Source organism: Marmota marmota, unplaced genomic scaffold (assembly GCF_001458135.2).
Source record: "Marmota marmota marmota unplaced genomic scaffold, marMar, whole genome shotgun sequence".
Lineage (NCBI taxonomy): Eukaryota > Metazoa > Chordata > Mammalia > Rodentia > Sciuridae > Marmota > Marmota marmota.
Window position 1 is genome coordinate 16,490,955 of NW_025999869.1, and position 72,089 is coordinate 16,563,043.

General features: G+C 38.9%; 2 pseudogenes; both read left to right on the top strand.

Annotated features, from left to right (window-relative positions):
* Positions 1-29,807: 29,807 nt before the first annotated feature.
* On the top strand, positions 29,808-30,566 carry LOC107148167 (annotated as a pseudogene).
* A 22,782-nt stretch (positions 30,567-53,348) lies between these two features.
* On the top strand, positions 53,349-54,112 carry LOC107148168 (annotated as a pseudogene).
* Positions 54,113-72,089: the final 17,977 nt, after the last annotated feature.

Sequence of the window (72,089 nt, forward strand, 5' to 3'; positions counted from 1 at the left end):
AAATTGCTCATAAAAGTTAATAAGTATTTTTTCATCTGTTTCATTGTCCAGAACCCGGTCACACACACAGCCTTGGGCAAAGGGATTGAGATTGCCAGGGCTAAGGAACATGATAAAGAGGCAACTGACAGTCCTCTTGTACCTGAATACAGTGGGAGACCCCTGCCAGAAATCAGATAGGCATTCATTGCCTCATTAAAATTGTATTCAGCTGTAAGTAAGAGAAACTAAAAATAATGACTTAATCACTAAAGACTCTATTTCATATTATTGGAAGTCTGACTTGGAGCTGTTTCGGGGCTGGTTCGGCAGCTTCCAGAATGAATTATTAGTAAGGTTTTTGCCACTTTCTTGGTTCTTCCCTCAGGATTCCAAGATGGGCTGCTACAGTCTGATATGCTTCCACACTAAAACATTTCTTGCAGAAGAAAAGGAAGTGATAAGTGGGACTTTTCCTCTAATATGACTTTTTACCAAAAAGAGAAATTGCTCATAAAAGTTATTAAGTATTTTTTCATCTGTTTCATTGTCCAGAACCCAGTCACACACCCAGCCTCGGGCAAAGGGATTGAGATTGCCAGGGCTAATTTACACCAATCACAGTTCATCCGCCAGGCCGGACACATCATCACTCAAACAAATATTAGGATCAGTTAGCTTGGGGAAATGGGAGGCTGTTGGGCACACAACCTCAATTTCTGCCATATTCACTCATCCAACAAAGGCTTGCTAGTTTCTCCTAGATGCCAAAGGGTCTTGCAGGGTGCTGGAGGCTAGTAATGGATATGACAACCCACACCCTGTTCCCAGGCAGTTTACAAAGCCATTTTTATCTTTATTGTGCATTTTATGATTCCAAATGGTCGGAGCATTTCTGATGTACCTGAAACCAAAAGAGGAACAGGAAAAAATGTCTCGTTGTTCTGTGTACACACCTTGAAACTCCGGAACTGTACCTTTGATGAAAGTATCACAATTCAACAGAGGAATAGAGCTGATATTTCCAGACCTAGGAGGGAAGGCAAATTATGGTAAGAATTTGTAGCTACAGTGAAATGTTACAAGCTTGACAGAGAGTAGTTGGCTTTAGCAAGGTGCAATACTGCAGAATTGAAAATAATCCTACCTTTTATTTCTACACCCCTTCATATTTTCTAAACATTTCAAATGCAGAGTGCTCTGTGTTTGAGGAAGGGCAAATTTTTATTTTATAGGGGGGAATAAATGGAAGCACAGAAAAGCAAAGCCATGTTCAGGTTCCCACCATTATTAATGAGAACCAAGTGTCCTGAGTCCTCCTTAATCCAATAGATCAATATCATCATTATAGGATGCTCAGGTACCTAGCTTTTTGCTCAGATCTCATAACAGGACTAATGAGCATCACTAATATTATGTGCGTACTTGGAGTAGGCCAGATATTTCCCTTAGCATTTTCAATGCATTATTCTATTTAATGGTAACAGCATCCCCCTGAAGTGGTTGCTAGTTTTATTCCTGTTTGACTGATGAGGAAATGGAAGCTGAGAGAGAGAAATTGGCTGGTCCAAAGTTGAGATTTGTTAATCAGCTTTCGTTAATTAGTTGAGCGTGTTAATCAGCTTTCCATCACTATGACCAAAATGCCCCACCCAGAGAACAGCTAAGATGAGGAAAAACTTATTTGGGCTCATGATTCCAGAGGATTCAATTCAAGGTCTGCTTACTCCATTGCTCTGGGTGAGGCAGAACATCATGGCAGAAGGGCCTGACCAAGAAGATCTGCTCAGGTCATAGCAACTGGAAGTGGGTGTGGAGAGAGAGACAGACCATGGACAGATATAGACCCACCTGTGCCCCTAGTAACCTACTTCCTCCAGCCACACCCATCTTAGTGACCACCTAGTAGTCCCTTCAAATTATTAATCCATCAAGTGGATCAATCTAACAATGAGGTTTTCTTTCATAATCTAATCATTTCACTTCTGAACAATTCTGCATTGCCTAATACAAAAAATTTGGTGTGTCAGGGGGACCCTCACATCCAAGCCACATGGATATGCAATTTCAAAGCATGGAAATTTACCTGGTGCTCTGACCTCTCCAGGTGTATAACACCACCCCAGTGATCTCTAAATGGGGCAGGTAGAAAGGACTACTCACCTGTGAGGTTTAGGTTTCCTCCGTCTGCTGTAAAAAGATGATTTGCTCTTCTTCATCCTTAGACTGCAGGAATATGACCAGTCTGGAGATGGGCCAGCAGCAGCAAAGGGTATAAATGTAGACGGGGGCCATTTAGACTTATCTCCAAATTAATTTATATATTCAGGTAAAGCATTTGAATGATCAGGATTGAATATTTAAGCTGTACTACAGATTTGCCCTTCTCCATCTTTTTAAAGTGTACCATGAGAACCTTAAAAAGAAGAATGAAGCAGAGGGGAGAGCAGGAGGAGGGGAGGAGGAGGAGGAGGAGGAAGGAAAAGAAGGAAAGAAAAAGGAAACGGCTTGGGCCCCAGGCTCCTTCAGTCAGCCCTGGGCTCGCTGCCCTCCTCTCTGGCCTTGTCCTCATCCTGCCCTTATCTCTCTGCCACCCTGTTTATCACGGCTCCTCTGTTCCATTTCTCCCTTGCTCCTCTCCTCCCCCTGGAGATGGAGCTGGTGTCTTATCTCCCTTCAGCAGCTCCATCATCAAAATCCTATCATTTTTTTTCCCTCCTGACTCAGGATGCCTCTGCATCATTATAATCGGTTCCTCTGAGCTTTGGTTTTTAATCTCTTCCCAGACTCGATCTCAGACCCTTCTTCACTGAGATGAAAAAGGCCCGGAGGAGATTACAGGAGCCCACAGCACCTTCTGGGCCAGGGATAAGACGATCAGGAAAGACAGCAAGATTGTTCTTGACCCTAATGCCCTGGGTTTGCCCTGGTGAATCAAGTTTCTTCATTAACCCAAGACTGTCCATCAACTAATGCGGCAAACTCCACCATCCTCTCTACAATTATTGTTGAAAAATTTTGTTACATGTCAGCTGATGGACAGAGCACAGGTCTTGGAGATGAACCAGCCTAAACATTGTCCAGCTGGGTGGACTGGGAAAAGTTGCTTGTGTTAGCTTAGTCTCAGTTTTATGATCTGTATACTGGAAGTAAGGATGGCATCCTCCTCATCAGTGAACATGAAATGGACTAATGTGGGTAAAGCAGTTAGCCAGGTGGTACAGAGTAGGTGCTCTGTGATGAGCAGGGACTGCTGCTGGCCACTCTCCAGGCCCAACAGGTTTGGAGACATACATGCATGTTTATTGATTTTGCATGATTTCCTAGTGAGGAGGCACCCAATGCCCTTGGAGAACTGGAAAGTCCAAACGGGGAGGCGGGGGTGGGGTGGGGAGGTGGTTCTGATTCATCTTAGGAGCTGAGCGTTTATGTCCTTCTCTGTGGTTCTCATACTTTAGGGAGCCTAAGAATCATCTGGGAACATGTTAAAATGCATACTGAGCCTGAACCCACAAGATGCTGATTCGGTGAAACAGGAAGGTCTCCTGCAGCCCATATATTTATACTTTGCTCAGGGGAAGAGTGCTGAAACAGAGATCAGAAGATCAGAGTCTGAAAACACAGAGCACTCATATTAACCATTCGGATTCCTAACCATTTCCGTCTTGCCACTGTTTCCTGAATTCTCAGCAGGCTTTACCTTCCCAGGACACTGCCCCCTCCATCCCTGGCCTCTTACTCTTGGATTCTGCTCCTGGTTCAGAGTTAAACATCTTTTTTTTTTTTTTTTTTGGATACCAGAGATTGAACTCAGGGGCACTCGACCACTGAGTCACATCCCCAGCCCTATTTTGTATTTTATTTAGAGACAGGGTCTCACTGAGTTGCTTAGAGCCTCGCTTTTGCTGAGGCTGCCTTTGAACTTGTGATCCTCCTGCCTCAGCCTCTCAAGCCATTCAGAATACAGGCATGCATCACTGCGCCCAGCCGCAGCTAAACTTTTTGAATGTTCCTAAGTGACTGCAGTTGAATCTGGCTATCTTCTGCAATACGTCCTAAATTCTCTCAAAGTGACACTGAAGCTCTCATGACCTCTGTACACCTAGCATAGGAGAAGTGGGTCTTCTTTTTATGGGGTTGTTACTTTGCTGTCTTCATCAGTCAGCTGTTACTGTAACCAACGATTGAGATAATCAGCTTGTAAAGAGGAAAGTTTTTTTTTGTTTTGTTTTTTTGGTGCGCGGTTTTGGAGGTTTTGGTCCATGACCCATTGGTAACGTAGCTTTGGACTTGTGATGGCACAGGGCATCATGGTGGAAGTGTGTGGTAGAGAAGGCCTGTTCACCTCATGGTCAGATGCAAAAGAGGAAGAGATCAGGGCTTCACGCTCTCTTGAAGAGTATTCCTCAGGGACTTAGGACCTCCCACTAGGCCTACCTCTTAAAGCTGCTACCAACTCCCAACGGAGCCAAGCTGGGGAAATAGCTTTTGACACATGGGCCTTGGGTGACTTTCCACATCCAAACTATAGGATCATTCTCTCTTGTCTTTCCTTTATCCTGCTGGAACCAGACATCCCACTGGGCTTCCGATGTCATGAAGGATCTTGGAAGACAGTAAATGCATCATTTTGAACTTGAGTCTTGATTGAAAACACCGGATGTATGGGATGTAGACCATGTGCAGAATGCTCATTGCTCTTAAGGTATATGCTGGAACTTACTTTTTATTTTTATTTTAAAGTCATCTCCTATATCTCGGCTCACTTTGGAATTTTCTACCTCAACTAAATGATGAGGAAAGGAATAGAAAAAAAAATATTCCAGTTTCCATCTGGATTTTGGTTATTTGAGGATTTGTGGCATGTTGAATTAGATATCATGCAATTATTTAAGCTTACACTTTCATGGAGACCTAAACAGCAGAAAATGGCATGTAGAATAAAGGAAATGACAAGGGTATAACCACTTCACACCCACTAGGTGGCTGCTATCAAAAAGGAAAAAGGATGTGGAGCAATTGGAACACTCATACCTTGTTGGTGAGAATGTAAAATGACACAGCTGCTTTGGGTAATAGTTTGGTGGTTTATAAAATGTTAGACATAGTTACTATTTGACTCAGGAGTCCAACTCCTGGGTATATATTTAAGAAAATTGAAGACATATGATCACATAAAGGCTTGTGCTTGAATGCTCCTAGTAGCATTATTTACAATAGCCCCAAAGCAGAAATGACCCAAACGTCCATTAACCTATAAACAAATGTGGTATATCCGTACAAGAGAATTCTATTCAGCAATAAAAAAAGACATGAGGCTCTTATTCATAATATGATATGAATGGACCTCAAAACATTATGCTAAGTGAAGAAACCAGAAACAAAAGACCACAGTGTATGATTTCATTTATATGAAAGGTCTAGCATAGGCAGATCTAGGGGGACACAAAGATTAGTGGTTATGTAGGGTTGGGAGTTCAGGAAGTGAGGAGTATACTAATAGGTTTCTTTGGGGGGTCTTGAAAATGTTCTAAAATTACATTGTAGTGATGGTTGCATAACTTTATAAATATACTGAAAACCATTAAACTCTACACTTTAAACAGGTAAATTAACAGTATACAACTTATAACGCAATGAAGCTCTTAAAAATGGTATTACTTGAAAAGAAGGTGGGGGTCTGACCCTCTTGGGGAAAAAAAAAAACAGGCATCACAATTTTCTAAGACCAGAGTAATTTTTAAATTGCAAAATTTCATGCAGTTGTGGTTGATTAAAGTTTCCCTGACTTACATTTTTGACATACTGTGTGAATGTGAATGCTGTCCAAGAGGCTTCTGTCATTGCCTGGAGGAAGAGAACTTTTGTGAATGAGAAGGTGAATCTGTGTGTGTGTGTGTGTGTGTGTGTGTGTGTGTGTGTGTGTGTGTGATGGGCAAAAAGGGAAAGTGGGTAGGCCAAGGGAATGCTTCAGCCATACAGGAGGTAGTTTTCAATTGCAAAACTTGTTTAGATGAGGTAGCCTGCTCCTCTGCTGCCACCGCTGCCATTGTGCCAGCCCCTCAGGTCTCAGTGACGGTTGGGTGACGCTCCAGAATGGGAAACAGGCCAGTTTGGGAACAAATTGGATCCAGCTTCATTCAACATTACTACCAGTTATTAGATAATGGCAGAATCAAACTAGGTGCAATTTATATTGACACATCACACCTAACGTGGGAAGGACAGCAGTTCCAGGGGACAGCTGCCATTGTGGAGAAGTTGTCTAGCCTTCTGTTCCAGAAACTCCAGCACAGAATCACTGCACGGGACCATCAGCCCACACCAGATAGCTGCATCATCAGCTACTTAAATCAGTTTTGTTAGTTGTTTTTATTATACAAAAGGTGCACACAGTTTCAATATTTAAGGTCTTTCCCTTCCTCCAGACATCTGCAATTCTCTTTCCCAAGGAAAGCTACCTTTGACTGTTTGGATTATGTATCTATTTATTCTTTTGTAAATGTTTAATTCATAAACAAGCAAAATGCATGTATTAATTTTTCTATTATTCAAAAAGGATTACACTGTACAAATTGCTTGGCACCTTATTTTTTTCCTACTTTATTGTTTATTTTGAAGATCTTTCACGGCCAACACATCCAAATCTACTTAATTCATTTTTTATTGTTGAATAACCTATCATTATATAGATTATTAAGACTGAGCCTATTGTCAGTTAGGCTGAGACCATTCCTTTGCTATTACCAACAACACTGCAATGGAAATTCTTATATGTATATCTTTATACATTAAAAGAAGCACAACTGGGTGATATATTCCTCTAATGAAGGCTGACTCGAAGCATATATTTGGGTAAATCATGGTAGATTGGTTGGTACAATATTCTGATCCAAAGTATTTTCCCAGTGTGTACTTCAATTAATTATACTCCAAAATTCTGAAATGCCTGTTTTTGTTATTGTTGTTTGTTTGTTTCTTTCTTTTTTTAAAGCACCAGTAGCTATTTTATTTCAACTATAATAACCGAAAAGTAACCGAAACAGTAAAATTATGATTAAAAATGATTAGCTTCACTAGAATTTTACAACATACAATTTTTTTTACAAAAATGTTTGTCATATTTATTTATTTGTTAGTTTAAATTTATTTTAATCACAAAACTGAATCTATCAAGAGTTCTATTATTGTTTTTTTATTTCTTACATACATGACAATAGTGAAGTGCATTACATTCATAAATGTCCATTCACAGCATAATTTTTCGTAACTCTTTATATAAAGTATGTTCATGCCAAATTATACCATTATACATGAGCTCTCTTATTTTTTTTTGCATACAATTCTTAATACACCTTTATACCACAATTTGTCATATCTCTGTTTGTATATAAGGTATGTTGACACCACATTCACATCTTCATACATGTATTTTGTATAATGATGACCATCTCCTTCCACCATCCTTGCTATTCCCCTTCTCCCTCCCCTTCCCTCCCCCCATTACCTGTTGTTGTTTCTTTCGTGTGTGTGAACAATAATTCGTTTTCTTCTCCAGACTGATGATCTTTGCCTTTTAATTGGAACAATTTATTTATACTTAAGTGAATTACTGACGTAATTTAGGTTGAACTCTATGATCTTATTTTGTGACATTTTGTGCTGCCTATTTTTGTTCTGTTCTTTTTGACTTCCTTTTAGACTTTTAAAAATTCTGTTTCTAAGTTTTTCTCTATTCAGTTGAAAATGGTATAACATCTTTCTGCTCTTTGAGAGTTTCCCATACAAGGCATAACTATCTTTACCACATCATAGTCTAATGTTGATCAATACTATTATTCTTCTCTTAGACTATCCAAGACCTTAAACACTCTAGCCAGGCATGGTGGTGCCTGCCTGTAATCCCAGCATCTCAGGAGGCTGAGGCAGGAGGACTGCAAGTTCAAAGTCAGCCTCAGCAATTTAGTAAGGCCCTAAGCAACTTAGGGAGACCCTGTCTCAAAAAAAAAGATTTAAAGAGAAAGGGCTGGGAATGTGGCTCAGTGGTAGAAGAGCCCTTGGGTTCAGTCCCTGGTATAAATAAAAAAACAAGAAACGTTATAATTCCATTTTATCTTCCCTTGATATATTGCTATGCATTCTAACTATATGCAAATTAATTAATCTAACATAATATTATTGTTATTTTAGACAATCACTGTTTACTTAGTTTTGCCACTTTTTGTGCTCTTTATTTCTTTCTGAATATCTGACTTTCCATCTGGTATTATTCTTCTTTTGCCTAAAATACAGTTTTTAGCATTTCCTTAGTGCAGGTCTATTTTCAGTCAGCTCTAGAGATTTTTTTTTTTTTTTTACATCTTTTGGAGACTTTATTTGGCTTTCCTTCTAGAGAGGATATTTTCCCTGGGTTTAGCATCCTTGGTTGGCAGTTACTTTCTTTCAGCATATTGAAGACAATTTAGCACCCTCTTCTGGCTTCCATTATCTCTGGAGAGAAATCAACCATCAGTGTAACAATTGTTCTTTTGAAGTTAATCTGTCTTTTTATCTCAGGCTGTTTGAAGAGTTTTTTTCGCCCTGGGTTTGGTTTTCTGCAGTTTCACTAGGAATGTGTTCAGGCCTGGATTTCATTTTATTTATCCTATTCAGGTTTGCGTTTGACTTCTTTCATCTATAGATGTATGCCTTTCATCCGTTGTGGAAAATTATCAGCTATTAGCTCTTCAGAATGTTCCCTAGGCTCATTCTCTCTCTCCTTTCTATTCTCTAATTTTAAAGCAACCAGTTTCTCATGATCTCCTGTTTTTTAGCCTCTCTTCTGCATTGTCTGCCTTGTCTCTCTCTCTCAGCAGCATTATGGATAGTGTCTTCTGATGTATCTTTAGGTTCAAAATTCAGTTTTAAGCCAGATCAAATATTTTTTATAATTTGTTAGAGTATTAATTTCTAATTTTCTAATCAGCTCTTGAATTTGTATTTTTTTCCAAATCTGCTAGTCAGTGTATAGTTACCAGTTCCCTGCCAAAATATTTAAGCCTCACTTTTAAAAACCTTTTTTTTCTCATAACATTTGCCATTTTAATGTACAATTCAGTGACATGAATCACACTCACGATGTTGTACACTCATCATTATTTCCAAAACCTTTTTACCTCATCAAGCAGAAACTCGGTATCCATTAAGGAATATTTCCCTAGTCCCCGCCTATCTTCCTTCACAGCTCCTGACAAACACCAACTCTGCTTTCTGTCCTTACAAATTGTCCTATTCTAGATATTTCACATAAGCAGAATCATACAACAGTTGTCTTTTTGTTCAGGATTTATTTCAGATAGCATGTATTCAAGGTTCATCAGTGTATAGATTTCATTTCTTTTTAATAATATTTCTAAATAGGGCTGGTGTTGTGGCTCAGTGGCAGAGTGTTTGCCAAGCATGTATGAGGCACTGGGTTTGATTCTCTGCACCATATATAAATAAATAAGATAAATATCCAGCAACAACTAATAAAAATATTAAAAAATAATAATGTTTCTAAATATTATTCCATTGTGTGTATGTACAGCACTTTGTCCATTCATCTGTTAGTAGATACTTTGATTGTCTCCACCTTTTGGCTATTGTGAGTAATGCTGCAATGATCATTGACATATACATATCCGTTCAAGTCCCTGCTTTCAATTTTGTGGGGAGGGGCTACATACTTAAGAGCAGAGCTGCTAAGTCCAATGGGAAGTTTATGTTTGGCTTTCTGAGGAATCAACATGCTGTTTTCCATAGTGGCTGAACCACTTTACAATCCCACCATCAAGGTGTGAGTATTCTGATTTGTTCACATACCAACACTTATTTTCCTTTTAAAATAATTACAGCCATTCTAGTAAGTGTGAAGTGGTATATCATGGTTTTGTTTTTCATAATGTTGTGGAGCATCTTGCTGGCTTATTGGCCACTTATGTATATCCTCTGGAGCAATATATATTCAATTCCCTGGCCCAATTTTTTTTTGCATTTTAAAAAATTGGTGCATTATAGCTGTACATAATGATGGGATTTGTTATTTGTAATGTTATTACATATTCATACATGCATATAATATAACAATATAATTAATATAACAATATAATTCGGCCAATATCAGTGCAATTTCTCCCTTTGATTTTCATGAGATCTGCCCCCCACCCTTCTTTTCCTGTTCCTTCTTTGACTTCTGCATATGAAAGAAAAAATACAACCCTTGACCTTCTAAGTTTGACTTATTTTGCTTAACATAATGGTCTCAAGTTCCATCCATTTTCCTGCAAATTACATAATTTCATTTTTCTTTATAGCTGAATAAAATTTCACTGTGTATAGTTTTGTGGTATAAAATGTATACCACATTTTCTTTATCCATTCAACCATTGGTGGGCACCTAGGCTGGTTCCACAGTTTGCCATTGTGAATTGTGTTGCTATAAACATGGGTATACATGTATCACTGTAGTATGATGCTTTTAGTTCTTCAGAATCAATACTGAAGAGTGTTATATGACTGAGTCATACAGTGGTTTCATGCCTAGTCTTTTGAAAAACCTCCATGTTGATTTCCATAGTGGTTGTACTAATTTACAATCCCACCCACGGTGTAAAAGTGTACCTTTTTTCTCCACATTTTCCCTAGCACTTATTATTTGTATTCTTGACGACTTTCATTCTAACTGGTATGAGGTGAAATCTCAGTGCAGTTTTGATTTGCATTTCCCTAATTGCTAATGACATTGAACATATTTTTCATATTTTTTTAGCTATTTGTATTTTTTTGAGAAGTTTCTGTTTAATTTCTTTGACTGAAACGTTTTTAAATTGGGTTGTTTATCTTCTTGTTATTGAATTATAGGAGCTCTTTGTATATTCTAGATATTAATGCCTTGTCAGATAGGTGATTTGCAAACATTTTTTCCCTCTCTAAGTTGTGTTTTCATGTTTTTGATAATATGCTTGGATGCACAGAAGTCTTTAATTTAAGTTGTTTTCATATTGATTGTGTTCTTATTGTCACATCAAAAAATCTATCACTAAATCCAAGATTATGAAGATTTACCCCTATGTTTTCTTCTAAAAGTGTTTTGGCTTAATTCTACGTTTAAGTTACTGGTTCCTTTTTAGCTTATTTTTCTGTAAAGTATGAGGTATGGATATAGCTTCATTATTTTTCACGTGGAAATCTAATTGTCCTAGAACCATCTGTCAAAGAAACTATTTATTCTTTCTTCCATCAAATGAACTTTTAACTCAAGCTTAGATTTACTTCTTTGAAAATACTTTAAAAATAACAATAACAAAAAAGTAAGTGCTTATCTGATAATTCCAGTATTTGAGGGCTGTTTGGATCTATTTAGTCCTTAGTCTAGTTGGTTCTTACCCATGTGTCTTAAAATATATATATATTAAAAAATATATAAAGATATTTTGTCCATCTACAACTTATATATATATAATATATATTACATATTATATATATATAAGTTGTAGATGGACAAAATACCTTTATTTTATTTATTTATACGTGGTGCTGAGAATCGAACCCAGTGCCTCAAATATGCTAGGCAAGCACTGTACCACTGAGCCATAACCTCAACCCACCCAAATGTCTTAATATCTCATGTACCTGGTTTTATCTTCTTGTATGGAGCCTACTTAACTTGAAAAATTATTTTTATTAATAGTTGGAGGCCAAGCATTATGTGATCTTTTTCCAGCTTGGGGGTGGGGTACACCTAAGAGTGGAAATGCATTTATTTTTGCTAAGAAACTTTTTTGTGCCACACCTTAATTTAAGTTCAAGACTTGCAGTTCCATGAATCACTTAGATGTCTTGCAGCCAGATTATAAACCAATGTGAGAAGAGTGTTACCATGGGTTCACCCTTACCCTGAAGGCATAGCCCTTTTTGTTCTCACACTGGATAGTAGTTTATCAAAGCCTCTAACTTTAATGAGTCCTTGGCTTTATCTCCTTTCCTCTAACTCCATGAGGCAACGCAAACCACAGCTCAATTTCGCAGATATTCTTTCCAGGTCGGAAAGTACTTTCAAGATAAAAAGTAACTTTGAGTTTAAGACTTACCTCTCTGGCCTATAGCATATTCTTTAGTTTTAGAATTGGTACTTTTAAATTAGTTATATGGTTCTTTGATATTTTAAAAAATGTATTGTTCAGTTTTTTTGTGTGTCTAATGTTAGGATGGATGGCCCAAATTTCCTAAGCAGCATTGCCAGAACTGATTAAAAATGTCTATTTCCTAAATAGCTTTGCCAATGCTAATTCTTATCAAATGTATTAATAAAACAATTTTTTTTGAAACAAAAGTAAGCGGAACAAAATGTAAAGTTATATATTCATCTTACATTATCAGTGGGGAATTTATTCCAGGAACACTTGAGGATGCTCCAGTCCTTTGTATAAGATGGTGTAGTTTATATACATAACCTATGTACATCCTCCCAGCCACTTTAAATCATCTTTACATTATTTAAAATACTGAATACAATGTAAATGCTGTGAAATACTGTTTTGTCTAGAGAATAATAGCAAGGGTTGGGGAAGTCTGTGCATGTTTAGTACAGACACATTTTTTTTTGAGGGGGATACTAGGAATTGAACTCAGGAGTGTTTACCCCTGACCCCTATCCCCAGCCCTTTTTTGTATTTTATTTAGGGTCTCACTGAGTTGTTTAGCAACTTGCTAAGTTGCTTTGAACTCTCGATCCTCCTGCCTCAGCCTCCCAAGCCTCTGGGATCACAAGCATGCACCACCATGCCCAGCCAAACACAATAGTTTGTTTTTAAGATTTTTGACCTGCTGTTGTTTGACTCTGCTGATGCAGAACCCACATATATGGAGAGCTGACAGCATTTAGTTTTCTCAATAAGAATCTGGTGTCTACCTAGTAGTGTGTGGTGATGTATTTCTAATTCATAAGACCTACTGCCTGGGGTGTGATCCATTTATCCTGTTGGGAAGTAGAAAAGGGGAGAATTGATATCTATATACAAAGAGTGGAAGGACTGTCATTGGGAAGAGGTAGTAGTTGCTTTCAATGTGACTCTAGAAGGCACATCAAGGTCTGGGAATGGAATTTTCCAGAAATGAATTTCCATCTAACTAAAGAAATGCAAATTACTAGAATAACTTAGAGTGGAAAATATTGTAGTGGAATTAGGTGTTTGCTCGCCTAGCATTCATTTATTCTCCTTTCCATGCATACTGATTTCCTTGATACCTCCCTTCTGCCCTTTCATTCTTCATAGTTCCCTTGGAGCTGACTTTCATTCCTATCCAACTAGGGTATCAGAGCTGAGCCTGGTTTATCAGAGCACTGAATAATCCCACTTCACCCCTGCAATGGTCATCAGGGCTCCAGGTGGGCAAATCAGAACCACGAAGACAATCCTGGGACTTTTGTTTGAATTATCTAGTATGCTGATCTTCTCCTGTCAGTCTCAAAGGAGAGAACCGGAGGTTGCAGTTGCTTTGTGCCACCACAAGGGGAGCCCATGTGACAGGAAATGGAGCTCAGACCTGGGAACAAAAGTCAGACCCTGGTGACACTGGATGAGTCATGCTCATGGCAAGACTAAAATTAAGATCTTACTTGGTTCATGCTCCATGGATATGAGGAAATCAATTCCCATTTTCCTTAAACCACTTTGGATTGGATGGTTTGCTGTTTGAAATGGAAAATAGTGTAACCAAAATAAATGAATTCACTTTGGGAAATGAATTCCCCATTCCCAGTAGTATTCACCTAGAAGAAATTGACCAGGCTTCAGAATAGGTGGGGAGGGGATAGCCAGATTTTCTGAAAGGCTGGCTTTGAGGACAGCCAGCTCTACATACTTGACTCCCCCAAAAGCTCTTCTTTGCCGTGTTTCTCTTTGGAGCCATCTGGACTCAGTAGCTTCAGAGATTCCAAGAACATAGGACTGGCCATCCCTCCTGGACAGGAGATGTAGAAGGTAATACAAGTCCAGGCCTAGGATGGAGAAATCCATAATGTTTAGTCACATGTACACAAAGCTCTGCTATACACTTTGTACTAAATTAAGTTGTCTTATTTGCCTAAATAAGGCTTCCGGACAGGATTTGTGTCATATCCTTGAGTGATTAATGAGTTTCTTTGCCAGAATGAATTATTGATTAGACCTTTGTATCATCTGCCTGGAAAATGATGGAAAACTAACTTTAAAGAAATTCACATCCACACATATATGCATAAAAGAAATTGTGAGTACTGTACTTTAACTCTCCATCAGCTAATCATTCCATGAATATTTATAGAAACACCATCTGAGTTATATCACAGCATTGGGTTATTTTTAGGCTAAAATAAGTAATATTCCCCATCTGTGGATTTAAATGTCTCCTCTCCTTTTGTTGTATAATTACATATGTTTTAGGTCCAGATGTTTAATTTATTCTTAAAAATAGGAAAATTTCTTTTCAAATCAACTGAAATACCAAGTACTTAATAATGATGATGCCTTACATTTCTGTGATGTGTTTAATTTTGCAAAATGTTTTCCCTCAATTTCCTCAGTGTATAATATTAATTATCACTTAGCATATACCAAGTGCTTTGCTAAGAAGGTCTTATCAATTATATTAACCAATTCTCACAAAAACCTAAAAAGCTAGCTACTCTTATTCTCCCCTTTTGTGAATGAAGATCCTGAAATTTTGGAATGGTAACTAGGTTTCCGAAAGCCAGAGTTTAAAAATGTGCTTTCACCTGGAGCCCTAACTTTTAACCCATATTTGAAACCAACTCTGTAAACCCTATGGTTATTAAAACTTTAATATGGTCATCTGCATGAAAATCTGGAATTCTACTCATAATTTTATGAAATCATGGCATTATTATCTCCACTTATCAGAGGAGAGAAGTAAGACAGAAAGATAAAATGGCATGACCGGGGTCCCATTGCTTTATATGGGGCTACAATTCCTTTCATTACATCAAAGTATTGGCTCCAGATTAGACAGCACTTTCATTGATGTAAGAAATATTTCTTTTGAGTCCTTTCACAATGTTTCACACAGTTATAATGGAAGTAAATTTTATATAATAAATGCAAGTGTAAAAAATGGAAGTATTTCTTTTTCTTTTTTTTCTAAATCAGGCTCTAAAGCTACGAACCAGGAGGCTGTAAGAAAATAATTTTTAATCAGTTTTAGAGGTCCTCTCCCACCTCCTCAGGGGGCATATCCAAGTTTTGGAGACATATCTGATGGCCAGATAATGGGGGAAAGACTCCTCCATTACCAATCCACCAGTGAAGCTTCTACTCTTGGGCCTGAGGTGGGGAGCATTTCATTGAAGACAAATGTCTCAGTTGTATTTATCCAGGTACGATACCCAGTACCTGGAATCCACCTCTCTGGTGTTCCAGTAAGCTGTTCTTTGCTCCAAGAACTGGTCACATCTCTTAAGTGTCATATTGGCCAAGTTCTCCGGTAGCTTGTGAATCAGCTCCATCTCCTTCCCATTTTGGGGCATATCCTCTTTTTACTCTTGCTTCAGAGGCACTCCCTTCTCTCTGCTCTTTCTATCACCCCAACCCCACCCTACATTTTCTAGGAAGTAGAAGATTCTAGAAAACAAAAGCTAAGACACCGCTGATCTGAGAATAACTTGTGCCTTTGACTTTGCAGCACAGATCTCCAAAGGAATGGGACCATAAAGATTCCACTCCCTGGCTTTGGGGGCATAGTGAGACAAACAGGAAGAACAAAACACGAGTTAATATCTCAATAAACCATCCTGCCATGTGGTTCTATCTATCTATCTATCTATCTATCTATCTATCTATGGTTCCTTTTTGAAGAAGACAACCAGCAAAATATCTAGGATTGAGTCCTGTTCTCCTTCTGGCGTGGAATACTTATTTCAAGTCAAGATGCTGCTGTTAAAAAGGGAACCCACTAAAGAGATCCTTTTTAGCAATATCGGAGAGAATAATGATACCTAATTAAGAAATAATAACCTGGATACTACTCTGAAGAAGAGGGGTGCTCTGGGATTTTGTGAAAAAGAACCAATTCCCAATGGGGGGAAGTATCCAGAAGGCACATCTGTGATCCTAAAAACTGAGGGAACTTTCCAGAGATCAGGTGGAATGGGATGGAGTGCTATGGAGGTCTTAGTTTTCCTGATAAAGGGGCTATTTAAACAGAGACTGAAAGACAATATGTCAAGTATTATAATTTATATTTAAATATTAAATATGGGTGAGATGGTTGTTTTGTTTTCATTTTGCATTGCTGAGGATTAAAACCAGGGTTTTGGTACATGGTAGGGAAACACTCGACCACTGAGTTACATCCCCAGCCAGGATATTTGCTGTTTAAGGAGACTTTTCCCCCTGGGAGTCTGTTAAGCACTGTCAGCTGGACTTACAGCCGATATGGATTGTGGACAACTTAGCTGGCTGACAGATTCCAAAGAAGATGAGGTATTCTTCTTCAAAGACTGTGCTTATGGGGATCTTAGCTTTCTTTCAGAGAGGGAGCCTGATACGCTGATAAAATCTTAGACTGTCCCTGCCTTTAGAATTACTAAGTAGATTGCCTGAAGACAGTCCAGGAGAGACAGACCTGCTGGCCTCAAGGTAGGCGGAAGGTTTTCCAGCAGAGGGAAAGGTTGCCACATTTGAACAAGAAAGCAAAACCGAACAAAGTGGGCTTCGCAAGAGACGACTTGTCACATCCAAAAGCCCAAGGAAGGGATAAACTGCAGGGCGTTTTTATCTGTGACCTGGAGACCTCAGTAGGTCCTGTTCTTCCCATTTTTAGAACTGGGGACTGTCACCACCAGGATGGTGCTTGGAAGACAGTGTTCATGGTACAAGTGGAGAAACTGAGGCCTGAGAGGGCAGGGAACTTGCCTGCCATCAGAAGTAGCCAGTGACTCAGCCAGAACCTGAGGCTTCATTGAGTCCAGGGGAAGTGGGTGCCTGGCCTTTCTATAGGAGTATCTTGCCAAAGTATCCGGGTCACCTCCTGATTTGAGAACATGATCAGTTGTGAACACTGTGTAATGCTAGGCTGAAAAGGGAGCATTACACTTTCCTGCTCATTTATTTGTCTCATTTCTCACTCCTGCTATGCAACCATAATTCTCCTCCAATTGTACGTGCCCACAAAGCACCTGCGGATTTTCTTAAAATGCAGATTTTGGTTTTGCAGATCTGGATAGGGGTCCATGGTTCTGTATCTCTAATAAACTCCTCGATGCTGCTAGAAATTTGTTCTGAGAATGCTTACTAGTGCCAGGTCCAGTGGGGGTGTGGACAGTGCATTCAGAGGCCCCACACTGCTATCGTGCTAGTCGATCCCTCCCAGCATTTGCAGTGCCGCCTCTCAATGACCTGCACCTGCTGAACTCACCTGAGGCAGGGCCTCGCAGATTCCTCGTAACCTCATTAGAGGAGATAAATGTTGGAGCAGCCATTGCTAGTCCTCTCTCTCTCTCTCTCTCTCTCTCTCTCTAGAGAGCGAGCTAGAGAGAGAGTGAGCACAGAGTGAGCACAGCCCCAGTTGGAGTTTGGGGAGAAGTTTTCAAGAGGTTCTAGGTAAGTTTATTTGGAGGCGTGCACCATTGCAAATGATTCCTACCGTACTTCCTTCCAAAATCTCTCCGACCCAGATTTGACAGTGTTGTTAAATGGAATTAGGGTTAATTCTGAGATGGGGGCTTCGGGGGCTTGCTCATTACTTTGTAAAATCAGATTGAGCCCATTAGACGGTCACACTATGATCACTTGCCTTCTTTTTACGCAGCTCCCTGCACTCTACCAAGAAAACCGATTTGGAGCTTATAGAACTTCATTCTGAGAATTCCATTATCATCTGCCATTCATAATTCATTATTTAACCTCTGTGGAGGGTAGGGAGTGTGATTTTGAACAGTCTCACTGGAATAAAATCACAGGGTTAATAATCTCTGCTCTTTGTGTGTAATTGGAAAAAATGGTATCCTGGTAACAAGACATTAGCAGAAAATAAGATTTTGTCCATTTCCATAGGATAGAAAAAGCAAAGTGGCAACTGGAATAGTTTTATTGCGAGTTTCCTCCTTTTCCTTTACTCTTTCAGGATTGGGGTAAACCTGTGGGCCCTGCAATTGAGGTTAACTTCTTATAATTTAAAAATTTAACTTCTTATAATTCCTCCAGAGCTGGTTGATTAAAAATACCTGGTTTAGATGATAGAATGCCACGGAGGTTATTTTGCATCTGGTTGTTTCCTCTAACAATGAGTGTAGAGATTGTTCCCCCATCAACATAGAGATACCTGACCTCATTAGAGGAGCTAAAGGCTGGATCAGCCATTGCTAGTCCTCTCTCTGTAGAGAGAGCGGCCCCGATTGGAGTTTGCTAACAAATCTCCTTTGGGGAGAAGTTTCCAAGAGGGTCCAGGTAACTTTATTTGGCGGCGTGCACTTCCTTCCAAAATCTCTCTGACACAAGACTTGACAATGCTGTTGAATGCAATTAGGGTTAAATCTGAGATGGGGGCTTTGGGGGCTTGCTCATTACTTTGTTGGTTTTAAATTTTAAATGAGGCTCAGCTGCCTGGGGAATCCACACTTTATTAACTGATTCCGTGTTGATGGGCGTCCAGGATGTTTCCCAGTGTCTATGGTAGGAGGTTTTAAGAAGCTCAGGTGGGAAAAGAAAGGAAGCCCTTGTTTCCCAACACCAGATGCAGGGCAGATTGAGTGAAAGTGAGCCCAGTCTGAGCACTGGTCCCTTCTTGAGTTTTCTAGAAATCCCAACGGAGTGAAAGACATTTATCCAAAATTGGGGGTAGTGAAGAGAAGCAAAAACCAGAAGAGCTCCTCTGGAAGTGTGGGAGACTGGCTACGAGGGACGGTGCAGAGCAGCTTCTGCTGGAGCCAGGGACGGGCCCCTCCCCTCTTTAGCCCTAGCATTCCTGAGCTCAAGATGCCCTCACCTAGTGAGAGCCACCCACAGCATAGCTGGTCCACTCAGCAACTGGCCAGCCACTGTTGCCGAGGAACCTAAGCTTACGGAGAAGATTCTGCTTACAGAACAAGGCTCAGCCTCACGTGAAGCCATTGCTAGGGCAGGACCGTCCTGAGGGGGCTGGGTTGTCCTTCCTTGGTTTTGTTTTTATAGCAGGTTGCATAGCTTTGGTTGTTTGGATGAATTTGGTATTTCAGTGCCTCACATATGGTTAGAGGGGCCCGAGCCAGGCAGGAACTTCGTGAACTTTACCTGGTTCTCTGAATATCTGCAACTGCCCCGTAGCCATTTCTACCCTCGTATCCCAGAGGCACCTGGAAGCTGGCTAGTTTTAAGCGGAGACTGTATCATCTTGTCTGTCCTTCCAGGGCTTCCTGGTGTCCGTTTTCTCATATCCCTGCTGACTGGTCTGTTTAGGTCCTCGTTATCTCCTGCACATAATGTGGCAGTAGCTGGTCCTCCTGCCTACAGTGTTTCCCCTGTGGATTTAGCGAGGACCAATGCTTCCCGGGCACCTACTTTTTTTTTTTTATTTTTTCTTTTTACCCCAGAATTATTTTTATATTCATGGCAGTAGAGTGTATTTTGTCATGTTATACATACGTGGAGTATAACTTATTAGGATCCCATTCTTGTGGTTGTACAAGAGGTGGAGTTGCACTGGCTGTGTATTCATATGTGAACACTGGAAAGTTGTCTATGTCAACTACTGTCATTCAAATGTCATTCTACTGTCTTTCCTATTCCCCTCCCCATCCCATCCCTTCCTTCTCTGTCTAATCCAATGAGCTTCTTCCCTCCCACCCCCTGATGTGCTAGCCTCCCACAGATCAGAATATCTGGCCTTTGGTCCCTGGAACCTTCTTCGTCACAACTTCATTCAAGGAGTTGGCATTCTCCAAAACCTTAGATGGCTGTTTTAGTCATCTGTTTTGCTGCTGTGACTTACAGACCCAACCAACACAATTGTAGAGGAGGAAAACTTATTTGAGGGCTCACAGGTTCAGAGGTCTTAATCACCATCTCCATTCCTAGGGGGCTGGAGGTGAGGCTGAAAATCATGGGGAGACAGAGTGTGGCAGAGGGAAGCAGCTTACACCAGGGAGCAGAGAGAGAGATTCCACTGTCCAGATACAAATATATACACCAAAGCCACGCCCAAATTCCCGCCTCCTCCAGCCATACCCTGCCACTTTGATTGATCCCATCTGGGATTAACTCACTGATTAGGTTAAGGCTATAACCCAATCATTTTTCCTCCAAACCTTTTTATATTGTCTCACATGTGAGCTTTCAGGGGACACCACATCTAAACGATAACAATGGCTTTCCTTGCCCAGAGGCTATGGTCATAGCCACCTTTCCTTAGCTGGGCTCTGTGAGCCTCCCACTGCTGCCCTATGCCTTCCCAGGCTCCAATTCAGATCCTCTCGACTGCCCTTCCAGTTTCTTTCACTGCTCTTCATCCTTAATACAAAACCGTTTCAAAAAACATGCCGTATCCTTCTTAAACCAGTTGACATCACGTTCATGCAAACTGTATATACGGACCAGCAGAATATTCACAAGTTCCTGGGTGAGGAACTGCTCAACCTGAGGGGAAATGCTTGAGTTGAAGATCGGTCTTATTGATTTTCTTCTGATGCAGTTACTGGATTTGCTGCCGAGTTTTGTTTTTGTTTTTTATTTTTCTCGATTTATTTTATTTTATTTTTTTTACCACCACAAGGTTTTACTTTGCCAGTGTGCTTCACAGGAAAGAATTGGAAGTAAATTGGGAATGTGGGGAAGGAAGTTGTTGGTTCTCTATTGCAGAACTCTACCAAAGATAATGCCAGATTTATAACTCAATCATGGCTAGGCATTTCTCTTTGGGTTTTACATTTTCCCATAGGGATAACTGATATTTATATGCAAAGTAATTTAAAATAGTTATGACTAGCTTTAAGTCATGCTAGATAATTGCATTTTTTAGGGCTTTTTTTTTCCCCTCTTACAAATAATTTCTATTTTCACTTTTCTTGTTAACAATAAATTTCTGTTTGCTATTTCCTTGTTTGCAACAAATATTTGTTGCAGAATGGATTTGTATCAGCATTTTGGGTGGTCCCCAGCTTTTCAGAAGGAGGGGGATGAGGAAGACAGCCCTGTGCTTAGCTGGCAACATTTTTTACAGGGCTCAGGCAAGTTTCTCTGGTTTCCCTGGAAGAGTTTCAAAAATAGAAAAGGAGGTTTTGGAACTGGAAGTCCACACTTGACCCCCTTTTGGTAGGGTGAAGAAGGCAGACTTTTATATTTTTTGGTGGTGGGCGGATTACCAGGGATTGAATTCAGAGGCCCTCGACAACTGAGCCACATTCCCAGCCCTATTTTGTATTTTATTTAGAGAGAGGGTCTCAATGAGTTGCTTAGTGCCTCATGGTTGCTGAGGCTGGCTTTGAATTTGTGATCCTCCTGCCTCAATCTCCTGATCCACTGGGATTACAGGCATGAGCCACCATGCCCAGCAAGTTTTATTCACAGAAGTCCATATGATATGAAGGAACATTTAAAAAAAAATTGATGTCCCTGGACAACAAAACCATAATTGGATATTTTGGAGAAATTAAATGACAATAGATTCCTAACGAGTCCCTATAACATGGCTGAAACTATGAAAAAGAAAATACTCTGACATTAGCATATTTTCTCTTTGGGGTATTCATATGTTTTTACTTTTTCAGTTTCCCCTGATTATTAGCTATAAATTGGTATCTCCATAAAATTGTGTGTATTGCTTTAAATACTTTTGGCTAAGTCATACCCAAATTCAGCATCTTAGTTTTGTTCTTTTCACATTATATTAAACTTCTGACTCAATCCATTTATCCTGTCTTTGATATTCTTACGCAGAAAAAAGGACTCTTGGATCACTACGGAGTCTTGCTATTAAAATGCAGCTCCAGACCTGTTGTTCTATCAGAACTCTGAAAAAGTGACTGAGCATCACTTGATCATTGATCATGGGGCCTGTCTGAAGCATCTCTTAGAGGAGGCAAATGCATTAAAAGAGGTTCATGAATTGCTCTGAAGGCACCACAAGAACGCAGAGTCCTGAAGGCTCTGTCCTTTTCCACCTTCATACAATATTGATGGATCAGGTGTGTGTGTGAGAAAGAGATGGAGTCAGAGCCAGGTGATGTGCAGGCAGAGTTTTTTTTCCTGTCCTTTCTGCCAGTGACGTTGCTGTAGCAGGACAGTGTGATCCAAATACTAACTTGAATCTAGTGTCCTTCTTTCATATCTGTTTATCACCTCCTCTGAATTTAGGAATAGGGTAAGATTTGGGGAGTTGTAACAGGCAAAGGATGAGCAGATGTATCCATAGTACTTCATTGCCGCTAAAAACTTAGACCAACCCCACTCTAAGGAGTAGGGTCACCCAATGGGAGCAGCTCATGAGAAGACATCAACATGGACTAAAGGGGGCTCCGGATGTCAGAAATGCTAGGATTTCATGGGCAAAGTTGCTTCCTGGGTTGCTGAATATTTTTGACCTCTGCTTTCTGGGTGTATTCCCACTGTCTCATCTCTCCTTTCCTTGAGAATCAATGTTTGAGAATGCTGCTTTTGGATTCTGTAAGGCTTTTCTTTGTCCACTAACAAACCTGGGTATGATGAGCTGCTTATGATAATGCAGACCCCAATGGATATGGAAAAAATCTTGCTAACTACTGTATAAGAATGTATTAAGTGCAATTGAATTACCACTGGGAAGTAATGGTGGTTATTAATATTAATAACTTGGCTCTAGTTTTATAACAGCACCAAGCTGTAGAATTGAAACCCTTAGATAGCAGAGATGAAATAAAGCAGGGTAAAGTTCACAAGGCCTAAATGTCAGAACTTGTGGGTTTTTTTTTATTATTTTGGTACCAGGGATTTAGCCCAGGGGCACGCAACCACTGAAGTCACATCTCCAACCTTTTTATTTTTATATTTTATTTAAAGTCAGGGTCTCACTAAGTCCTTAGAGCCTTGCTAAGTTGCTGAGGCTGGCTTTGAACTTGGGATCTTCCTGCCTCAGCCTCCTGAGCGGCTGGGATTATAGGCATGTGCCACCAGGCCTGGCTAGAACATGTGGTTTTCAATCTGACGTTTAGCCCTGTTCTATTTGTGTGACCCTGGGAAAATCATGTCACACCTCTGTACCTCATTAGCCTACTTGTAGACAGGAGTTTGATTAGGAGGTAGTAGTGGACTGTTTATGGTTAATTGGAAAAAATATGGGGGTATTTTTCACCGATGGTCACAGAAATGGTAGACTATGGTGCAGGCAATTAGTGGGGGCAGTGAATGTCTTACAATACAGTGGACACTGAAGCCCAAAGAAGAATTATCTAAAATGCTAAATTAGTGCCCCAGCTAAGAAACATTGTGATTTTTTTTTTTTTTGGCCCCATATTGTGTCTGTGAAAGACTACAAATCACAGGGGTCATGAGAAGTAGGAAACAAACTATTGCTAGAGAAATTTCTTGCTGTTTTTTTTTTCTCTCTTTTTTTTAAAACTTGCTTTTATAGGAGAGTAGAAAATAACACTCTCAGCCAGCTTTGGCTTTCCTTATAGGTCATGCTGGCCTCTAAGACATTTGTAAATCTTCTTTTCATATTTTCTTGTTACATCTTTCAAGAAGCACCTGAGGTCTTTCATGGGGCACCCATTACACGGTCAAAAACAAAATGTTCTCATTCCCTTAGCCCGTCGTCCCTGCCTGGTGTGCAGAGGGTGCCCAAGTGCTGGGTGGAACAAGAAGTACAAGGTAAATAGCAGACTCCTGCTTCTGCCTGTGGCTGAAGGATTAAATTTTCCAGAACAAAATCAAATAATGCTCTGTGCAAACAGTCACCCTGACCTCAAAGTGATGAGTCCCCAAATGTTCATTTTTGTGGATGAATTGGACAGTGACCTAAACACAGGAATTGGGGAAGGGGGAGGTTTGCTCAGAAAGGCCAATTTCCTTGTTTTACAGATAGGGAAGTTGAGGGGACTCCTCTGAGATTGCACAGGAAGTGAGCAGCCAAGTCACACCACCGCCCTTGGAGGGTAAAGTGTCTTACTTTGTATCAGACCCTTCCCTGGTTTCTTCCACTGAACCACGACAAGCCCACCAGCCACGAAGCTGTAGCTGTGCCAATGATTTGAATTTCCCTGGTACAGGTGAAAGATCAACCCTACGCGTTCTTAGTGGGAATGGATCCCTGAAATAAAAGACAGGTTTTCAAGAGGAAAACAAACAGAAGCACGTAACATGCAGATTTTGCCTTTGCCTGGGCTACACCCAGAGGATGAGTAGTTCTCAAAAAGGAGGCTTTCAATTTGAGTTCATATAGCATCTTTCACAGAGAACAATACATTTTTGGAAGACTGACAGAGGAAAAGAACTCTAGAAGCTGCCGTTGGGGGCAAGCAAATGACATTGGGAGGCTAGTCAGTAAAGTCTGTTAGTGTAGCTTCCTCTGGTGACCTTTCCAGGTAGAGAAAGGTCCAGGATTGTCTCCAGGGGTCAGCTTTTGGTTTCGCAGGTAGCAGGGAGAGGGGATGTGTCACTCGTTTAGGCAAACAGAGGGAGGGTAGAGCACTCTCCTGCATCTGCACTACTGCTTGTCTTTGGCTGATTGATCCTTCATACTCTGGGGTGGGCTGATGTGGTCTCCCACAAGGATGCCAGGCTAAGGGGGTGGAGTTATCAGAAGTTCTCAACGTGGTCTCCTTTGGGTGGGGATGGTGGCCCAGCTGATGAAGGCTCTTAGGTTAGTTAGGACTCTTTTTTTTATTGTAAATGGCAGAAACTCAATTACCAGAAACAGTAAGGCTGAGAGATACTGTGGCCTGCAGGGCTCAGGGGACGCCCTTGAGATTCCTTACTGAAGGTAGTGGCATGTGATCCTGCGTAAGAGCATCAGGCAGGGGTTTGACCATCTAGATGGCTGGCCTCTTGCACTGTCCCAGTGAGACAAAGAGTCTTTCTGAGTGGTTTCAGAAGAGCCCCTCTCCTCTTTCCCTCTGGAAATATTCTCCTAAGGACCTGTCCCATTTCTGAATACTCTTCCTTACAGAGTTCTTTCACTGGGAAGGCATGAGTGGCATCCCAGAGGTTGGGGAAAGCCCATCTTCATAATATGGAGGAAAAGGTTTTGTTCATCCAAAACCAGCAATATGCACGGTATGATCGAGGGCATAGTATGAGTCATAGGAAATACATCTGGATATTGAAGCAAGTTAGAAGTCAGGGAAAGACTTTGCAAAGGGGGTAAGGCTCAAACCAAGCTTGAAGTTTTAGGAGGGAATTATTGAGGCATCGGGAAACGGGATTTTGTAAGTACATGAGAGGGAATGGATCTTTCTGGATTTAGAGTCATGGAGGATAGAGTCTAGTCTTATATGGAATTTACAATTATAGGGACCTGGCTTTCTCCTAAGAACAGTACGGGCTCAATAGTTCTTGTGGGATAGATGCTGATTGGCCTCCATTGTCTGGTACCTCGGCCACTGCTAGCTACAGCTATTAACTTGGGAGTTGACACAGTGATTTGAAAAGGGCCAGGTAGTAAATATTTTTTTTGATTTTTCAAACTAGACAGTCCCTGATGCAACTGAAAATATTCTTAATTTACTATGGGGTTACATACTGACGGACCCATCATGAGTTGAAAAATGCATCTTAGATTTATGATATTAAAACACCTACCCTACTGAACACTGCAGCTTAGTAAGCCAGTATACTGCAGTGTTGGTTGTCTACCCTTCTGATCATGTGGCTGCTTGGGAGTTGTCACTGCTCAGTGTCATGAGAGGGGATATCAGACTGCCTGTCACTAGCCTTGAGGGAAAGATAAAAAAAAAACTCGAGGTTTGGTTCCCACTGAATGTGCATTGCTTTCCCACCACTGTGGAGTTGAAACACCATGAGTTGATGGGTGTAAGTTGGGGACCTTCTGTGTGGAGCTCTGCTGCTGGAGTGTGAGGGTAGCCACAGCATGGAAACAGAAGATGTGTCCTGTTGCAATAAAACTTCACAATAGGCAGGGTTCCAGGCTCCGCTCACAGGCTGGGCCTGTTCTCCCTCATTTCCTTGCTTCTGCTCTGACCAATTTCCAAGCCAATTCTATACGGAGGAGCCAGGGTGATCTTCCAGATTTGTTCAGAACATGTCGCCCCTTGCACTAGAGTGTTTACTGGATGCCATATTGATTTTTGAATAGAACACCAACACATTGTGTGTGCAAAGCCCTTCCTGGTCTGGCCCCTGTCTGCCTCTTGGCTCTCATTCAGAATTCTTGGCTCTCCTCAATGATGTGCGTCAGCCACTCTGGCTGTCTTCTGCCCTCAGGACCTAGACAGCTTTGTCCTGTGCGAGGATACCTCCTGTCACCTCAGCCTGGAGTGTTCATCCTTCCTTTCTTTATCCTAGACAATCAGACCTTCCTATCTGCAATCCCCTGTCTAAACTGGACCATGCCCCTTGTTACAGTTTTCTATCTGTACCATTTTTTTTTTCCCCTCTCCAGAGCATTTACCACAATGTGTAACTGTTCACTCATTTGTTTATTTAGATTTTTGTCTTTTCATTAGACTAAAAACTCAAAGAAGGCAGGGATCATGTTGCTTGACTCGACCTTCTGTCCTGAAGGCCTGCGAAAATACCAGGTATACAGTGGTGCTCTATAAATGTCTGAATGAACAAAATGAAGACTTGAAATTAAGAGTTTTATTCCTTAGTCTTGCTTAACTTCAGATTCAAAACATGGGCTGTTTACATGACGGCAATCAGGGGCCACTCCGGCCCTGGGGGGCTTCTAATTCTCATGCCAGCTGGTCAAATCCTCTGAGCAATTCAGGTTTGCTTTCAAAGCTGTGATGTATTTCAAGTGTACAGAAAGGGACAGCTGTGTGCCTAACACCCAGATGGTAGTTCCGTGTTTGCTGCAGATTCTTTCTATATTATCGAACATTTTAAGTTCACTTAAAAACTTTAAACACTTATAAATGAAACATTTCAGGTTGAGAAAGGACCACGTCCCTTTTAGTACCCGCCCTCCAGGAGGTGAATATTCTCCTCCAATCTTAACATAAATTAGTTATGCTCTGTCCACTTCCCCAAAAGAATAGGAGGCCAATCAAAACAGGGCCCAGTCAGCTCATTTTGGATAGATTTCAATTTTATTTTAAGGGAGAGGGTCGTTACCAGAAACCAAAGCTAAGGAGATAGACTAAAATCCAAAGGAAAAACAAGAGTTTTCTTATGGGTGAGGTGGGAAAAACTCTCCTGTCTTTCATGGTCCCCTAAAAGCAGACTGTGATTCTTGAGGGGACGAACTGTTTCCTCCTTTCTTATTAAAGGTACCATTCATCTGTGCCCCAGGTTTCTTTGGCATCTGCCCACCCTCTCCCTAGAGGCCCTCCGTCACCCCATTGGCTACTCTCTTTCCTCCCCCTTGGATGCTGAGCCTCGTGGTGTGTGTCTGGGCAAAGCTCTCAGGTGGGCCTTGCTCTTCATTAGCCCTGGGTATGCCGAATCCGCAGGAGAGCTGCTGCCAGGTTCCCAGTGTCACTGTAGGAGGTGATTTTCAGACATTAAATCCTTAAAACTCTCAAAGCCTGCCTGAGCCACAAGAGGTCAATATTTAATATTCTCCTCATTTTAACAGATGGCAGAATAAACTGCAGAGCAGCTGTGACTCTCATGACTCATGCGCTACTGTCAGAGATTTTGATCAGCCCTCGGCTGTCAGTCTTAAGGTTGCCGCCTGTGACTGGGCCACCTTAGATAAACCCTATGCTGTGTCCTGGGAGAAAACCTTTTCATCAGAAAATCTTACAGAGGACTTCTATATAATACTGTGGCAAAAGAGCTGACTTTTAAATCTCACTACCAATTACCTGCTGTGTGACCTTGGGCCAGTTACTTAACCTCTCTGCACTTCAGTTTCCTTGCCTGTATCCTAAGAACATTAATAGCATCACTTCACTCAATGGTTTTAAGAACTAAAGGAACGAAGGGAGAAAACAGATGTAAAACGCTTGGCATTGGTCTGGCATATTGAAAATCCTTAATAAATATTAATACAACTTGAAACCCCTGAAAGTATAACTGCTCTGTTTGGAACCCTGCCTGCTGTTCCTTTGTCTCCCCATCTTCTTCCTGCAAACCCAAATGAATTGTGTCCCTGAAACATTTCCACAGTATCCCCAGGACTGTGTAGAGCATGATGTGGAAACACTAGACCTGCTAGTTTTCCCTGGGGTTTTTCAGATTCCTTGCTCTACTGGAGACTTGCAGGCTGGTCTTTCCACAACGAATTGCAAGATGAAGTTAACAAAGCAGCTGCTGCTCAGTCCTCAGGAGCCACACTTTCCTCAAAGCCCCGAGTACCTCCCTCCCTCCCTCCCTTCCATCTCTGGGTGGAGTGGGATACCCGGATGCATGATCCTGGCCCCTCTGCTATTGTCCAGCTTCTCTGAAGAGAGTTTCAGGAGTGTGAAACTGTGACTTCTGGAGTGTCCCTGTGAGTCTCGAATTTTGCTAGAAGGTGGGGAGAAACAGCTGGCTCCCCAGATTCACAGCCCTGGCACCAGTTGAGAACCTCATGCTCTGGAAGGTGATGAGATTACCTGTTTGCAAAACTCATCGTTGTGATGTTAGATGCCCCAGATTTTCTCCCAGGTGTCCTTGGAGGCTGTTTACAGAACTCGTTCACCTCCCTCCCCCATCATATATATATATATATATTTTTTTTTTTCCCCTCTCTTCACTCTTCATGCAGGTCCCATAATCTTATCGGCATATCCCCTGTCAAGCTGACAGCACGCTCTCACTTCTCATCTCTGGCTCCTGGTTTACTGTCTGTTTTTGACAATCTGGCTTCCATCACAGGTGGCCTCAGAGGGGCCCATCCATCACAACTGTACCGAGAACTGTGCAGTGCTCTGTTTCACTGGGTGGGTTAGTTTCTGTCCGACGGGCTGAGTTCATCTTTTTTTTTGTAGTTTTTCCCTGCCCCAGGGAAGCGCCTCCTCTATCTTCTAACCTTAAGTCACCCTGGGTTGTTGACATCCCTAATGGAGCCCAGGTACCTTGTATTTATGAAAGTCGATTTGCATGAGTGGGTGGCACAGTGGGAATGCCAGACCCACTGAGTTTCCTAGGAAGTTCTTTTTAGTTTGACAGATTCTTTCCAAAGAAGCAATCAGCCTCCCCACTCCAACACATTGATGGTTGAGAGTAGATCCGAAGAATTTTGAAATTTATCATCCCTTCCTATAGAGCCTGAAGAGAGGAAAACATCTAGGGGAGTTTTTGCAGCTCCTCCTGGTTTATGAATCTATAGCATTTATTTTTTTTTTCCCTGGCACAATGAAGGCTAGAGACACAAGTCTGGATTGAAGAATAGGGCACTTGTCTGAAAATGAGCATAGGGCCCGGCTCTACCACTTATTCAGCTGGTGATTCACACAAATCTCATTCCTCTTCTGGACTTGGCTTCTACTTGAAGTTGCATTGTACGGGTTAATCTGAGGGTATACTGAACTTGGCACCTGGCATTTAGAAGGTGCTCAATATCAATTTTCAGTTGGTCATATGGGTAGTCAGAGAATTGCAGATGATGATTTCCATGTAGGGCGTTTAAGTTTCATTTGTCAGTGAATTTTTTTCTTCATTTGGAGAAAATATCCAAATGTGTCAATAATATCAAAAATAATTTTAAAACATTATTTTCCCTAGGATCTCTTGGATTCTGGACCATCTTCCAACATGGAGCAAAACAGCTCTTCAAACGGGTCTATGCTAGGGAATCATATGCGCCATCGCACTAAATTCACCAAAGAGCAGCTGACAATCCTCATCAACACCTTTAACCAAATGCCTTACCCACATTATGCTACCAGACAAAGACTTGCTTTGGAAATCAACGTTGAAGAGTCTAGAATCCAGGTTTGGTTTCAGAATCGCAGAGCTAGATCCTTCTTCCAGGAGAGACGAGAACTTAAGGAGGCCCTGCAATCCAGCCAAGGCCCTGGGCAAGATCACCTTCCAAAAGGGACTCCCAGTGAACAGATTCGACGGCCCCGCACCACCTACAGCCCCTCTCAGCTGTGTACCCTCTTCAAGGCTTTCAAGAAAAACCCCTACCCTGGGATCCATTGCAGAGAACAGCTTGCTAAGAAAATTGGAGTTCCTGAGTCGAGAGTCCAAACTTGGTTTCAAAACAGAAGATCTAGATTACATGTGAAGATCAAAAAAGAACCTGATGAATCCTTCCAAGGAGGCCAGGGACAAGATCGGGGACAGAGTTCGAGGTATGGAAAGCCCAGAAAATGGCACCAACTTGAGCTCTCATCATCCAGTCAATTCTCAGAAGCCCCAGCTCTGACCACTGCTGCACTGGGAACCCCGCCTTTGGGGAACCCTCTGGATCCAAACTACAGTGGTAACATTAATGGTAGCCAGCTCCCTTCACAAATTGAAGAGTGCTTCCACATTCCTGGCTCTACCAACAGACACATTGCTAGTATGCTGCCTCCTCTGCCCTCTCTCAACTTCTGCTAACCATCTCTGTGGAGTTTTAAAAGGTGTTTAAGACAAGACAGGAGCAGGATGTCTCCCCATGAGCAAGGAAGGCAGGAAGCTTGTACTGGGAGAAATCTTTGTGGTCTCATTCAGGCCAGAGGCAGAAGTCAACTCTGAACTCAGATTGGCCCAGATGTCCTGCCACCAGCATCAGTGGCTCACTGAGAGGGTGACCAGTCATCAGTTAAGTGCCTGGAGATGCACTTAGAAATGACTGTGGGAGCAGATCTGGAACATTTTCAACAGAAGTCCAATGGCACCAGCTTTGCCAGCAGCTTGAGCTAGAACATGGTGGACATAGACAAATCTAGAGTATTTGACATGACTTCAGCCTTCCTGAGGAGAGTCCCGTGCTGCAGGGACTTCAAGCCAAGCCTTCTGCAGATGAGAAAAGATGATAATCTAAGGGCTGGGGCCATAGCTCAGTTGGTAGAGTGCTTCCATCTCATGCATAAGGCCCTGCGTTTGATCCCCAGCACCACACAAGAAAAAGAAAAAAAAAATCAGAACTTTAGGAGGTAGACAGGCACCAAAGGCCCCGCACAGCCCTACTGAAGCAGCCTGATATCAGAGTTCCATCGACCTTGAGATGAAGAAAATAAACTTAGTAATAACCTTTTTTACAGTCACCAGAGAAACAACAATTGATTCAGGAAAAGTCATCAATTGATGTTAAAACCATAAAATGAAAAATTGAAGGAAAAAATATGTATAACTTCTGGAAGAATTTCCTCCCTCAGACTTTTTTTTTTGGAAGTTGATAAATAAAATATGAATATATTTATAGGAAAAAAAAATTTCCCCAGCAGAGTTGACATTGTTGTCTTAGTGGCTGACACCCCAGCCCTGCTTCTGCCTAGGATGATTTATGGAGGGCAGTTGTGGTGACCTTCCTACCTTTGTCAGCAGCTGATTTTGGAGCATACTTGGTTATTGAGGGAGTGACCTGAGCCTGGCCATGAAGACATAAGTGGAAACATATCTTGGGATTTTTAGAATGACTTCCCAGCTTCTCAGAAAGAAGCATTAGGTATCGGCATCTCCTCTGTCATTACTGGGATAGAACAGAACTGCTCCAGACAATTATGCCATAAAGGGACCAGCCTGAGGGGCAATGCCATCATCCTAAGAACCCAGGACAGAGGGATGGGTAGAACTGTTCCCTTGACCAGGCTGTCAATTCACACCATTACCAATCCAGGAGAGAGCTCTGTTTTAAGACTTCCTGTTGAAGTCTTCTTTAATCCCTTTGAGCCCACTTTTCCCATTATTTGTAGCCCAAAGTATGTACTTGATGCCATCATCACCAACACTTGATCTGCCTACCCTGCACCAAATTGCACATTGTGTTAATGACTATGGCTTGAGATCAAGTCTTGGTAGCTGGTTGTTTGCTCCATGTAAATTTAAGATTTACCTTCTCTGTGTCCTTTCCACTCCTCCAAAAAAAAAAAAAAAAAAAAAGTCACAAGTACAACATTAACCTGGTCAGAATAATTTGGAGGCAAACTAAATTTTTTGTAATAATAAAATACTATGATCATATAATAAATCTCTTTGGTTAGTCTTTGATGTTTTATAAAGCTTTAAATTTTATTAGCAAGTTTTATACCTTTTTCACAAATACTGTGTGTTTTGCTATTATAAATGGGATTCTTCAATATTATTCCTTTTTAAATGTGAGTTGATTCAATGTCCCTTATAGAATTATATCCACTCTTTCAGGATCCAGTCTAAGGTCAGGTACTAAATTTAGCTATCCTGTCTCCTTAGCCAACTCTTATCAACATTTTTACAGTCTGTCTTTGTCTTTATCATTGACATTTTTTTTAATTGCAACCTTATTCTCCTTTAGTTTTTTTCTTAAACCTTTTATTTAAAAATTTTGGGTTTACAGAGCAGATGCAAAGATAGTTCAGAGAATTCCTCTATTTTTTATCCAGTTTTCTGTAATGTCAATGTCTTATGTGACTGTGGTACATTTGTCAACACTAAGAAGTTGACATGCATTCCATACTTTTAACTATCAGATTCACCATTATTCCACTGATGTCTTTTTTTTTTTCTGTGTCAAGATCCAATCTTGGGTACCATATTGCATATTGGATTCCCCCACTCCATACACACATCTTTAGGAGGATGCTTCTCTGTTTGGGTATGCCTGAGAGTTCTTTGGGGGTTATATGTACTTGTACTTTCTTAGGTATGACATTGCATAAGTGACGTGTTGTCTCGGTGTCACAGCTGGAGGCACACGGTGCCTGTCTGTCCTTATTTGGTGATTTGATTTTGATGACCTCGTTAAAGTGCTGATATATTCCTTCATTTTTTTCCTCCTTTCCAACTGTTAATAAGTACAAACCATGCAAATATCCTGCTCCTCATCAAAATGTCCCCATGGAGTCAAACTTTATGGATACTTCTCCCCTGTTCTGATCTTTACTAGAAAGGTTGCCAAATGCTTATTTTCCACATTCAGTACACCTTCCACATTCCCTAGTCAGACTCAGCATTCAATTATCGTTATTCCCCCACATTTAGCTCCTTATCTACTGCTTATGGAAGTGAACTCATGAATCCCTTCATTCTCTCCCAATGGTTTATAATTCATTATTATTCCTGATTATTTGTGCCCTAAACTGGTTCCTGTGTCACCTATTTTGAATGCTTCTTGGATTTCTGGCATATTCTGAAATATTCCAGGCTTAACTTCTCCCAAGTGGGCCTAATATCTTGGAATCATGGAACTAGCCATTTCTTCAAGGAGTCCTGGTTTCTTTCAGTGGAGACCAAGGTCTGGGTGCTGGTGGACAGGTTTCGAGTTGTGATCCTTTTCTATGGAGAGTGAACTTTGTATGTTTTACTCTGTTCTTCTAAGCTAACCATTTCTGCTTAATAAAGAATCAAAATAGTGACAAATCTCACTCCTGACTTTAAGTGTCTCTCTCCTTTGGCTACTAATCTGATTATTAATTTTATAAGTATTAAGAAATTTCTATTTCTATTTTGATTATTTTTATCATTGATTTTTGTCAACTTTCTCCCATATTGAGATCATTTCTCCTATGTTCCCCTATGAAACAGTTTTTGCATTCGCAGAGGCGTATTTGATTAATTGATACAATCACCTTGTTAATATTTCATTCCTTCATGAGGAGTCCTTCAGATGGGCCATTACTTTCCTTCAGAGGGCTTCCTTTCTGCTCCCTGAAAGCGTTTCCCTTGTAAATTGTTCTTCCTGGCCTCTGCTCTGCCCTTTGGGAAATTCTCCTGTTTGAATTTTCCTAATTGGCCTCGCTGATTGTGTGCAAAGGATCTTTCTTGGGACTGACTTGATTCTCTTCTTTATCAATGTCATTTGGGGACCCCAACATGGTTTTAAGTCTTAAAACTTTTTTTGTCCAGCCTTTTGACAACACAATGCTCTTAAAAACCCAGGGGTCTCCTTAGTGATCGTGTTTTCCTTAGTTCCAGGTGCTAGCATCCACTCAGTCCTTTTAGAAATGTCCTTCAGAGGGCCATTACCAAGCATTTGTGCAAAAGATGCTTAGAAGACTAGGCTCTGGAACTAGACTCACTTGTGCTCATATGCATCCCATTTCTGCCCCTCCTGTCTCTGTCATCCTAGAGAAATTTACTATTTATGCTTCAATTTTTTCATCTGTACAATGGGGATAATAGTCATAGTGCCTTTCACTTTTGTGGCTTATATGGAGAATTTACTGAGAAAATGAATATACAATAAGAGCTGGCGCTGGGTATGTACTTCTGTCATAGTTAGCAATGTTTAAGCTTCCTTGCGGATGAGGCACTTTTCATTCCTGTTCCTCAACGTGCCTACCAGCCCCTGTTCACACTCTTTTCCTGGCCTGCAGGCCCTTTGTCTATCAGAATTCTACTTATTCCCCGAGGTTACTGACTACTTTTGCTGTTAGACTTTCCCTCATCTCACAGTCAGATTTCATTTTTTTTTCTGTTCTGTTCCATACCCATTATTAGTCCAAACAGTTCCCCACTTATGAATCAGGGAAACACTAGGCTACACCCCAAGATCTCTGGATGCCTGAAACCACAGATAGTACTGAACTCTATAATATCAGTTTTCCCTTTGTATACTTATGATAAAGGTTAATTTATATATCGGGCACAATAAGGGAATACTAATAAAATAGAAGAATTATAACAACACAGTGTCATGAAAGTTATGCAAATGTGTTTTAATTCTCTTGAAATATCTCACTGTATTCTTGCCTTTCATTTAAAGGGAGCCCTTCAAGCTTCTCTTTGGAACATCTGAATCGTCTGCATCATTTCCCTTGAGATTTGGGCTACAATTAAGTAAAATATGAACATTGTGGTTCCCCAACTGTCAATTTGATAACCATATGGATACTCAATGACTAAGGGGTGGGCTACATATTCAGCACGGGTATCTTGGAAAAAATGATGATTCATGTGCAGGATGAGACAGTATGAGATGTCACCATGCTACTCGGAACGTCATGCGCTTTAAAACGAATGAATTTTTGTTTATAGAATTCCCTATTTAATAATTTTGGTCCACCATGAGCTGCATATAACTGAAACCACAGAAAGAAACCATGGATTGGAGGGGCCTATTGTATTTCTAAGCTTGATTTATGAACTCTGCTTCATTACAGTGGGTTATATATTATGTATCTGCATGTTTTGCCCACAAGAGGGCAGACCTGTCCTGATTTGGCATGAGTTCTTTCTTCCACACAATTTACAGTAGCAGATTCTCTCCCAATGCTTACCTTGAATTGAAATTATAAAATAGACTTGATGAAAGAGCAGATGTTGCATCTTGTGACTATGTTCTGCTGTTCATTTCAGAAATGTATCCAAGCTTCTGAACCAAGCGGAGGTTCATTTTCCTCACGGAAGAAGTTACTAGGGGAGGTAGCATCGTTGTCCAAGTTATCCTAAAGAACATAGGCCCCTTCTCTTTTCCTGTGCTGCATCCTTCATGAGTGGCTTCAAGTGTCAGGGTTGTAAGATGGCAGCTCCCAGGCGCCCATCACCTTCCATTGAGAGAAATGAGAGCAAAGGGCCAAAGATGCCACTCTGAAGTGTCTGGCTGTTTTTAAGGAGACCCTCAGGAAGTTCTTTCAGTGACTCATAGGCCCGGGCTAAGTCACATGACGATCTTTAGCTGCAAGAGAGATGGAGTATTTAATGTGAATACCGTCATGGCAAACAAAATCAGGGTCCTGTTTGGCAGAAAAAAAAATGGGAAATGAATGTTGGGCGTGTAACAAGCAGAACAATATTCCTCCATGTTGTTTTGCCATTGGAAACAGCAGACACTGCACCTGGGCAGCTTGAAGAGCACACTAAGATTGTTCATGGAATGGGGGAAGCTTCAGGAAGGTAGGTGTTGGGAGAGTTTGGGGAGCTTCAATAGCAGGAATCTGTGGACTTTAGAGCAATGCCATTTATTAGATTCAGTAATAAAACAGACTCCCAGTCACTTCAGTTCTTGAGATAAAGAATTTCATTGGCTTCGTTTGACTGGATGGGATGCACAGAGTAGTCAGCCTTTGGACTCTAGCCTGACCCAGGTACTAGAGTTTGTTCCTCCAAAGAAGTAAATTGTCGAAGATAGTCAGCTCTCATTATTGGCTATGTCATAGAACAACTTAACACGGATGCTGGAGTGCAGTTGTGCCGGGTTCTAGATTTCCCAACTTTTCTGAGAGTTCTCCTTACTCTAAGGAGTCAGCAACATGTGCTAGAATGTTCATGGGCCTGGGTCTAGATAAGTAGGCTTATTCAATGCCAAGTGCTTTCAAAAAAGCTCGGGATTTATCTGATTTTTAAGCCTGTAGGAATTTAGTTAGGACCAGTAAGGCAACCACTGAATTTCAGGTCTGCTCAGAAGGTGAAAATTCCAGCTGATTGGTTTTTGCACCCTAAAATTCGCTTAGGAGGGAAAGTTCTAAATTTCAACAAACCTGCTTGTCATTTTGGATCATCCCTGGGAAGGGAAGGCAGCTATATGTTCTTCGGCCATACCCAGCCTTCTCCTTTCAAGGACTTAAAGATGAATATGCCTTTCTTTTGTAAAATTCCATTAGTGTCTTTTTTTTTCACCTGGTTGTCTGGGAAGTAGAAAGTAGGAAATGTCCTGCCATTTGTTTCCTGGCTGTTCTTGTCTTTTTGGCATCCTCTCATGATTTTGAGCTTCATGATTAAATGTGTCAGCTTTGGAGTCTGGCAGATCAGGGGTGAAGTCCTCATTTAGCTACTCATTGGCAATGTCATCATGGGCTGATAAAATCAGTGAACTTTGCCCACATTGGCTATGATACATATTTCTCAGGGTTAGTCCTGGCCAGTGTATTTTTCTTGTGTGTGGAGAATGTGTATATAATATCTATAATGACTCCGACCTACTTTGATTACTTAACATTGTATCTTACAAGCTCTTATCAGACCATATAAGTCAGCCTTCATCTTTTTAATGGCTGTACAGTGTTACAACTGAGTGGTTGTGCTGTCCTGTTAACTCATTCCTCATCACTAAATGTTTAAGTTTGTTTTTTTCCCCAGAGATTTACTATCATGAATTATCATATAGACTTAGATTTTCCTCCGGACACATGTATGAGAACACATCTATTGGGATGAATTGGGTTTTAAGTTATATTTCTTCAATCCTGAATGTGCATCTGCACTTGCGTTGAAAAGCTGTCTTTATTTCTTTTCTTGGTAAATGTTATTTGACTACTTTATAGGTTTTTTTTGTTTGTATTTTGTTTTTGTGGTGCCGGGGATGGAACCCAGGTCCTTGCACAGGCTAGTCGAGTGCTCTACCACTGAGTTGCATCTCTGGCCCTTGCTTAATGGTTTTGAAGTTTCTATGTAGTCACAGTCATTAATCCTTTCCTTTGATTTTGGGTTATGTATCTTACTTCAGCTTTCCTTGCTCTCACATATGTTGTCATACATATATATATATATACACACACACAAAAATATCTACACATATATATTTGGCATCTTATTATAATATAATTTTTATGATTTTATTATCCTTTTTAGTTATACACAACATTAGTAATAATTATTTGACATAATTATGAAAGCATGGAATATAATTTTCTCCTATTCAGTCCTGGATAATTTCTCTATCTGTTTTCTTTTCTACTGTCTCCTTCCCTCTACTCCACCAATTTTTCTGCTACTTACTTACAGTTGATTTTTAAAAGTCAGTGCCTTATAGATTCACATAAAGGTGAGGTTCACTGTGGTTGATTCATAGATGTACACAGGAAAGTTAGGTCATTCATTCCATTGTTCTTGCCGTATCCCATCCCTCTTGATTCTCTCAAGTCCCTTTCATCTATCCCACTGATTTTTATTTTATTTTGATGAAATTACCCCCTCTCCACTTTTCTTTTCCCTTATTTTGGACTAGCTTCTGCATATCAGAGAAAACATTCAACTTTTAACTTTCTGGGACTGGCTTCTTTCACTTAGCATGATGGTCTTCAGTTTCATCCATTTATTGGAAAATGCCATAATTTCATTCTTCTTTATGGCCAAGTAATACTCCATTGTGTATATATGTATCACGTTTTCTTTAATTTTTTTATTAAATTATTTATTCTAATTTGTTATACAGGATGACAGAATGCAATTCATTTCATATTGTACATATAAAGCCCAAATTTTCAAGACACACGTAGACAAAGTATTTTCACACCATACGTGTCTTCATACCTGTACTTAGGGTAATGATGTCTAACTCATTCCACCATTATTCCTATCCCCTTGCCCTGCCTCCTTTTCCATCCCTCCCCATTGCCCTATCTAAAATTCCTCCATTCCTCCCATGCTCCCCCAACAATGGCCATTATGAGTCAACATCCTCATACTAAAGAAAACATTAAGCCTTTGGTTTTGGGGATTTGCTTACTTCACTTAGCATTATATCCTCCAACTCTACCTATTTACCTGCAAATGCCATGATTTTATTCTCTTTTAATGATGAGTAATGTTCCATTGTGTATATATACCAAAGTTTCCCTATCCATTCATCTACTGAAGGGCATCTGAGTTGGTTCCACAATTTAGCTATTGTGAATTGAGCTGCTATAAACATTGACATGACTGTGTCCCTGTAGTATGCTGTTTTTAAGTCCTTTGGGTATAAACCAAGGAGAGGGATAGCTGGGTCAAATGGTGGTTCCATTCCAAGTTTTCCAAGGAATCTCCATACTGCTTTCCAGATTGGCTGCTCCAATTTGCAGTCCCACCAGCAATGTATGAGTGTGCCTTTTCCCCCACATCCTCACCAACACTTATTGTTGTTTGTATTCTTAATAGCTGCCATTCTGACTGGAGTGAGATGAAATCTTAGAGTAGTTTTGATTTGCATTTCTCTGATTGCTAGAGATGTTGAACATTTTTTTCATATATTTGTTGATTGATTGTATATTCTCTCCTGAGAAGTGTCTGTTTAGTTCCTTGGCCCATTTATTGATTGGGTTTTTGGGGTTTTTTTTTTTTTTGGTGTTAAGGTTTTTGAGTGCTGTATATATCCTAGAGATTAGTGCTCTATCTGTTCTGGTGGTAAAGATTTGCTCCCAGGCTTCAGGTTCTATTTTCACCTCACAGATTGTTTTTCTTGCTGAGAAGAAACATTTTAGTTTGAATCCATCCCATTTATTGATTCTTGGCTTTAATTCTTATGCTATAGGAGTCTTATTAAGGAAATAGGGGCCTAATCTGATATGATAGAGACTTGGGTATACTTTTTCTTCCAATTAGGTGCAGGGTTTCTGGTTTAATTCCTAGGTTCTTGATCCATTTTGAATTTTGTGCATGGTGAGGGAGGCTCAATTTCATTTTGTTACATGTGGATTTCCAGTTTTCCCAGTATCATTTGTTGAAAATGCTATTTTTTCTCCAATGTATATTTTGGGTGCCTTTGTCTAATATAAGATAACTGTAGTGTTATGTGTGTGTTACATTTTCTTTATCCATTTTGTCTGTTGAAGAGCACCTAGGCTGGTTCCATTGCTTAGCAATTGTGAATTGTGCTGCTGTAAACATTGATGTGGCTAGATTCTTATATGATGCTGATTTTAGAATTTTTGGATAGATACTGAGGAGTGAAATAGCTGAGTCATGTGGTGGTTCCGTTCTTAGTTTTTTGAAGAATCTTCATACTGATTTCCAGAGTAATTGCACTAATTTGCAGTCCCACCAATGTCTGAGTGTACCTTTCCCCCAACATCCTTGCCAACACTTATTTGTATTCTTGATGACTACCATTCTGACTAGAGTGAGATGAAATAACATTTTGATTTTCATTTCCTTGATTGTTAGAGATATTGAATATTTTTTTCAGATATTTATTAACCATTTGTATTTCTTCTTTTGAGATACGCTGTTAATTATTTTGCCTATTAATTGCGTTGTTTGTTTTTGGTATTAAGATTTTTGATTTCTATATGTATTCTGAATATTAATGCCGTGAGGAGCCAATGGCAATGAATTCTCCCATTCTGTAGGTTCTCTTCACATTCTTAATTGTTTCCTTTGCTGTGCAGAGCTTTTTAATTTGATGCAATCCCACTTGTTGATTTTCAGTTTTATTTCTTGTGTTTTAGGAGTCTTGTTAAGGAAGTGGAAGCCTGTGTCAATGTGTTGGAGTACTGGGTCTGCATTTTCTTATAGCAGTTGCAGAATTTCTGGTCTAATTTACAGGTCTTTGATTTACTTAGAGTTGACATTTTTGCATGGTAAAAGCTAGGAGGCAAGATTCATTCTTCTATATATGGATATCCAGTTTTTTCAACACCATTTGCTGAAGAGGCTATCTTTTCTCCAATATATATATATATATATATCTTTAAACTATTTTTTAGTTATAAGTGGATGCAATATCTTTATTTTTATGTGGTGCTTTAGGATCGAACCCAGTACCTAATTCATGGTAGGCGAGCGCTCTACCTCTGAGCCCCAACCCCAGTCTTCCAACGTATAATTTTGGCACCTTTGTCTAGTGTCAGATGATTATGTATGTGGTTTGTCTCTGTGTCTTCTATTTCATTGGTCTTCATGTCTGTTTGGTGCTAATACCATGCTCTTTGTGTTACTGTAGGTCTCTATTGTATTCTGAGGTTTGGCATTGTGACGTCTGCAGCATCCATCTTTTTGCTCAGAATTGCTTTAGCTATTCTAGATCTCTTATGTCTCCAAATAACTTTTAGAACTGCTTTTTCTAGTTCTGTGAAGAATGTCACTGGTATTTTGAGGGGGATTTTATTGATTCTCTATAATGCTTTGGATGTGTGGCCATTTTACAATATTAATTTTGCCCACCTAAAAATGAACATGGGAGGTCTTTCCATCTCCTAAGTTCTTCCTTGATTTCTTTCTTCAATATTCTATAGTTTTCATTGTAGAGGTCCTTCACCTCCTTCATTGGGTTGATTGCCAAGTATTATTATTTATTTTTTTTGAAGTTGTGAATGGGATGGTTTTCCTAACTTCTTTTTCAACAGGTTTATTATTGGAGTCTAGGAAAGCAGTTGATTTATTTATGTCAATCTTGTATCTTGCTACTTTACTAAATTTGTTTGAGCTGTAGAAGTCGTTGGGTAGAGTTTTGGGGGGTCTCCTAAATATAAGATCATGTCATCAGCAAAATTTATAGTGCTAATGCTTTTTATTTGATTTAGATTATTTTATTCTGTTTTGCTAGCCATTTGGTGATTATGTATCACATCAGGAAGTGCTTATGTGAGAACTTTAATGTTGGACCTGGCAGATGAAAGAGGGTTGGGTAAAATGGGAAGAAAAGAGCATTTTACTTCCAATAACCATTAAATATTTTTTAATAATAAATTACCCTGGAACTTTGAAAAATGCAGAGGCACATAGATGCTGAGGGGATTTATGAAGACCATTGAAGTGTAAGGATCCCAGGCAGTGTATCATCCACTCTGCTCATACACATCAAGGCCAGGTTTCACTCTCTGCAGGATATCACCTCTGTTCTTAGAGACTGCTTTGTTGTCAGGGGCATTCCTCAGGATCTTTGCACATTACAGTTTATCTCTACCTGTGACACTCTTTCCTGAGCTAGCGGCTGCCTCATACTCTCCAGTATTTTGCCCCAACATCCCTTGTCAAAGATTTTTCCCAGTCTACCCTACCTCAAATGCACTTTGACCTCATGTTCATTTTCTTCAAAGAGCTCACTATACTTTCTATCATGTTGGTTTTGATATTCCCCATGAGCTGAGTGCCTAGTGCTGAGCCTGCCATAAAGACACTTAGCTGGAAGGAGCAGAGCAGGGGAGTCACATGACATGACACGTCAAGGGGGTATGCATTGCACAATAATCGAAGGGTTCAGAGTATCAAGGCCCTTGGAGTCTGGTCCCTGGTGACTTTCTACGTAGCAGAAACTTTTCTGAGATCTCAGAGCCTCCAATGGTATCTCCTCTGGCTTCCTGAATTGCACTTTGCAGATTTGTCTGGAATAATTATCTTAGTTATAGCTCTTCAGGCTGCAAGAGGAATTCTTCAGACTGGATGAAGAAGATAAGAAATTCTCTGGACAACTTCAGGGTTGTTTTATGGAATCCAGGGGTGATGGCCCGTGAATGTGGTTTACAAGATAGTGGAGACAGATGTGCAAAGCACGAATGAGAATCAGGTAGCTACTCTCAATATTTCTCTGGGGGGCCTTGTTAACTCTTCACTTCTCTGTGCAGAACTCCTAGGTCTTTCTCTCTTTTGGTACTCCAGCTTTCTTTGCTTCTCACTTGCATTTTGATTAAAAAAATAATAATAACCTCTCCATAGTTCCCAAGCTTGCATGTTCTCTTTGGCCCAGTAGTAACAAAATTTAATGACTGGGCATTAGTTTAATTCTGAACTCATGGGAAACAGAATTTGATTGAACTGTCTCGGTTAAGTTGTTCATCCTAGTGCAATTAACCATGACTAGAGGTCTGGGGTCAAGTGGAAGAAGTGTGGTCCTGGGATTATACCCCTGTGGCAAACTTCCATCTACTGAGCAAGTGTCCCAAAGCGCCTCATTTACAACCAATGCTGCAAATCACTCTCACACATCTGGGTGTCTGAATTTTCACTCTTTTGGGAGTACTATGGGAAAGAGACCAAGTTGTTTTCATTATTACCCCAGCACCTAGCAGTGCATTCATTTTAATGCAAACAATTAGTTGTATTTTTCCACTGTCATCACAGTTGGCTGCACAGAGACAGGATCAAGGCAAGTGCCCCATGTTTCTGTTGGAGCTGTAAAGGCCAGAGCAGCCGTATGCGCTAGCTTTGCATGTTGACACACACATCATTACATACAACACTGACCCCGCTTTTGGCTGTTTGGGGTCATTACTTTGTCTGCTTCTGTAAAGTTCTTCTTGACAGTGTCGCCATTTCTAATCTTCCTTCCTCCCCCCTGTATGAAAGTGAAAGCCTCCTTGTCTCTACTTCCAACATCTTTCCTATTTCTCAGAATTAATAGCCTCTAAGTTCTTATCGGCACAGAAATCTAACATATGGATAAGTGGGTGTATCTGTAACTTGTTTCTTATCACATAAAGATATTGCTTGTGATATTTTTTAAGATTTTTTTTTGAAAAATTTTTAGTTGTAGATGGACACAATACCTTTATTTTATGTGTTGCTGAGGGTCGAACCCAGTGCCTCATACGTGCTAGGCAAGCGCACTACCACTGAACTACAGACGCAGCCCCTGCTGGTGATTTCTTTTCCATGTCAAAATACATCTATCTCACTTTCTCCAACAATTTAATATGAAAAAATTTAAATGGACAGAAAGGTGAAGGAATTTTTTCCCACATACATAGTCTATCATTAGTATTTTACTATGTTTGCATTATCACATACCTATGTCTGGATCCACCCCTCTACCCAGCTCTTACCATGTTATTTTTTCCTGATGCATTCAAAGCAAGTTGCAGATACCACTGGTACACCTTCCCCTAAAATAATTCTATGCATTGCATATTGTTCCCTAGAGGTCAATATTTGAATACATTTCCCCTTCGTTGAGCTACATTTTATATTCAGTGAAATTTAAAGATCTTAAGAACAACATTTGAGAAGTTTTTTATTTTGTTTTGTTTTTTGGGGTGGGATTGGGTACTAGGGAATGAACTCAGGGACACTCAACCACTGAGCCACATCCCCAGCTCTATTTTGTGTTTTATCTAGAGACAGGGTCTGACTAAGTTGTTTAGCACAGCGCTGTTGCGGAGGCTGACTTTGAACTCTTCTACCTCAGCCTGTCGAGCTGCTGGGATTACAGGTGTGCATCACCACTCTTGGCCATTTGAGAGGTTTTGATGACTATATCTACCTGCATAACTCCTTTCTTTGTCAAGGAATACACAATTATCACAACCCAGAAAGTGTATTGTTTTGGGGGCAGTCTTTTTTTCACTAAGTCTAATCCTCTTGAGACTCATCTATGTGATGAGGATTACAGCAATGTGTTCCCTTTTATTGCTGACTGGTAATACATTTTATGACCATATTACAGTTAGTTTATCCACTTCCCTATTGAGAGGCACCTGGACTGTTACTAGTGTTTGGAAATCATAAGTAAAGCTGCTATGGACATATTTGCAAGGTCTTTGTATAGGCCTATTTCATTTCTCTTGTGAAAATAACTAGAATTGGGCTTGCTGGGTCACAGGACAAGTATATACTGTGGCTTTTAAAAAGAGATATGTGTTGCCTTATATAAATAAACCATAATTTATCTGACCATTCTCTTATTGATAGACATTTAGATTGTTTCCTTTCTTCTGTGATTGCAAGTTTGTGTAGCAAACCTCTTTATACGTACATTTTTGCCTCCTTGGGCAAGTGGATCCACAGGTCATTTACCAGCTCTGCAATGACTAAGGAGTTTTAACTGCACTTTAACTGACAGCCTGCTGGGAAGTTGCTCTAAGGCTTTAGAGGTAGAAATGTGATTCTGGTACCAGCAGAATCAGAATCAGCTGGGAGATGATTAGAAATGCAAACTCAGAAGCACCATTCTAGACCCAGTGCATCAGGATCTGCATTTTAACACAAATCCTAGGTAATTCCAATGCACTCTGCAGGAAATGGAGCTTTGTTTTGACTCAAAACATCTACTTGGCTCTCTAGTAACTTTCTGAAAGGTGTCAGGTCTGAAATAATTGAAGCTGATCTTTATGTAAAGGCTAAAAATTGCCTCACGTTCAGGTTTTACAATGAATTAAGGAGCATGAAGCTGCAGATGCTCAGGAAATGCATCTATTTTTGTGGTTGCCTAACCATGGTCCCTATCACACTACAATCCAACAGAATCAGGTGGCTGCTGTGGGAGTTGAGGAGCCTAGTGGGCAGGGCTGTGTGATTTCACTCCATACCCCTCCCACTTCTGATTTTTAAAATATAAACTTTTAGGTTGAGGAATTAAAATCTACAGAATTTTTGGTAATTTAAAAATGTCATTGTATAAATTAAAATTATGTCACTTATATAGACTAATACAATGAACATTCATAAGCCCTTTGGGGTACATTTATAAATTACTAGCCTTTTGCTACTCTTTCTACACACCCACACTGCATTTAAACAATATACCATATACACCCTGCCAAACAAAGTTTTTGTTTTACTGTGTTTGTTTTTGTGCCCCGAACTGCTTGAAAGTGAGTTGCTATCTTAAGTACTTGAGTGGGATCTTCGAAGAGCAGAATCGTACTCTTATGTAGTCCTGATAATATTACATCCAAGAAAGTTTTCATTGGTACTACATAATCCAGGACAAAACTCATATTCAAATTTCTCCAATTGTCCCAGTAATATCTTTTGTTATCTTTTTTTTCCCCCTCAGATCTAATGAGGAATCACCCTGACATTTATTGCTATGTAACACATTACTCTAAAATACAGTGGCCTAAGTCAATATTGATTATCTCAGGGTTTCTGTGAATGAGGAAGTCTAGGTGTGGCTTAGCAGGTTTTCTCTCCAGGGTCTCTTGCAGGACAGTGGGGGAATATCATCACCTGGCCTCCAGCCAGCCCAAGGCTTGTTTCACTCATGCTGTCAGGAGGCTTCTGCTGCTTGCTGGCTGGTGGCAGGAGGCTACCCTGGTTGGCAAAAGGAGCGAACACTCCACAGACTGCCGTGCCCCATACTGCCTTGTGTAATAATCCTCCCTCTTCAGTGCAGGTAGAACCTGTGGCTTACCTCTAGCCAAAAGAGCAAGGAAGACATGGTGGGAGAGAGACACAGCCCACATAAAGGCATGTTATCAAAGAGTCTTCCCAGACTGGACCCTGAGATCTTCATGCTGGCTTTGGAGAAGTAAGCAGCATTTTGAGATAGCCTTTGAAACTCTCAAAGGACTGCCATGACATCTAGGAAATAAGAGCGACTCAGTTTAAAGTCTGGCAAGAAAGTGGGGATACACAGGGAAACAGACAGTCCCCATCACAAACCACTGCCTTACAAATGGGAAATATTAGTGGCCATCTTGGTAAAATTAGGAAAGAGCAAGAATGTTCTCTATCTCCACTATCAGTAAGTTGGAGGCATTAGTCAATATAATAAGAAAAAAAAAGTGTTGGAAGGTAGACGCTTTGGTGCTATTGACCATCTTTATTGTAATATCTTTTGTTACCCCCTTGTTGAAATGGTTTGGATGTGAGGAGTCTCTGAAAAGCTCCTGTATAAATGCTTGGAGGTAAAACGATTGGCCCTTGAGAGCAGTAATCTAGTCTCTCCTGGTTTGATTGGACCGACTGGGAGGTAACTGTGTACAGGTGAGATGTGCCTGGAGGAGGTGGGATTCTGGGGGCAGGCCGTGGAAGGGTGCATCTGCTGCGTGGCCCCTTTCCCTCATCCCTATCTCTGATTTCTGGCTGTTGTCCTTCCACCATGACGCTCTGCCTCACTTTGGAACCCAGAGCAATAAGGTCAACCTGGACCAACCCTTTGGAACTCTGAGGTAAAATAAACTTTTCTTCTTCTAAGTTGTTCTTGGCAGATATTTGGTCACAGCAACCAAAAGCTGAAAATAACACCACCTCTTCTCTATGACACGGTATTATTTTTTCTCCTTTTCCCCGTTTTTCAGTTGTGATATTCCTACTTTGGAAGAACATTTATCTTTTCTTCTTTGTTTTGGTCTCAGACCTATAATTAAACATATTTTCATATATAAATAAAAGGAACACATCCTTTTGCCAGTTTCTGTTGAAATGTTGACGGGATGAAGCTTGTCTTATAGAGCTTGCGGGATATTCCTGTGAATATTAATTATTTGGGGAAGCGTGTAATTTGCAGATTCTGACTCAGAAGATCCTAAGGTAGGACCTGAGTTTTGCACATCTAACAGTCTCCTGAGTGACATTGCTGTTGGCTGCAGACAACATTTTGAAGAGTTAGACTCTTGTAAATTCCTTGGAACATCTTGTGAGTTTAATATTCCCCAGTTCTTCAAGGTTTGAAATTGTTACCTTATGGTCTTCATATTCAAAGTGTAGTTCAACTTAGATATAAAGTTGTTGGCTCACATTTTCTTTCCTTGAATTTCTTAGAAAACGTTGGATGCTCTCTTGTTTCACACACTGCAGTTGATTCTTTTTTTAAATTGGAAAGTAATAATTGTACATTATTATGAGATGCAGTATGATAATTTGATATATGTATACAAAGTGTCATGATCATTTCAGGGTAATAGCAATTCCTCATCCTTAAACATTTATCATCTCCTTGTATTGGCAACCTTTAAACTCCTCCCTTTCTTCTAGTTCTTTAAGATGTGCATAATAAATTGTTCTAATCTATAGTCACTCTACTATATTTAGGATAGTAGGACTAGTTCTCCTATCTAACTATATCTTGGTACCCATTTCCCACCCTCCCCACCATCTATTCTGCCCTCTACTCATTGTAGCCCCAAGAGATCACTAATCTATTCTCTACTTCTAGGACTTCCATCCTTTTAGTTTCCATGTATGAGTGAGAACATACACTATTTTTTTGTGCCTGTTTTATTTCACTTGATGTATGTCCTTCAATGCCATCCATGTTGCCACAGATGACAGAATTTTTTGTGGTTGAGAACATTCCATTGTGCCAATGTTGATGGACATGTTAACTGATCCTGTATCTTAGCTCTTGTGTAAAGTGCTTCAAGAAACATGGAGTACAGGTATCTCTCTGATATTCTGATTTTATCTCCTTTGGATATATACCCAGTCATGGGCTATCTGAGTCACATGGTAGTTCTGTTTTTAGCATTTTGAGGAGCCTCCATACTGTTTTCAATAGTGGCTATGCTAATTTATTTTCCCAACAAGAATATACAAGAGCTTTCCCTTCTTTGCATCCTCATCAGCATTAATTTCTTTTTTTCCCCTTTTGATTGCAGCCACTCTAACTAGGGTGAAATGGTATTTCAATGTGGTTTTGATTTGCATTTCCTTAATGATTAGTGATGTTGAAAATTTTCTCATACTTGCCTATTTTTGTATCTTCTTTTGGAAGGGTCCATTCCGATTATTTTTTCATTTTTAATGGGATTGTTTTGACATTTTTTTTTGCTGTTGAGTTTTTGAGTTCCCTATATATTCTGAATATTAATCTCTTGTTATGTTAGATAAATAGTTTGCAAATATTTTCTTAGTCTGTTAATTTTTGTTTCCTTATTTGTGTGATCCCATCTATTTTTTATTCATTGCTGTGCTTCTAGGTCTTCCCTAAGAAATCATTGCCTTGACCAATGTATTTTGCCTTTGATTTTTTTTCTAGTAGTTTGATAATTTCAGACATTACATTTAGGTCTTTGATTCATATTTTTTTAATATAGTGATATATAGGGGTCTAGTTTCATTCTTTTGCATGTGGACATCCAAGTTTCCAAGGATCTTTAATAAAGAGGCTGTCTTTTCTCCAGCTTATGTTTTTGGCACCTGTGCAAAAAATCAGTTGGCTGGATTTGTTTCAGGTTCTCTGTTCTGTTGGGCTACATATTGGTTTTTATGCCAGTCTGATGCTGTATTGGCCCTATGGCTTTAAAGAATGTTTTGTGGTCAGGGTGATGATAACTAGCTTTGTTCTCTTGGCTCAAGATTGCTTTGTCTATCTGGCATCTTTTGTGATTAAATACAAATTTTAGGATTTTTTTTTCCTAATTCTGTAAAGCATGCCATTGGTATTTCAAGGAGGATTACACTGAATCCATAAACTGCTTTGGGGAGTGTAGACATTTTAACAATATTAATTCCTCCAGCTTATGAACATGGCAGGTCTTTTCATTTGTGTGTGTATGTGTGTGTGTGTGTGTGTGTGTGTGTGTGTGTGTGTCCGTGTCCCCTCTTCAATTTCTTCTTCAGTGTTTTATAATTTTCATTACAGAGATCATCCATTTCCATGGTAAAAATTATTATTAGGTGTTTTATTTTTTGTAGCTTTTGTGAATGGGATTACCTTTAAAATTTTTCTTTCAGCAAATGTTGTACTGGTTTATAAAACTGCTATTAGTTTTTACATGTTGATTTTTGTATCTTGCAACCTTGTTGAATTTGTTTGTACGTTCTAACTGGTTTATTTTTTGGCATTTCAGTTTTTTTTTTTATGAGTTTCAATGCCAACTAATGGCTCCTGGAGAGTCAATGGAATTTTTTTATCTTTATAGCATTTTACAATGTCATGGAGTTGAACCTTTTCTCTAATTTTTCCATTGCAGAATGAATCATTTTCATATGTGAATTCAAGTCTAATGTGATATCTATAAAGGTTTTTGGAAGTAGCTTTAAACATTAGTTCTGTTTCCACACTTAAAATTGGTAGTTGTTTTGTCTCGGGGGGACTCCAATTATGTTTGATGGGTCTTTGCTTCTCTGCCTATCACATTGTCTCTGATTCAGCTTACCCCTATTTTACTATTTGTTTTTGGGGCTTTATTGACCAGGTGACCTTCCACCCTGCACATGTACACACATGCACACGTGTTGGCCTCCACATCTACCACCTGTGGATCTGAGCATCCTCAGATCATTCCATTTCTATTCTTCAGTGAAATGCAGTATCAGGCCTATTTTAAGAACTGTCCCCTGAAGGTGAGACCCTCTTTCTCTAGAAGCAATTTGCCTGGGTTCCATCAATGTTAGTCTCCTACTGTCCAGTCTTGTTTTCTGCTTGGTCAATGTGTGATTCTGCTCTGACATGACCTCTGAAAGTTCACTGTTGGTTTAAGAAAATCCATTTCCTTACATAAATGTAATTTGAAGTTTGAAGTACTATCTTTCCTCTTTTTTTTAAAAAAAAACTGAGTTTTTAAAATTTGTGTTCTGTTTATTAGTATGGTTTTTGAAGGGTATTACAGTGAGATTTTGATGTTTGAAATTGCTCTTATTTTTATGGGAACCAGAAATTAAGATTCTGTTTTCAATACAGGCTTCTAGTGCTAAAGACATACAAAGATCGGTAATTTCAAGATTTTTTTTTTTTTTTTTGGGTGTGGGTGTGTGGCGTGTGTGTCTGTATGTATGTGACACACACTGATGATACACCTAGGGCCTTGCCCATACTTAAGAACATGCTCTACCACTGAGCTATATTCCTAGCCCCATGTTTTAGGGAACATTGAAATACCCTAGTGGCTCATGTTTGAAGGTGACAAGGACCTCAGTCCTGTTATAACCAATTCCAAAATTGGATAGTTTTTTTTTCTTTTTTAGTAATAATATTCTCAATTGTATTTACCCATAATATTTCTTCCTGTGGCTTTTAAAAAAATATCCTGGCAGTTTCTGAATTCTGACTTAGAATTTCACCGAGTAAGTAAACTCTTTCCTCCATGTAATAGTTTTGCAATATTTGATGATTAAAAATCATGATCTCAAGTTTTCTTTTTCAGAATGAATAGCTCTCATTACTTCAATCTTATTGCATCTAAATATAGAAACGCAGTTTAATACAAAAGTACATTTTGGAACTGAAATAAGACTTGCGCTTATTTCATTGGTTATATTTACTTTTAACTAGTTGGTTATCTCCTGAAAAGGCTTTTGATATCCATAGCTATTTAAAGATGCCCAGTTCCTTTATTGAACAAAATTTAGATAAATATTTTATAAAGTCGAAGTTTTTTTTTTTTTAAGGACTCTCATTGTTTATGTGTATGGCATAATCCCAAGTGAACTCTGAAAAACTTATAACTTTATAAGTTTAAAATCTGAGTGCTGTGGCGCCTCTTTATCTTTAAAAATGCCTCCATTCCAGTATTTTACTGGAAGGTTCCAACTAGGAAGGAACTAGTAGATGTGAAAACTGTGTAATAATAATGACTGATAATCAAAAGAAGGCCAATAAACATGTTAGGTTTTTATATTTACTGTGCAGATCAGTGGAGACCTGTGTTGAAATTTGTTTTAACTTTATCCAGCTTTCTTTTTCTGGCTTTTTATGGGTTTCTCAATCACTTTACTTGTCTTCTGTGGGAGGCTTTTAGTTGCTGATAAGGGCTGTTAACCGGTTTCAAAGTTGGAGAAATAGAGATGCCTTTCTACAAAGGCTATGTGCTTCCACGCTGGACTAAACTGGTTCTGTATTTACCAAAACCAGTGCAAGAAGAACAAAGGAAAGCATCCCAAAGGCAAGGCTTGCAAAGGAGGAGTGCCATAAACTAAGAATAGGCTAATTTTTTTTAAAGAAATTAAAGACTTTACCTTTCTACATCATTTCCTGATTTCAAAGAAAAGCCTCTAAAACCACAACTGAAAATAATTTGTATGAAACACAAATGTGAAAACTTAGCCCAAATGATTGCTTTTAGCCTGATGATCCTAGAGCTACCAAGGAAGTTAATAGCTTGTACGTGACATGATCTACTTGTTTCATTGATTAAAAACTAATTCTCCTGAAAGGGCCTTTGTATTTTTCTATATTTACCCAAAAGTAAATCTTCAGGTTCTGCCAAGATGATCTTGTCTTCCTCTTCTGCAGGTGACCCCGAAGGTCAGGCTACTTCTGGCTGCTTTACTCTCCTCTGCCAGGGGACACTGCTGATGTTGCTCTCCAGCCTTAGAAGGGGGCTGAGTGCTCTGCCCTAATCACAGGCTTAGACCCTCCTAACTTCCCCTTACTGCAGTTCAGATGAGCTTCTACAGGTTGTTTAGCAGCAGTTAGAGAGATTTATAAAATGCTCAGAGACAAACCATTGTATCTGTCTAGCATCAGCCTGCACGGCTCCCTGATTCATTCCTTGTTCAAATCTGTCTCCAAACTAATTTGTTTCCCATGATCAAAAAGTCTAAACTCTTATGCTTCAGAGGCGAGGTCCAAATCATACCTTACTGATACCTTTTTCTTTTTTCTTTACACTCCAGAGAGAAAAGAGGAAATTAGCTTACTACCTACAATTAACATTTTTAAGCAAGAATTGACAGAACATGACCTGGCAGGTCATGCCCTTTCCCACAGGGTTCTTCAGAGTGTCCTATGGGCCCTAGGAAGGACTGTGCCGACTTGATCCAATTTTTTTGCAACCTTGTTACTGGGGTCCTAGGTGAAGGTCCTGCTCTGGTGTCCCAACAGACTAGGCTTAGTACCAGTCCCAAGATGCCAATTGAAGAGATGAACATTGGTGAAAGACAAAAAATGAGTTTTAATCAATGTGATCATGCCAGGAAAAATGGGTATAACAGTTCAGTGACTGAAGGTCTGTATTCAAGGGGCTGCTAAAACTTTGGGGCCTAATAGAAAGGAAGGAGAACAAAGGCCAGGGCTGGGGATTTGCCTAGCTGGCAGAGTGGGTCATCTTGGTCCTTATCTGGTTGATCATTGTCTCAGAACTGGTCCTATAAAGATCTAGAAGGAAGGTCATCATCACTTGAGGGGATGACTCAATTCTCATAGTGAGATGGGACCTGCTTAGGGTCCTAGCCTCAGCCACAGCTCGACAATGGGGCAATTGCTTTCATTTAGGGGGCAGTCTCATCATGGGGTGATCAGTTCTGTGAGGTTTCCTGTCACTTGGGAGTAGCTTCATTCCCTAGTCATACAGATGCTTCTCAATCAGACCTGTTGTTCCTGGACTCCAAGGTGACATTAGAACAGAGTGGGCTAGAGGGAAAAGGTTAGAGGCAGGTGGAGTCAGAGAGGCCCAAGCTGGAGGTGCTCAGGCCAGCACCTGAGCCCTCCACCACCTGAGCCCTCCACCACCTCATCAAGGAGTCAACCCTGACCCTGCTAGCCTAAGAACACTGCTGGCACATGGAGGAGGAGGTGAGGGCAGAGGCCCATCAAAGGGCAATGACAGGATTCATTCACAGATGGGAGTTCCTAACATGTGTCTTAGTAATCTCTCAATCTTTCTTCACGTTGAGCTCTCATTTCAGAATTATCTCTTTTTTTAATCCACTCATATATATCTCCTTTTTCTTTTGTCTCTAAATTATAGTCAGTTTTTTTTTCTCCTTCACATTTTATTTTAGACACAAAGGCAATACTAGTGATTTATTTGTATATCCCTTGCTATGGGCTATAATATCTGAAATTGCACAACAAAAAAGGCCTCTATTCCCTTTGTTTTTATTTTGGCATCATCTGAAACCAAGTTTCTCTCTTGGATCTATAACTCCTTCTAGTCATGCTCTAACTCTTGGATGAATTCTTGGCTATTGGGACTCTCTTCCACCATGGCGCAAGACAGCTCTTCAAATGGGCCTATGCTAGGGAATCATATGCGCCATCGCACTAAGTTCACCAAAGAGCAGCTGGCAATCCTCATCAACACCTTTAACCAAATGCCTTACCCACATTATGCTACCAGACAAAGACTTGCTTTGGAAATCAGAGCTGAAGAGTCAAGAATCCAGGTTTGGTTTCAGAATCGCAGAGCTAGATCCTTCTTCCAGGAAAGACGAGAACTTAAGGAGGCCCTGCAATCGAGCCAAGGCCCTGGGCAAGATTCCCTTCTAGAAGGGACTCTGAGTAAAAAGATTCGACGGCCCCGCACCACCTACAGCCCCACTCAGCTGTGTACCCTCTTCAAGGCCTTCAGGAAAAACCCCTACCCTGGGATCCATTGCAGAGAACAGCTTGCTAAGAAAATTGGAGTTCCTGAGTCGAGAGTCCAAACTTGGTTTCAAAACAGAAGATCTAGATTACATGTGAAGATCAAAAAAGAACCTGATGAATCCTTCCAAGGAGGCCAGGGACAAGATCGGGGACAGAGTTCGAGGTATGGAAAGCCCAGAAAATGGCACCAACTTGAGCTCTCATCATCCAGTCAATTCTCAGAAGCCCCAGCTCTGACCACTGCTGCACTGGGAACCCCGCCTTTGGGGAACCCTCTGGATCCAAACTACAGTGGTAACATTAATGGTAGCCAGCTCCCTTCACAAATTGAAGAGTGCTTCCACATTCCTGGCTCTACCAACAGACACATTGCTAGTATGCTGCCTCCTCTGCCCTCTCTCAACTTCTGCTAACCATCTCTGTGGAGTTTTAAAAGGTGTTTAAGACAAGACAGGAGCAGGATGTCTCCCCGTGAGCAAGGAAGGCAGGAAGCTTGTACTGGGAGAAATCTTTGTGGTCTCATTCAGGCCAGAGGCAGAAGTCAACTCTGAACTCAGTTTGGCCCAGATGTCCTGCCACCAGCATGAGTGGCTCACTGAGAGGGTGACCAGTTATCAGTTAGGTGCCTGGAGATGCATTGGAAATGACTGTGGGAGCAGATCTGGAACATTTTCAACAAAAGTCTAATGGCACCAGCTTTGCCGGCAGCTTGAGCTAGAACATGGTAGACATAAGAAAAATCCAGAGGATTGGTATCACCAGTCTGGACCCTAGTGCTCTTCAGTCTTCCTGGGGAGAGTCCCCTGCTGCTGGGATTTCTGTAGATGATAAAACAGATGATAACCATCAGACCTTCAGGAGGCAGATAGGCACCAAAGGCCCTGCACAGTCCTACTGATGCAGTCTGGAGTCAGAGTTCAGCAGACCTTCCGAAGAAGAAAGTAAACTTAGTAAGGATCATTTTTTAGTAATGATAATTGATTCAGGCAAAAAACAGGAACTGATGTTAAAACCACAAAATGAAAATTTAAAGAACAAAATATGTACACATTCAGGAGAAATTTCCTCATATTATTTTTTTTAAGTTGATAAATAAAAAGCGAATATAAAAAGGTCATGCTTCTAAATATCATCATCTATTTTAAAATGTGTAAGTGAACAATCTATAAGCCACTTAATTTGTATCCCAATGGAATTAGAAATAATATAGAAACAACTATTTTAAGGACATTAGCAAAGTAAAATAAAAAACATTCACAAACACACACAACTCTCTCTCTCTCTCTCTCTCTCTCTCTCTCTCTCTCACACACACACACACACACACACACACACACACACACACACAAAGATCAAGAAATGAAACAAAGACAAAGCCTGAGGTTTTTCTTCTGTTTACATGTTTGTAGTCAAGGCTTATAAAAGTCCTGAGGAGTGAACAATTTGAAAGCATTTGGAATCACCATACCTATAAAAAGACAAAAACAGTGAAATTGATATAAATAGTTCTAGGGAAATACAGATTTATTTTAAGGCAGAAATTTAGTACTTTGGTCTGTTTGGAATTTTTTGTTTTTGATAAACCACAGTAACACCCTTAGTGGTCTCACAGTAATATTAAGATGTATTCTGTAGGGTTTGATATTGATGCTGATAGTGCAAAAGCAACAGTGGATAAAATTTCTCATGCTTTAGAAGAAATCAAAGCATTAGCACTAGTCGTATTAGTAATCAGTGGGTTCTTTACCACACACAATTATTTGTACATGTACATATATATGTACAAATAATTGTATATATATGCATGTATAATTGCTCATTATTCTCAGTAGATATATTCTATGAATTCATCATGAACCTTGAATTAATAAATACTGGAATACTGCTCATGGGGAGATACAAGAGTAGATTTTTGGGGCCCTCCAGTCCGAGTATTTTCAGCAACCAATTAACATATGACCTTGCTTGATGTGTTTCCGTTCAAAGATACCTTGTTTAATATATACTGTTGATCTGTTAACATTGAATGATGGCCAACAGCATTTTAACTCCTAAGCCTGAAAGAAGCTTATCAAATACACATTTTCTCTGGAAGAATCATCCTAACCTTTTTATGTTTGGAAACACTACATAGCACTTTGGCACAGTATTTAGAGGCCATTTTACACAGAAAAACCATTTACAAAAATCATAAAAATGAGAAAACACGGCAATAAAGAGGCTGCAAAATGGGAACTTGCTTATATCATAAGATTTGAAACAAGTGTCAGAGCATCATTGCCTTATTCTTATCTGAGAATGTGTACATCTGATGGATAGGGTCATTTACTACTCTAGCCAGTCCAAGAATGTCTGCCGAAGACTGGAAAGTATTGATTTTTATGGTTACAAATAAACTTTGGCAAACTGGAAAATTTGCAAATGAGAATTTGTCAATAATGAGGATTATGATATTTATACATGAGTATGAACATATGAATACCAAATCACTTAATGTTTATGATAAAGCATAAAAAGTATTAGATCTTGATCCTTGAGAACGTGTGTGTGTATGTGTGTGTGTGTGTGTGTGTGTGTGTGTGTGTGTGTATAGAGAGGGAGAGATAGATATTGACAGATATTCTGGATGACAAAATAGAATACCATAGAAAGCATTTCTGTGGATACAGAAACATCTTGAGGGAGTTTTGCAAGCTGAACTGACCACTGTTTTCATTGAACATCATATTTTACTAGTATTGGACAACTATTGCCTTTTAGACATAATTGTTTGGTAGACATTGTCTTGAAAATGGAAAAAGGTGCTCCTTTTACTTAAGAACTTTAAAAAAGTTAAAACTGCCATTTGTTGTGAATGATAAAATTTGTTTTGAGAAACCTGTTTCTGCCATGTCAAGTTTGATAGCTCTTCAATACTTTTAATGATTATGATGGTGATATTGACCAATGTGTTTTCTAGGATTTTTTTTTAAGGAGAGAGAGAAAGAGCGAGAGCGAGAGCGAGAGAGAGAGAGAGAGAGAGAGAGAGAGAATTTTAATATTTAAGTTTTAGTTTTCGGTGGACACAACATCTTTCTTTGTATGTGGTGCTGAGGATTGAACCCGGGCCACACGCATGCCAGGTGAGCCCGCTACGGCTTGAGCCACATCCCCAGCCCGTTTTCTAGGATTTTATAATGAAAAATTTTAATATTTAAAAGATCTGCACAACTTGGTGCATCAGTATTTTCCACATGATCAATATATGATGTCATAATAACTTGATGGAAAAAAATCCATTTGAAAAACAAGATAGACCTCTAGATTTAAATGTCAGAGTGAAAATGTTTATTGATATGGCTTCAGATATGTCGCTGCAATTAAACTTGAGGAAACCTAAGTTTTGTATCAGACAAGAAAATCCATAATTATCTGAAAAGACTTAAAAACACTTCCATTTTTTAAACTATGTATCTGTGAGAATGGGTTTTCTTCCATACACTATAACCAAAACACTCTGTGGAAACAAATTAAATACTGAAACAGGTAACAGAATCCAGCCTTTTTCTATTACACTAAATATTGAAGAGATTTACAAAAATGTAAAGCAATGCCACTTCTCACATTTTTTTCCCATGCATTTAGGTGTTAAAATTACATGTTCACCTATAACAGGTTTATTTATAATAAATAATTTTAGATATGAAAATCGTTATTTTAAATGCTAATATGGTGAATTTTAATAGACTTAATCCATCTAAACAGAAGCTCAATGAAGCCTTTTACAATTCAGGTAAAGGAGTATTAATACTAAAGTGACTAAGGCTCACTGCTGTATGTCTCTGCATGACTATATCCAAACGTGAAACAGTTAACGTCTAGACTGGGTAGATGAGCTTATAGCAAACAAATTCTCATTCCTAGAATAATTAGAAAAACTCAATGAAATAAAAGAACAATGACCTGTTTGAAAGGATCAAGGAGCTACTAAGGAACTACCATCCCAGCCAGGATGAAGGGTCTAAGAGAAAAAGAGAAATACATTGAGTGGGGTCTTCTACTTTGTTCCTCAGAACATTTACTGACTTATAATTACCATAGACCAAGAAATTAGGAAACTGATTAGCAACTTTTAGTCATTTTATGGGCTTGGGGAGACAAGAATTGGAGAATGAGTCTAATAAATCAGGACTTAACAGGGTTCAATGTCATAGAAAAGGAAAACTGTTCTCATCCGTCTAGCCTTCTGCCTCGGTTCCTTCTTGAAGCATTTTCCAATTCATAAGGTACAGGCAGATGAGATAAGCTACCCAAAAGCAGCCATGATGAAGCTGGAAAGCAAACAGTACGTTAGTATTCTTGTTAATGGAGAGGACTGTGGTTGAGTTTGTGCTAAGGTTGAAGGGCCTTGCTGTACACTCAAGCCTTTCATTGTAGGCCCCTAAAGAACCATGCCCCAGGAAGGAAGATGGAAGAGTAAACTATCAGGTTCTTCAAAGACTGAACTCCAATCTTGATTGGCTGAGTCTTTTATTAGGTTAAATTGGGCAGTTTCTATTTTAATTGCCTGCCAGAATGTAAAGAAAATCACTGGAGAATTAAGATATTGTCTAGTGTTCTAGTAAAACTATAGACAATAAAAATACCCATTGGTGACCCTTATATTGGTGCTATTAAGTATAGACTTTAAAATAATGGAAAATTTTAGCAGATACTTGGAGTTTGTTTTTTAAAATTATCCATAAATGCTAAATTTGAAAAATTAGAATAATTGGAATTAAGAACACAACTGATAGGTTTAGAACCGGATTCAACACAGCTTATCTGCATAGTAGATTAGAAAGAAAAAAATCTATATTTAGACAGGGAAAATATTTGGTAAGAATTTCCTCAAATTAACTGAAGATATTAAACTACAGATTCAAGAACAATCAGGATAAAGGAAAAGAAAACTAAGCTGGGAAATACAGTAAAAGTGCAGAAAGACAAAGAAAAAAATGATAAAAGCATCCAGAGGCAAAACAGAAAAGACATAAAGACAAGTCAAATGACTTTTTCAAAGTACTAAAATGTTAACTATAGCCATTGAAGATATCCTTCTTATATTAATTAAGAAATTATTTTAAATAAAAAAATGGAAAAATTCATCAGGAGATTTCATAAAAATTTTTTTTCTGGATGCATGATCTTAGAAAAGAGCCTTGTAACACAGGGGAAAATGAAGAGCAATTGAAATAGCAAGTGTGTAGGTAGATCTAGAGGAATATTGACTATATAAAGTGAAAAATGCCATATGGGAATTTATATTTGAAATATAAGTGAAATAAAACATATGTCAATGTTAATACAAAATGTAGGAGAGATGTAAACTGTTTAAAGGTTCTCATTGGGAAGTGACAAAATGAATTAATGATCCATGTTATAATCTCTAAGGTAGCTACAAAAGAAACAGTGAATGCTAACAAACCAGCACAAGATAAAAATTGGAATAATGAAACTATATTTGATCCAAAAGAAGGCACAAAAGGAAAAAAATGGGAACATAGGTGTGATATAAATAACACATAGAAGAATTTGTATTAAAATTTTTCCTATCAGTAATAAATAAAAATAGCTTAAATACTCTAATCAAAATTTGAAGTTTCTCTGTGGATAAGAAACAAAACCCAATTATATGCTATGACAAAAGACACATCTTAGCTACAAGGGCACAGAAAGATTGAGCAAAACCTTGGAAAAAGATAATGTTTTATGTTTGTAGGATATGCACAGTAAATGTTCTGTGGCCTTTGAGAATAAGGCTTTTTCTAATTGCTTTGAAGTTTAGTGAATTATATAAAATTAGGCATGTCTTACTTATATTTAAAATATTTTCTCTGAGATTTCATGTTGCATTTCTATTTTAAGTTTTTCATTATGGAAAATTCAAAATATATGCAAGAATAGAAATAATGTAATGATTATAACTTACTCTTTATTGAGTTTTGATAATTATTAGTACTTGGCTATTCTTGCTTTATTTCTCCATTTCTTTAACTATTTCTCCATTGTAGAAATATAAGGAACTTTAAAGGCCCTTGAAAAGTAAATCAAAGTCAGGAATGCTATTATTCATGATATTTATTGGTATGGTATAATCAACTGCAGCAATTCTTAGGTATCATATGATTTCATCAATATCTATTTTAGCTTATAGAATTTAAAACCTCTTTAAAAATAGTTATATTCTTGTAATGACTTAAAGAAATGAAAATGAGCTGGAGGTTGGGTATGGAGAAAGATTTCTGATGTGTATGGACTTTCTTAGTAGAGTGAAAAAAAAAGTTCCAGAATTATATACTGATAGTGGTTGTACAATCTTGTGAATATACTAAAAACTACTGAATTATGCCCTAATAAAAATTAAGTTCCAGGTTGGGTGCAGTGCCACATGCCTATTATCCCAGTGGCTCTGGAAGCTGAGGCGGGAGGATTGTGAGTTCAAAGCCAGCCTCAGCAAAAGCAAGGCGCTAAGCAACTCAGTGAGACCCCATTTCTAAATAAAACACAAAATAGGGCTGGTGATATGGCTCAGTTGTCAGGTCCTCCCCTGTTCAATCTCCTGAGTTCAATCTCCTGTACCTGCCCCCCAAAATAAAGTTGAGTTTCAAGGTATGTGAATTATATTTTAGTTTACATAAGTAAAACAATAATTCCTTAATATCCAGATGTGGTATTTTAAGCAACATTGTTCACTTGCCATTTTATGAGTTGTACCCCTGTATCTACAATGGAGAGTATATTTCAAGACTATCTAGGTTCTATTGATGTTATTATTTCTGACAGGCAATATTTTATTGAAAAAATAGTTTTTAATGGAAATTCTAGGGAAGGGTGGTATTTTTATTACAAATTATAATAATTTTATGTAGTATAAATAGTTTATAACTATAAAATACTATAACTATACTATTAGGTACATAGTTTATATATATGATTTCATAAACTATTTTTATTAAATCAACATAAAGATAAATACCTCTAAACTGTCTTGTAAATCTACCTTTTATAAATTCCATGACCCATTATGTATTAAATCTTTTATTCTCCAGTATATCAAACAACACTGGCTGTGGATTTTTTTATGACTCAGCTATAATGCAAATTAAGGCATCAATAATTGAATTGGGCTTCCAGGACTTGGCGATTCTGTATTCTGTAGTTTTTACAACACAGTGACGATGATGACAACTGCCACTCTGCCTAGCTAACGTATATAGAGAATCTATTATGCATCAGGTACTGTTGAAGTATTATAAATGCTCCATTGCTCTGAATTTTTAGAAGTGTTCTATGGAGAGAGAATCAGGAATATGAAGTAGCCTGAACACCCTGCTAGACTCTAGACTCAAGTGACAGTCTAGGGTTCAGGCGTGGGTGTCCTGATGGTAAATACTATACCACAAGACCCTCTCTACCATAAATCCAGCCTTCTGTTTTTTTGACTTTAGTTAGCTAGAAAATCTTCTGGCCTTTTGTCATGAGTTAATGTAGAGAATAACAAAATATGTTTCGTGTGAGGGCTGGTTTCTATTGTGTTATAGCCAGTGCTAGGGTAGAAGCATTGAAGTATGTGAAGTGGTATTCAAGTTTTATTTATTTTTTTAGTGTTTCAATATGTGGTACATAAACACATTTTTATGAAGTGCTTTTATGTCCTTGCCCAACTTGTGACAAAAGCCTATTTCTATGTATTTCATCCAATAAAGCACAAAGTATCATTCAGTGGCTTCTAGCCACTTTTTTACTATTTTGCTAATCCATTGCTTTAAGTTTTTAAAACCACTAGGAATGTAGAATAAAATAAAACCCTATTTTAAAATGATTGTATTCTGTGAGAACTTTTTAGTTTTCCCTCTTAGGCTTGTTGTCCCTGCTTTGCTGTGAGTATTTTGGATTTAGTACTGGCCGCAGCATTAACAGGAACATGAAAATCCAATGAAAGCCCAACCCAGTCTTGTGCCCAAGGTGAAATCTCTGCCCAGAGGGAAATTAAAGCGTCCACTTTAGGACTGACTATTACATTTCACAATGCAAGTGATTATTCCTATCTGCCCTCCTATACCTAAATTCTTCCCTTAAGTTTTTGAGAAAATTGAAGTAGGCTTTTATTTTTTTTTTAAGAAAAATACAATTTTGCTTATTGACAACTTGCACTAAATCAGTCCATTTTGAATGGTTGCCTACGCTAGGATTCTTCATAGTTTTTCTGTAAAGGACCAGGAGTTAATGTTTAGGATTTACATGCTAGATGGTCTCTGTCACAACTACTCCACTCCATAATTGTAAATGGGAAGCAGCCATACAAGAAACCTTAACAATACGATCATGTTCCAATAAAGCTTTATTTGAAAAAGTAGGTAGCAGGTTACTAAGCCCATGGGCTGCAGTTTTCCAATCCCTTACATATACTCTCTAATTTAGTTCTCATGATAATCTAACCAGGATTTATTGTTACCCCCATTTTACCAATTTATACACATGGGCACAAAATAGCTACAAAATTTGCTCAAGATCAATTATTATTAAAATAGTGGAACTGAAATTTGAACCTGAGAGGCTCAATGGTGTGTCTTACTGCCTCTGAAGGAGAGAAGATGGCAAATAGGCACAATTCTATCAGCATCAGGCATTTGAAGTTTCAGGCACAGTGCCATGCTTTTACCATACAAAAGTCTAATTTAATCCTTAACCCTATGGGGTGGGTGATTTTTATTTTTGCTTTACCAAAAAGGAAATTAAAGCGCAGCTTAAGGAATTTGCTTGAGGTCACATGGCTAGTAAGTACTGGAGTCTAACCTACATTTAGGTCAGATTGACCTGGGTCTATGTCTCTTTCTTGAATGTCCAGAAAGAGACAACAGAGAATACTTCTAATAACAAAAACAAAACCCGCTTTGGACTTAACTTCTCTTGCCTAAACCAGGAACTGGCCAGTTGAGCTATGCTCAGGATGAGTGGCTGAGTGTCTTCGTCAGTTTGGGCCTCTCTAATAAAGTGCCAAAGACTGGGCAGATTAAGTGGCTAGACATCCAACATCAAGATTCCATTCTGGTCAGTTCCTGGTGAGGAAACTCCTCCTGGCTTGTAGATGGCTGCCTTCTCACTGTCTTCTCAGAGAAAGGTCAAGCTCTCTGGCATCTCTTTTACAGATACAAATAAAATATCATTACAAGGGCTCAGTCCTCATGGTCTTATCTAAGCGTAACTCCAAATTCCATTACATTTGGGTGTCAGGGTTTCAACACATGCTTTTCTTTTGGGGGGGAGGGCAGAAGGGGCATCATTTAGACCATTAGGACCACAGCACTGAATTAATGAAGTGGCTATAGTGGTTATTGTTTTCCTTTCTGTACTGGGAATTGAACCCAGAGGTACTTTACTACTGAGCCATATCTCCAGCCCGTTTTATTTATTATTTTGAATCAGGGTTTCAGTAAGTTGTTTAGGTTATCACTAATTTGCTAAGGATTGCCTCAAACTTGGGATCCCAAGGCACTGGGATTATAGGCATGTATTGTCACACTGGTAATGGAATGACTATAAGTGGATGGGATTAGATGAAGGAAATTGAGGGAGTAGTATTGGAAAATTCATTCTCTTTTAAGATTTTAAAAACTAAGTAATAGTATGGGAGAAAATGACTAAGGCAGAAACTGAATGTGTTAGAGAACTTAGGGGAGTGATGCAGGGGTCATTTTTTTATGACAGTAACGAGAAGGGATAATGTGTGACACAAAAACAATAATATGGGGCTCAGAACTTTTATAAACAAAAGAGGAAATTAAAGTTGTTTGGAAACCGCAATGAGAAAAACATAACCTCTGCATACCCAGTGGGTAAAAGATGTGTGAGAAAAATGATCCACACTTTGAGAGGTTATAAGGGAACAGTGTCCTCAGGTGAGAGCCAGCGTCATACAGAGATTATAAAATGAAGACAAGAGAAGAGGTTGAGGATTAAGAGTTACCCTAGATGGACTTAAGTGGGTTTAGTTTTCAAATTGGAGACAGTAGGGAGATAGAGGGCAAAAAGGGTGTGCAGAACTGTGTGAAGATTAGAGTATAGGAGATGAATGGTGATCTGGGAGCCTGGTCAGGTGCTCCTTGGAGTGGTTTTCCAATAAACAAAATAGTGAGATTCAAAATAGTGGATTCTACACATAAAACATTGGCAAAATTATGGGGTGGTAGAGGTTGTGGAGGTTTATCCTTCAAATGAAGCAGAGGATCTAGGGGACAGGATGTATTAGTCTTTATATACTTGTTCCTTCTTAATGCCTTCCAAGCAAAACACACTTTGTATATGCTCATCTTGACCTTGTTGATTGACATGTTGACTTCTAAGGAAGTTACATATTATTCCAAGCACAGAGGTGTCTCCTGAATGACCTAGGAGAGGCATTGTCTTTGTCCTTGTAAACAAGCTTCCTTCTTAAGTTTGGCATGACCTAACTCCAGATGGTGACTTTACATATGGCGGCACCTCTTCCATAATCCTAATTTCCTAATCTAAATAGAGGTAATCTAAATATTCCCATATTTAGCTTCTTACCTCTATCTTTCAACTGGTATCTTTCAAACCCAAGTGGACATTCAATTAAATTATTAATTTATTAACCCTACTTCTATTTCATTGGACCTCACCACCATAATGACTTCACTTTCCTTCTTAATTTCCCAAATCAGTCATTATGATCAGTAGATTTCATATACCCTTGATTTATTTTCACTTCTTTGTGCCTGATCTTTGCAGTTAAAATGGCTGGAAAGAACCATGTAATTGCTCAATTTGGTCTTACTTTAAATCCATCATTATATTTTCAAGGAGGTTCAATTAAAAATTTTATTAACATATATTAATTATACATATGTGTGAGTTTCAGTATAATATTTATATATAAATATATATACATATAGCAGGCTCTGAATAAATCCAGCCTCCATTTTTTCACTTCTCCACTCCTCACCTTGTCCAGCAAGCACACCTTTCCTAAATCTCTAGTAACCACTATTTTTTCAGGTCCACTTTTTTAGTTTGACACACGAGTGAAAACTAACAGCATTTGTCTTTCTGTGCCTTGCTTGTTTCATTTAACTTAATGTTCTATAATTCCATCTATTTTGTTGCAAATTTAATTCCCCTACATGGCTAAATAATACTTCATTTTGCCTATGTACCCCATTTTCTTTGTCCATTAATCTGTTGATAGACATCTAGACCAATTTCATATCTTAGCTGTTGTGAATTGTGCCACAGTACACACGTGTGTGTAGGTATCTCTTTGGTATAGTGACTTCAGTTCCTTTCTATATATACCGTCACATGAGATGGTAGCTGGATCATACGGTAGATCTACTTTTTATTTTTTGAAGACTCTCCATTCTGTTTTCTATGATGGCTGTACTCATTTTTGCACCAACAGTGTTTAAGAGCAACTTTCCCCACATGCTTGTCATCATTTTTTAGTTTTTCATCTCTTATTATAGCCAATCTCACTGGAATGAGATGGTGTCTCATTGTACTTTTTGCTTTGCATCCAGCCCCCTGATGGTTAATGATATTGAGCATTTTTTATGTATCTGTTGGCTATTTGCATTTGTTCTTTGAAGAAGTGTCTATTCAGGTCATTTTCTCCTTTTTAAAGTGGATTACTTGCTATTTCTGGTACGTTTGCTAAGTTCCTGATATATTCTGGTTATTAATCCTTTGTCAGATGGATAGTTGGCAAACATTTTCTCCTGTTCTGTAGGTTGCCTCTTCCCTATTTCCTTTGTCAAAAAGAAGTTGGATGAAAGCCCACGTGTTAATTTTTACTTTTGTTACCTGTGCTTTTGGGGTCCTGTTGAAGTTTGGTATTATTATATCTGTCACTTTCTTTTTGCTCAAGATTGCTTTCCTTATTTGCAGTCTTTTGTGCTTCAATATGAACTTTAAGGTGTTTTCTTTTCTAGTTTTGTGATATATGTCTTTGGCATTTTGATGGGCATTGAATTGAATCTGTAGATTGCTTTAGGTACTATGGATATTTTTGATATTATTTTTTTACAATCCATGAACTTGGGAGAACTTTCCATCTTTTTAGTATCTTCTCTAATTTCTTTCATCATTTTTTAAAAATAATTTTCATTGTAAATATCTTGCTTTCTTGGTTAAGTTTATTTCCAGTTATTTCATTATTTTTTAGGTATTTTAAATATGATGGCTTTTATGATTTGTTTATCAGCAAAATTGGTATTGGTATATAGAAAAGTTACTGATTTTTGTATGTTGATTTTGTATCCTGCTACTTAATTCAGGTAGTAATTCTAAGACTCTTTTGGTGGAATCTTTAGGTTTTCCTTTATATAGAATCATACTTGCAAACAGGAGTAGTTTGTCTTCCTCCTTTTCTGTGTGTGTGTGTGTGTGTGTGTGCGCGTGCACGCAACACATATAGCTTTTATTATATTGAGGTACAATACTCTATATCCAAGTTGTTTAGGGCTTTTATTATGAAGCAATGTTGAAATTTATTAAGTGATTTTTCTCTATTGACGTGATCATAAAATTTTATCTTTTAGTCCGTTGATGTATGTTTTACATTTATTGATTTGTATGTGTTGAAACTTCCTTGGGATGAAACCAACTTGATCATGGAGAATGATATTTTTAATGTGCTATTGAATTAGATCTGTGATTCTATTGAAGATTTTGCATCTGTAGTTGCACCAGGAATATTGGTTTGTAGTTTTCTTTTTCGGTTATGTTCTTGTCTGTTTTTGACAACCAGGCAATGCTGGCTTAATCAGATGAGTTTGAAAAATTTTCCTCCCTTCAATTCTAATAGAGTATGAGCAAAACTGTCTTTAGTGCTGCTTTAAAAGTTTGATAAAAGTTAGCAGTGAAGCTCTCCGGGGCTTTTCTTTGTTGGGAGACTTTATATATTGATTCAATCTCATTACTTGTGATTGGTCTACTCAGATTATTTTCATTTTTCTTGCTATTCAAATTTGGTAGATCATAGGTGCCCCAATTTTTTCATTTCTTCTAGGTCCACCCATTTGTTGCTATATAGTTTTTCATAATGATCTCTTTAATAATCCTTTGTTTTTGTATGGTACTGATTGTTGTGTTAGCTTTTTCACTGCTGTGACTAAAAGATCTGACCAGAACAATTTTAGGGGAGGAAAAGTTTATTTAGGGACTCACAATTTCAGAGGTCTCAATCCGTAGACAGAATCCTCCATTCCTCAGGGCTCAAAGTGAGGCTGAACATCATGGAGGAAAAGTGTAGCGGAGGGAATCGGATCCCATGATGTTCAGAAAGCAGAGAGAAAGTGCACTCCACTTGCCAGACACAAATATATACCCCCAAACCACACCCTCAATGCCTATCTCCTCCAGCCATACCCTACCCACCATCAGTTGCTACTCAGTTAATCCCATCAGGTGATTAATTCACTGCTTGAGTTAGGCTCTCATAACCCAATCATTTCTTCTTTAAATCTCTTTGCATTGTCTCACACATGAGCTTTTGGGGGGTGCACTTACAACCAAACCATAACAATTGTAAAGTCTTCTTTTTAATCTCTGACTTTATTTATCTGGCTCTCTCTCTCTCTCTCTCTCTCTCTCTCTCTCTCTCTCTCTCTCTATATATATATATATATATATATATATATATTTGTTTAGCTAAAACTTTGTTAATTTTATTTATCTTTTCAACAATCAACTCTTTGTTGATTTTTAGTATTTTTTTTAAGTCTGTATTTTGTATTTTGTGCTCAATCTTTGTTCTTTCCTTCTAATTTGTGGTTGGATTTGCCCTTATTATTCTTCATCCTTGAGATGCATTGTTAGGTTTTTTATTTGAGAATTTAAATTTTTAAAAAAAAATTTTTATGTAGATACTTATTGCTGTAAACTACCTTCTTAATTCTATTTTTCTGTTTTCCCATAAGTTTTAGTATGTTGTTTTTCCATTCTCATTTTAAAAAAATTACTTCCTTTTTAATTTTTTAATGACCTATTATCCATTCAAAATTGTGTTGTTTTGTCTCCATGCACCCACATAATTTTTTATTTTCATGTTCCTAAAATTCATTATAGTCATACATAATAGTGAAGTAATTTTTTTTGAAATATAAAATGATTTATCACATATCCCAAGAATGTTTGAATGCATTTATGATTTTTTATAACCTTATGCCTATCTTATACACAGAATTCTGAATCTTTCTTTACCTATCATTAAACAGGGTTCTACATTGTTCATGCCTGTCATTTCTCTGTTTTTATTCTTTTTAGCGATACATGACAGTAAACTGTATTTTGGCTAATTATATATACATAGAGTGTAACTTATTCTATTCAGGATTCCATTCTTGTGGTTGTACATGATGCAGAGTTACCCTGTTTGTGTATCCAAATACAAGGCTAGGAAAGTTATATTTGATTAATTCTACTGTCCTTCTTATGCCCCTTCCCCATCTCTTCCCTTCATTCCCCTTTGTCTAATTCAATGCAATTCTATTATTCCCCTCTCCACCCTCCCTTCTTTTGTGTTAACACCCACTTATCAGAATGAACATTTGGCCTTTTTTGGGGTAGGAGTGATTGGCTTATTTCACTTAGCATGATATCCCAGTCTATCCATTTACTGGCAAATGCCATTATATCATTCTTTTTTTTTTTTAAGGCTGAGCACTATTCTATTGTTTGTAAATAGCACATTTTCTTTATCCATTCCTTTGTTGAAGGACATGTAGGTTGTTTCCATACTAGGCTATTGTGAGTTGGGCTGCTATAAACACTGATGTGGCTGCGTCACTGTAGTATACTGTTTTTAAGTCCTTTGGGTATAAACTGTGGAGTGGGATAGCTTGGTCAAATGGTGGTTCCATTCCAAATTTTCTAAGGGATCATAAAGTTCATTTTGACATAATTAACATACATGGAATGGAATTGGCTCCCTTACAGTCCCCAGTACTTACTCTTTACCTCCGCTGCTCCTTCTCCTGTTCTTCCTTTCTATCTTTCCCTGGTCTTTATTTTCTAAAAACTGGTGCTTTTTTAGATATACGTATAGGTGGAATTCACTGAGTATTCATATGCCTACATAGCACAATTTGGTCAGTTTCGTTTATCTGTTCCTTCCTTTTCCCATCCCTCCTTCTTTCCTTTCAAACCTCTTCCTCCACTCCATTGATCTCTCTCCTATTTTCATGAGTCCCTATTTCTCCCTTTTTTCCCTTTAACTTCTGCCTATGAGAGAATGCATTCAACTCTTGACTCTCTGAGTCTGGCTTATCTTACTTAGTAGGATGGCCTCCAGTACAACCATTCACCAGTGAAAGAGTACATGCACTCATACGTTGTTGGTGGGACTGAAGATTACTACAATCACTTTGGAAAACAGCATAGACACATTTCTCAAAAGACTAGGACTGGAACTTCCATAAGACCCAACTATTGTACCCCTTGATGTTTTTCCAAAAGAAATAAAATCAGCATACAATAGTGATCAGACCCATTAATGTTTAAAGTAACACAATTCATAGCAGTCAAGTTATTGAACAAGTCCAGGTCTGTGTCAACAGATGAATGGATAAAGAAAATGCAGTAGATAGATGTACACAACGTGGATATACTCAGCCATAAAGAAGAATGAAATCATTTGTATGATTAAAAAATCTTTTTGTACCAGGGATTGAACCCAGGAATGCTTGACCGTTGAGCCACATCCTAATCCCCTCCCCTTTTTTTTTGAGACAGGGTCTTGCTAAGTTGCTGAGGATGGCATTGAACTTTTGATTCTCCTGTCCCATTCTTCTGAGCCACTGGGATTATAGGAATGCACCACCATGCTCAGCTTATTTTTGACTTCTAGGTTTATTTTATATGATCAGAAAAAATGCAGGATGTGATTTCAGTTTTTTGAATTTGTTAAAATTCGTTTTGATACCTAAGGCCTATTATAGAGAATATTTCATGTGCTGATGAAAGAATGTGTATTTTTTAAGCTGTTGTGTGGAATGTTCTGTAAATGTCTTTTAAGTTTTTTGATCCATAGTATTGTTTGACTCTGTTTTGTCGTTGTTGTTGTTGTTGGTATTTTCTCTGGATGAACTGTCTATTGTTGAGAATGGAGCAATGAAGTCTCCCACTGTTATTGTAATGGATCCTGTCACTGTTTTGAAGTCAAACAGTGTTTATTTTGTAGGTAGGGACTCCAGAATTAGGTGCATATAGATACAATAGTTATAGCTTATTGTTGAGTTGCCACCTTGGTCTTTATTGTAGTGATCTTTGTCTATTCTTGTAGTTTTTGTCTTTTTTTTTCAGATACAGATGTAGTTTCTTTAGCTTGCTTTGGGTTTCCATTAGCTTAGAATATAATTTTCCATCCTTGTACTTTCAGTCTCTGTGTGTGTCTTTACTGGTGAAATGTACTTCTTGAAGGCAACATATTGTTGTTTTTCATTTATTTGTTTTTGTCCATTATTTCTTTTGGTCTGTTTCTCAATTGTGCATCTTACCTTCTAGAGGAATATATTCTTTCATATGCTTTCATGATACTAGTTTTTTCTTTCACTTCTGAATGTAAGCCTACCTTAAATTTCTTTTTTTGGCCAGGTAGTCATGAATCTCCTAAGATTTGGGTTTTTTTTTTTTTTTTAAAGAATTGGATGTCTCCTTCATTTTTGTAGGTTACTGTTTGCTATTTTTGAAGGTTATTGTCTAACTATTGTTTGTTGCAACTATTTTGTTTCAGGACTTGGAATATGCCATTCCATTTTCTGCTGGCCTGTGGGATTTCTGCTGAGAAATTTGCTGTTAGTCTACTGGGCATAAACTTAATGGTGACTTGACACTTTCCTCTTACAGACTTTAGAATTTTTTTGTTTGTCTTGTACTTTTGAAAGTTTGACCATAATATACTTTGTTATAGATTTTTTTCTGGTCATTTCTATTTAGGGTCTTTATTAGCCCTCTGTGCATGGAGCTCATAGCTTTCCCAGGATTAGGGAAGTTTTCTGCTACTATTTCATTGAACAGTTTTTCAATATGGTTAACATTTTTGCCTTCACTTTGAGCATTCTGAAAATGTGGATATTTTCACATTTAATAATGTGATAGTGTTCTAAAAGTATTTAATTTTCTCTTTCTTTCTCCCTCCTCCATTTCCTTCCTCCTTTTTCATCTTCTCCTCTTCCTCCTTCTTTTCCTTCTCCTTTCCAAAATACCTGTCTTCAAGTTCAGATATTCTTTCTTCTACTTGATCCATTCTCTTTTGAGACTTTCAACTGTATTTTTTATTTGACTCTTAAAGCTTTTTCATTTCCAACATTTGTATTTGTTTTTTTTCATAGACACTCTTAGCTGAATATCTTATTCATATCCCACATTTTCTTCCTAATTTTATTTATTTATGTGTACTCTCTTTAATCTCATTAAGCTGTTTTACAATCATTCTTTTGAATTGTTTGTCAGACATTTCATCCATATTGATTTCTTTGCGATCTGTTGCTATAGAGTTATTCTGTTTTCTTTGAGGTGCCTTAGTACCTTGTTTTTTTCACACTTCTTGTGCTTTTACATTGAGACTTGAGCATCTGGTGGATATCTACCACTTTTTCAGGTTGGACTTTTTAGTAAGTGACAGGTGCAGATATGTCTTGGGAAGTTTGGTTTATTACACAGTATTGGCTTTATTTTTATGTTATGCAACATTGGCACCATATTACAGTCTATTTATATTTTCTTTGGTTGTGATTGATAACTTTGGTCAATGTGTACTATGGCAGAGTTGGAGAAATCCACAGTCTCTGTGGGCCATACAAGAATAGGGACACTCTAGCAGTTCAGGCATGGGAGATGCAGATGACAGTGGATGTGGGGTGCTCCCTGTGTGGCTAATCCTACGGGGAGTGGTTGTCCTTATGAGGTAATGGTAGTTTCTTCAGGTACTGCTGATGCTAGCTCTGCTACTAGTAAGAGCTTATGACACTTAAAGTCCCAGAGTTGGTGAGGGGTATGAAGCATTTGTCCTTCAACCAGTCAGTGGCGTGGACTATGACGCCATGTGGGGAGAGGCTTGACAGGAACCACAACATCCCCTCTGTGGTGCTCAAACTCTGTCCTGACAGCAGTGTGTGGTCAGACAAGGTGCATGGATAGGCAGAGGCCTCATAGGTGGGGTGGCAACAGAAACTATGATGTCCCTCTCTTTCTGTGATGGTGTGAGGTCAGTGCAGACTGCAGCTCGTGCCATGCAGTGTTCCTCTAGGCCCACTTCATGCACACCTGGGGGTTGGAGGATACCTGGAGATGGGGCTTTTCTGCCCTTATCCTCTCGT